Source organism: Mixophyes fleayi, chromosome 3 (assembly GCF_038048845.1).
Source record: "Mixophyes fleayi isolate aMixFle1 chromosome 3, aMixFle1.hap1, whole genome shotgun sequence".
Classification (NCBI taxonomy): Eukaryota; Metazoa; Chordata; class Amphibia; order Anura; family Limnodynastidae; genus Mixophyes; species Mixophyes fleayi.
Genome location: NC_134404.1, coordinates 155,285,557 through 155,357,645, shown reverse-complemented (window position 1 = coordinate 155,357,645; position 72,089 = coordinate 155,285,557). Strand labels below are relative to the sequence as shown.

Below are 72,089 nucleotides of genomic sequence, written 5' to 3'. Positions count from 1 at the left end.
TTGCCCTGCCACCAATTGTAGCAAGAGATGGTAACAAAATGGAATTCCACACTTTATATGCTTCTAAGGCTGGAGGAACAGCGAAAAGCCATCAGTCTCATTGTTCATTGGTTTGTTAAACTGTACCTGCTACCCCTCTTGTTTCTGTGTGAGTTTGTTAAACCTTTTAAATATATTTCTTGCACTGTTTGACATTTTGAGCTTGATCTATCAGCTAGTGTAATAGTTGACAATATGGTTAACTACAGGTCTAGGGATAGGGACAGGACTAAGGATAGGGACAGGGACAATTCTAGGGATAGGGACAGGGTTAGAGTTAGGTATACTACTGTCTACATTTGAATTGTCAACCTAATAAATACTGTCTACATTGCAATTGATGTTCTAATAATAGTGTTGATGTAATTATATTGTCATCTTTACAACCTCATCTACTCTGCTGCCCATCACTCATATTATGTCAATCCAACATAAGGGTGAGTGGAAGTTTCGAAGGACAATTCCATCTTGCTCCACTTTTCTGCCACTGCTGTGTGGCAATGTCTCCTTAATGTGCTATGAACTGCCATGTGTTGTGCCGTTACTAATCGACAGAGCAACCAGGCAGCTTGCTGCAGTCTTAGAGTTCATTGACAGCACTGTTAGCTTACCTGCCCTAAGCATATTGCTAGTTTGTTTTGTGGAGGCCCAAACACACCAAACACTTTAGCCACAAAAGTGGCACTCCTTGTCGCTGAAATGCTTGGTTTGTTAAAGTGTGCATGTCCTTTTTAATATCTAACATAAAGGTGGGTGGTAGGGCACAAGGGCAATTCCATCTTGCACCACTTTTCTTTTCTGCCACTGTTGTGTGGCAATGTTTCCTAGATGTGCTGTGAACTGTTGTTTGTTTGTGCCATTGCTCTGTCCCTTAGTATCCAGCCAGCTCGCTGCAGTCTTTGGCCGAAAGTGGATGAAAATAATATTGCGAAACTAGTGAGGTGTTCAAAATTGACTGAAAATGATTGGAAATTAGTGTTATTGAGGTTAATAATAATGTAGGAACAAAAAAAAGTGCAAAATTACGTGAATTTTGCATATTTTAGCAAATATGCACTTATATAATTTATCTTCCCATTTGTAAATATTCCAGTTTTATGGGCATTGATGTTACCTGCCAAAGGAGTCACAATGATATCACAAATTTGCAAAATCAGCGTTTGTGCTACTTTGGACTTGCACTGTAAATGACATCCACTTTGTAATAATCATTATTCAAAATGTATCTACTACTTAGCACAAAATTTGTCAGTGATAGGCAAGAGCATACCTAGTTTCAACATGACTCATTTCACTTGGGATGCAAATGTGAATTACTGGTGAACATAACAAATATAAAATACGAAATAATCTGTGGTTTGGCTATGAAGATGATATATTTTATTATATTTTATCAGTACTTTCTTCTTAACATTTTCATTCATAATAATAATAATTGAATATATAATATCTGATACTGTTGTTCTAAATTTACAGAATTGCTAACTATACTATAAAATGTTGCCATCATGCTGGAAAAGGCATTGTTCGTCATCAAACTGTTCTTGGATAGTTGGGAGAAGTTGCTCTTGGAGGCTGTTTTGGTACCATTCTTTATTCATGGCTGTGTTCTTAGGCAAAATTGTGAGTCCTTCACGTAAATTTGGCAAACAGATTTGAAATCAGCACAAAAAATACTATAAGAAACACCCTATCAGATCAATTTAACATTCGAAAAGTAAAATTTTTTAGATCATTGTAATCTATAAACAAGTACAGTATATCAATAATCCTATATACACAACCACATAACAAGCAATCCCACATGTCCCATATCATGGGGAGGGGAAGATCTATTGTAAAGGCACAATCACACTCCTATAGAATGTATTAACTTCAAACACTTAGGGGTATATTTACTAAACTGCGGGTTTGAAAAAGTGGAGATGTTGCCTATAGCAACCAGATTCTAGCTTCCATTAATTTAGTGCATTCTACAAAATGACAGCTAGAATCTGATTGGTTGCTATAGGCAACATCTCTACTTTTTCAAACCTGCACTTTAGTAAATATACCGCTTAAACTGCATTACTTCAACTATCTAACTTTCTAAGAAACAATTTGCAATATCACTTTCTAATCCAAAACTATAAATTATAACAGTCTATTTCACTTTCTAATCCACAAATATAGTCACTTTCCAAACAATCTTATCACTTTCTATTTCATTCCCTTACAAGTCATTTTCCAGACAATCCTATCACTTATTATTTCGATCCCTTATAAACAATATCTTCCTTAGGCTGGGTACTCACTACAGTGTTTTCAGCCGATTATCCAGCCAATCAGACGATAAATGACCAGTTGGCCTGATATCACTGTAGTGTGTACCCTGCAATGATGAACGATTATCGTTCCAAAGCCCCCAGTACCGTTTAATGAGATTTTTAAAGTGAACTAAAAATCACGTTCAACGATGGAACAGTGTTGTTCCAGTCCTGCAGTGTGTATGCACTCCCGACATTCTGTGCTGTACAGCTGCAATCATAGCGATGACCTAGTTATGTAGTTTGGCAGTCTGTTACAGAAAGAATATTACATGATGCCGTCTCTTTATACTGGTAATGCCTTCCCATCCATGAGATGTTTTTTGTGTCATCATATCAGAGGCATTGCTCAGGATAACTAAAAGTAGCCATATCAGGATGTTGAGATCTGCCACTTATAATGATCCATTTGTATTATTCTTGTGCTTTTTAATTGTGCATGGATAGCTGTCATTTATATCTTTATATTTATATTTATTTAGTTAGATAGTTTGCAAATGTCAAGTGAACCTGTTAACCCTGTCCCATAGCTTCTTGTATGGCCTTAGGTATAAACTTCTACTTTATCACATCAATATATATATAATGTATACTCATAAACAGTGAAAGTGGTAGCAGTCACTGTGAGACCCCCAGCCCCAAAAGAACTGCTCTCCAAAGGCAGGACTAGCACTCCCCGGGGCTGAGCCAGTGGAGCCCACTGACCCTCATTCCTTGCCAGCCACCCCCCACGTTCCCCCAGGTCTGGGAAGCTGACCCTGCCAACGGTAGCTTCTTGCATTTCCTGCCTTTTGTGGATATACAGGAATCTCCAGCGCGTCTGTTGTTTCACAGCACTGGACACAGATTTTTTAGAGCACAGTGCTCGAGTGGACGTGGATGCAGGTACGATCAATAAGCAGTGCAGTTATGCTAAAGCTCTACTTTCAGCTGGCAAGGATGCTGAGGATGTGTGTTCTGGGTACCAGGAGAGGAAATGGAGAGCAATAGCAGTGGGAAAGGGGAACAAATGCAGAACCAGTAGCAACCGTTCGTTTGCGTTGAACCCAAAGTCCCTTCCACCGAAAACATGTATCCATCTATATCATTGACACTATGCTGCTACTTTAAAGCTGATGGTTATGACAGTGGAAGAGCACAGATCTGAAGGTAAATCATGTACAACAGGTATAGGGTGCACACATGGATCAGCATGCTTATTGGGATTCTTTTTTTTTCCTTTGGTTAAATCGCTAAAACTATCACATCATTAGAATTTTCCTGTAATCTGTTCACAGCCTTACACACTATGCAATTACAGTGCTAGCAAGTACATTGTAATCCTGTCACATACAACCAATGTACTATTTAAGCAGTCACACATTTCTAGGCATCTATATACGAAAGACATATAATTATATGGCATTCAAACTCCATATGATCACTGACCAAACATTATCAAATTATGTGATCTTACCAGGTACCAGCCAAAACAGTGCTCCATGTTGCCTTACACTGCAGCTTCTATACATACTTCCTTATCCATGGAGTCCTCAAATGGATCTATGGGGCTATGAGAGATTCTAATCTTGATTGTGTGATTTTAACAGATTTCTAAAGTGGAGGTGGGATACCTGTCACAGGATGCTGGCTTCCCTCATTTGATATGTAAATGTAGACAGCTCCCGCAGAGAAACCTATTTTTATAGTTAGTATGCCATATAAGGTGGGGGAGTAGATTAATGTCTATTTACTTGGAAATGTCATATGTTATACTCTCTTACATACATCTGTTTAAATCTGTGTAAAATGTTTAAAAAGAAAAGTAAGCCCTCCTTTCTCTTGTTTCCTTTCTTCCCCATTTTCTTCCTACCCCATCCTTGTCGTCTTGAGCTTCCTTTGCCATCCTTTTATTGCCTGAGAATTGCCCTTTGTAATATGTCTCGATTTATGTTACCATTCTTGTATTACTATTTGTATTTGTTACCCGCATTTTTCAGTTCTACTTGTGCTATGTAATGTCTTGTGATTTTTTATTTGTGTTTGTTATCTATGTCTATTTTGTTTGTGCCATGTACAGCACTGCAGAGCTTTGTGACTTCCTATAAAAAACTGGTAGTAATAATAATAATTAAAAAGGTGCATAGTGTGATGGACACAATTTAAGCTCTGGTCCATTGAGGACTTGTTCCGGACCTTACCTACCGGTAGCTCAAGTTGCAGTTTCATCAACCACCCTGCTATCTAAGGAAATCAGTGGAAAGCTGTCAAAGATAGACCTCTTTCTGTAAGAAGGTGGAGCAGATAAGTTGTAATGGAATGTATATTGTCATATGCACTCTAGTGAGAGAAAAAAAGAAGCTGCTGCCAGCTAGAGATTAATTTTTAATGGTAACAGAATGCATGAGAAATGCAGTCCAAAGAGCTGAGGAGTTGGTAGAAAAATATATATACCTTATGTAACCCTGCTGAATAGAGCAGTTAGTTCCAAGAGAGAGAAATAAGGAAATAAGAAGGTTCACAGGGCGAAAGTAAGATCTATAATTCTGAGTGAGCATCTGATGAAGATATAGACATAGAAATATGTGATGATGAGTATTATGCACATGTGGATAAGCAAATAACCAAATCTAACATCTATATGTCAGTAAACATAGTCAGTAAACATAGTCACACTATCATGGAAATTGAGATAAAGGAAATCTGTGGTATATGCAAACAAATCTGAGAGATCTGCAAAGGAAACAACAGAGTCACTGTTACTGTGGGTATGAAGGTGCAGGCAGTGTAATGTTAACAGGAAAGGTGCCAGTAAGTATGGGAGTACTGACAACTGATCCGAAGCTAGTGGCTCATGGTGCTTGGTGGTGGATTACAGGGTGATAAACAAACAAACATCCCATCTCACAACAGCTGTTCCAGATATAATGCCTATTATAGAGACAATATAAAAAGATGCAAGGAAATATAATGTATTGATAGACCTGGCTAATGCATTCTCTTCAGTCCATATACATGCTGTCTCACAATACCAGTGACTACATATGGGATGCATGTCAAGACTTTCAACATGATCCTCAAAGTCAGACTTTATTCAATAGGAAGGGGTACTGGCAGAAAAGAGGAATAATTTCCTCAGGTGATGGCTAAACAATTAACCAGACTGACCACTCCCATACTCCAATATTCCCTGGTGAAGAAGACTTCAATTTGCAAACATCTAAATGATTATGGAAAACAAAATTCATAGTTCACTGATGGTCCGGCAATGGTTACATATCAAGATCATTAGTGGTTTGCTGCTGTCTTCTGCCCAGCCTCAGGTAATGTCATACATGAGTTTGGTCAGGGTGGGTCTACATGCCACATTGCCTGGAATGGCAATCTAGAAAAGTTGAAACTGGATGGTGCATGGAAAGCCTATTTGGTGTGGCTGAAACATATGGAATTTCATTTTTTGCAACACTACACATAAGAAGAAATTACAGATGAGCCCTGTAGATGCCCACTTCCAACTGTATTTCGGCAACCCTAACCATGAAGCTGACCAAAACACCCAAGTTAATGTGGGTGGATTGTTATAGAATGCATTGTAGGAGTATACACAACAACATGGGATAATGCTGACAATGGACATGATACAATGTAACCACATACTGTTCTATCCCAGGCGAGATCAAGCAATGACCAGTAGAGCTAAATCATAGGGGGCGCTTCATAGAGGGCCCAATTATAAAGAACAGTGAGTAGTGTAAAAAGGCTCGATCACATTCTCGATAGTACAGCTAATTTACCCCTGCAAGTATGCTAACGAATGTACCAAAAAATCACATCCCTACAAGCTCAGCTGAGGAATAACAGTAGTAAAAATCTTTCTTCCTTGTATTTAAAAAAGCATCTGTCAATATAGAAGCTGCACCGTCTAATGAGACATAAAATCTTAAGAATTAAAATAGACAGCACAATAAATCATCTATCTTTATCTAACTAAAAAAATGCTAATATAACCAATGTCTGTGAGATAAAAAAGATACACTTTTATATAATTCATACATATATTAGTAACATATTGGTCATAAACTACTGCAGTGTGAAGTGTTAAATATGTAAACCAATTATTAGTTCTATACAAAGGAATTGACTAACTTAATATGCTCAATTGAGAAGTTTCAGTCAAGTGCCAATTTGTCACATGAAAAAGGTGGAACGAAAATCTTCAGTTATTTATGTGGACATCAATTACAAGTGTCATATTTTGATACTGTTGACCTAGATGTCCTAAACACCTCTACACAGCACTTTACAAAACATGTTTTTCTGTTGACAAGAACAAAAGTCAAGGCAGGGCACAGGTGTATAGGTGCTAAGTCAGGGAAGGCAACAGGTCTGTGGGTACACATGTCAAGGGAGGGCACAGGTGTATAGGTGCTAAGTCAGGGAAGGCTACAGGTCTGTGGGTACACATGTCAGGGAAGGGCACAGGTGTGTGGGCGCACAAGTCAGTAGAGATCACAGGTGTGTGGGAGCACAAGTCTGAGAAGGGCACAAGGTGTGTGGGAGCACAAGACAAGGGAGGGCACAGGAATGTGGGTACACAAGTCAGGGGAGGATATGGGTGTGTGTGTGTGTGTGTGTGTGTGTACAAGTCAGAGAAGGGCACAGATGCATGGGTGCATAAGTCAGGGGAGAGCACAGGTGCATGGATACACAAGTCAAGGGAGGGCATAGGTGCATGGGTACACGAGTCAGGGAAAGGCATACGTGCATGGGTACACAAGTCCGGGGAGGTCACAGGTGTCTGTGTACAAGTAAATGTATGCATCATGTAACTATGCTTAGACTAGCCTATAACTTACATCCACATTTCAAGGCATATGCAGCTTTTGCGTAGCGAGCGCAGAGTCCCTCTCTGTCTCAGTCCCATGCATACTCATACACAGAGATGTATGAGCAGAAATTTCAGTCAGATCTTTTATCTGACTGGGTAGTATGTCATTTGAAGCTGCCCACTGAATGTCTGACCAGCAGTGACCATCCTCGGCAGGCATCTATGTAGTAGTGGGACCATGAAGAAGTTCAGAAACCTCTGAGGATTCAAACAGAGCATGCGAGCGAAGTGCATGATGTCACTTCCATTACACATTTTCATCTACAAATGATTTTTACTAGGTGCCACCAAAGACGTTCCACTTTAAAAGTTCTAAATGAAACTATAAGCTTTGAACTATTTAGAAGCTGACCAGGTTTATCAGACATCTTGGCTGCCAAGAGATGTAGTATTCATCAAGGCAATAATAAAAGTCTTTCATATAGTTTCTGGCTGCTTTTACTTGTAGTAAATCAGGGCAGAATCTGTCTGCAATAGCAAAAAAGTGTGATATATTACTGCACCAGCATCATTTTGGTGCATTCTTATACCATAATTCTTAACAATTTAATATGAGTAGCTTTCAATTGTTTGAATCGGATGGAAAATATTACATTACTACCCATAGTCAACTTAAATGAAAATATTTGCACATAGCCATACAGTTTATAATATATATGTTTGCTAAAGGGAAATTATTGGTTTCCCAATTTCTTGTGTACATTCACCAGTGAGGTTAGCATAAAGCAGATGATAATCAAATGGCTGACAATTTGGCCCTTAAATGGTTTGTATTGATTTAATACTATTATTCGCGTCAACAGCATAAATTTGTTTCAGTTTTACGTACAGACTTGTGATGTTTTTGCTACATTTTAACAGCAGATAAAGATGTCCCTCCATTTGGCTCTGCTTTTTTAAAACGTTTTTTGTTCAGCTAAAATAAAATGTTCTCAATACTGTATTAGCCCCACAGGCAGAGTACAGGGCCAGCGCTATGCGGAAGGAAGAAAACTGCCCATCACGGAGCAATAAGAGAGAAGTGGAGAAGAGGAGCCACTCAGAAATGAAAAGAGAGGAAACATTAAGAAAATGATAGGAAGAAGATTAAAAGAAAGAGTCCACAAATACAGAGTACAAAAGACTAGAAAGAGAGGAATTAATAGAGATTTAAAGATACAGAAACAACAGGAATAGAGAGAACAGAACTAGAATTTTGTTTTATTTTGTAAAGTGATTATAGGTAAGATTATATAAGTGTAAACTGAAAAATAATAAGTTATCCCGTGAAATTCAGCATTAAAAAGAACATTAAAACAGTTTTGGTTAAAGTGAAGAGTAAGGGATTGTTAAGGAATAATGGTGGGGAGAAGTCTGCAGACAGCAGAGAAATCTGTGGTTAGCAGGAACCGTGCATCATGTGGACGAGGAGCAGAGAAGTCAGGGGGTGAGCCTGTGCAATGTGCACATGTAGAGGCCTCCTGTGTGATGACAGTGATTGCATGCTGCCTCTATACAGGAACAGGCAGCATTGGGGCAGCACAGTGGCCTAATGGTTAGCACTTCTGCCTCACAGCACTGGGGTCATGAGTTCGATTCCCGACCATGGCCTAATCTGTGTGGAGTTTGTATGTTCTCCCTGTGTTTGCGTGGGTTTCCTCCGGGTGCTCCAGTTTCCTCCCACACTCCAAAAACATACTGGTAGGTTAATTGGCTGCTATCAAAATTTACCCTAGTCTCTGTCTGTGTGTGTGTGTGTGTGTGTGTGTGTGTGTTAGGGAATTTAGACTGTAAGCTCCAATGGGGCAGGGACTGATGTGAGTAAGTTCTCTGTACAGCGCTGCGGAATTAGTGGCGCTATATAAATAACTGATGATGATGATGATGTGGCCAATTGTACAGAGAGACAGGTGGTGATCCCGCTAGCACCCCCAGCAAGCTTGCTAGTAGGGATTATTTTAAATAGTTTAATAGTACAAATTGCGGGCTACTGTGGCGCTCCCTTGGTTTTGCGCCCTCGGTGGTCGCACCAGCAGTACCGCCCTTGTTATGGCCCTGACTATATATACTGCATATATAAGAATCAGGGAATAACGGCTACAGTAGTAAATTAAGGGGTTTTCTTTAGGACCCCTAGCATTTTCTTTTCATTAATTACCATATCTTATCGCAGTGATAAGAAATGAATTAATGTATCTACTTTTTAAAATTCTTCAAATGGGATAGCAGCTCTAATAGAAGCCTGAACTGGCGAATAGTTTATATTAAAGTGATCGCAATCGCGATCATTTTACTTGCAGGTTATATTGGCTTTTGTAAATTTGCGATGGGAGGAGCACAAAGCCTGCCGAAGAGGGATCCATAGATCTCTCTCCTGCTAACGCCATCTTCAGAAATTCAGAGCTTGATAAATAGAGTACTTTTGCAGTCCCCGTAGACACCTATGGGGACTGAATTTGCACAGTAAGAGATTGGGATTGAAGTAGACATTGAAGATATGTGCTGTGATACTCTAATAATAAATAGCCTTGTTACTTTAAACTGTATGTATGAACCTCTTTGGAGTTTCATAAATAGGCCCCTAAATTTGAAGCCGAATATGGAGAGCCACCAAACTCCTCTCTACTGCATATAGTTAATTACATCTATTAGGAGCAAAAATGCTTAACCCAAAATTTTGACTAATAATAGTTGAAATATGCTCTTGGCTGAGAAATGTCCATTAGATAGAACTAAAATACTAAATATATTAAATATATATGGCTTAAGGGAAGATGTAGTATTTGTTGTATTGCAATTTTAAATGTAGTTTATATCAATATTTACCATGTGAAGATACATATAAGGACTACTAGTATAACCATGCTAGGGCTGTCAAATTTTAGCCCCGGGGGGCAATACTCGACTCAGCAGCTTAAAGGAGAAAAAATGTGACCCAGTCCAAGGTAGCCCACAATGGGATTGACCCCCCTGCCACCCAGCCCAGCCTGCCTCTGAGTATAACCACGTAGAGTAACAAAAAAACACATAACATTGTTGCGAGTCACGGCTCGCTTCGGGCTGCTCTCAGCGGCGTCTTTGCAATCGCCGCCATGCCTCTGCATCTGTGGCAGCTGGGCGCGAGCGCAAACTGTATTATTTAATGAAACACATCCTGGGGCTAATTATGGCACACCAGGCCCCTATCTCCTGATTGGCCAGTTCTTGTATTTAAGGCAGGGAGGGCTGCCTAATATAGCGTTGGTGCTGTGCATTTGCTGACCTGCTCTGTGCTCCTGTGGACAGGGCCCTCTTTCCCATTGGGCACAATGGGCAGGTGCCCGGGGGACCTGCAGCCCAGGGAGAACCGTCGGAGGCAGCAAAAAAAAAAAAAAACCTGGAAAAAAAAAAGACAATACTTTCCTTGCGGTCAGCTGGCGATCCGGCTCTCTCCATGGTCTCCTCCTCCATGCGGCTACAGGGCCCATGTATATAATCAGTTTTTTTATTTTTTTTTGTATATATAGGGGCCCCGGTGCACTGCTGTGCCCGGGGGCCTAAGATGTTCTTAAGAGGGCCCTGCCTGTGGATACTCTGTTAAATTCCTGACAAATTCTTTTTGTGACCATTGGTTTGTTTCTGGACCCTGCTTGTACTCTGATTGCCCTAACCTAGATAATCTTGCTTGCTGGCAGCCCTGACCCTTTGGCCTGTTCCTGGCTACTGGCTGCAATGGACCCCTGACCCCGGCCTGCTTCTGACCATCCATTACTAACTTGGCTACCGCCTCCTATTTAGCTGCTGCGGTATTGCATATAAGCTTCTACTACACTAAGAGTTAAGACCTGGGGGCATCCAAGTATCTGTGAGCGTAACAAGCTCTATGGGAAAGGCGTCTGCTATAGGCAAAGACTTCTGTCACCTGTTCTGGACGCTTATGTCAATAGCCACTAGCCCTAACAAATATCTAATTATTTATTGGTTTACCATATTTAATTAGTCTTCTGCATTTATTCCACTGTCTACCCTATTTAATCCCTTTTCATGCACAACCCAATAAAAAAAATCATCCATAAATCTGTGTCCTGTTTTGTGGGGTCTCATTCCAGTTCTCCCTTGGTAAGGGTGTGTGCATTTTCTCTCTGAAGATAGGAGTAGAGCAGTCTCCATCAAAAAGTAGTGCACCACATGTTAGTAACAGCCCTTTCAATAAAATAAATGTTTACATTTTGTATAAAATGCTGTTAAGTTATTGGCTTCAAATAAACATGAGAGTGAGGGAATATGAGGACTCTCTTTATTACTTGCAGCAAGTGTGTGTGTGTGTGTGTGTGTGTGTGTGTGTGTGTGTGTGTGTGGCTTTTTATTATATTGCTCGAAGCGTAACATGAAGGTGCAAAACGAGTCCCATTAAAAGTAGAATTGTAATACCCTGCAATTCTCAGGTATATTACTGCATGCATTTATTCAGAAAACTATATCTCCCAGGATTCCTCTGGGAAGTTCATTGCAAATTGCATAGACAATTTTGGGGTCGACAAACTGCAAACTACAGCCCCAGGCTGCTCACTTGAGCTCCAGACTGCACTAGAAAGATGCAGCGACAGTTCAATACTGTAATAAGTTACAAAAAGCCCTCAAGAAAACAGTCAGAATGTACTAGAACAGGCCTGGCCAACCTGTGGCTCTCCAGATGTTGTGAAACTGCAAGTCCCAGCATGCCCTGTCAGCTATTATCTGGCTATCTACTGGTAAAGCATGCTGGGACTTGTAGTTTCACAACACATAGAGAGCCACATGTTGGCCAGGCCTGTACTAGAAAGCTTCAGGGGATTCTCGGGGAAAGGGGAGGAGCCACCAACAGACTGGTGGAAGTTAATTAGTTGTGTTGTGTTACTGCTGGCTTGGATAATGAAGGATCTCCCCACAAAGAGGCTTGGAGAGCTGTTATTGAACTATTGCCTGATGGATGTATGAAGCAAAAGAATGTAAAAACCAACCCAGAAGGAAGCATCTTTGGAGTACAGGAAAACACCTAGCTTGCCACTGCCCCTAAGATGTCAGCAGGACTCATATGAAGACAGATAAGTTTATGATTTATTTTGTTTGTTATGCTTACGTTATTTAAGTGAAACAAGTGAGCCATCAACTGTGTTATTAAAACCTCTGACTGTAATATTTCTATTGAGAGATTATGTTGCTGTCTGAAGGGATAGTTTCATAGGCAAACCGATGGGGGTTTCCTAGTGACTGGAAACCTCCTTCCAAGCCTGGGGCACTGTATAATTGAGGGTGGCTGGACCCTGCCCCCGCTTTACACGGCTCTGCTTGAAAAGAGAGAGCTGCGTGCACCTAACAGTAGTCCACGCAGCATTGCCCATTTATATTATGGGCATAGGAAGAGTTGGAGACCAGCCAAGCACTGTCTAAAATTATAGCCACGTCCCCATGCATGCTGGCCACGCCCACTGGTGGCGTGGTGTGGAAACCCCCCTCTACAAATCCTGCGTTTGCCCCTGAGTTTATTCCAGTCAAATCTGCTGTATTTAAGGTTATCTACAAACTGATGCAGTGTGCAAGGGGCATAGAGAGAAATCATTCGTCACAAGAGTTTGTGTATATTGCATCGTAAGTTTGAATCCATTGTGAAATATTATCTCTCACTGTTGTAAAGCCTTACACCACAAGCAAAGAGAATAAACCCACAAGTTTATGCAGAAATAGCCGGTGTTCCGTGTTTCATTCCAAAACTACTGGGGGGACCTTTGCCTATTTTTTATTTCACCAGGCCTGTAGATTCATTTTTTACACTACCTATGGGGTGCTAAGCATCTGCCCCATTACAGGATGTCACTCTGAGCTGGTGAAAAAGTCTTTTTGTGGAATAAAAATGGCTGTGCACCCATCTGCACAGCAAAAAGGGCCCCTAGAAGTCCACTGCCTCCTCCCCTTTATCTCCTTTCAGTATTCTCAATCTACAAAATAAAATTCAATTTCTACACTGCTCCAAAAAACAAGGTACATTGGTACGCCTACTACATACTTTGTACTCCACCCCTACTCCTGCTCTCGATCTGTGCAAATGCCTGCTTGTCCGCTTATAAAAAACAAACAGCATTTTTCTCCATAACCCATGCGTTTTTGGCGAAAATTTTGTGCAAATTGAAGTTTATGACAGATTTATGACAAACTGGTTCTACACTATATGGTGGATGCTGGTGGATGCTTAATTAATGAGCTCCAGTGCTTGAAATATCTACAGGCAATTTTAGGCAGAAGTTTCATTTCAAGTATCAGGGTTTATTCCAGTAAATTGTAGTACCAAGCATAATTTAAATTAAGCAAAATTATTTTTGAGTTAGCCTTTAATAACATGTGCAAGGGCTACACCATTAAATGTGATATATCACATATAATATGCTCTTTGTGGTTTATGCTTAGAAAATTATATACTGTCCTGAAAAATTGCACACACACAAAAGGTAACATTACATAAATTCAAAATAAGAGCCAAGAATCTCTCCTTCACAGCCAGAGAGCATTTTACTGAAATTTGGCTATGTTCTTGAGGAGAAGAATGTTTAACGCTGAAGCTGCAAGAAAATTATCAATGTGAAACATTGCAGAAACCAATTGGTTTAGGAAACAGGTAGTTTACATGAATTTTTTAATGAACTTTTTAAATTATTTTAAAGCAATGAATGGTTAACTTTCTAATTTTTTGTTAATAATTTTGAATAATTGGTGTTTTTTCTGCCATTTTGTTTAATACATATACAGCTATACAGCTTACATTTTTTTTCCACCAGGAGACTTTTCTATAGTATAATAAACACACAACCTTCACATTTAGGGTTTCTGCTTCTGCTCATGCCTTAATGTCATTTTTGTTTAATGTTTAAGAGCCTGTGTGTACCGATATAGCAGATTTTTTTTTAACAAGTCAGAAGACTCGTGAGTTCTAATAAGCTCGCCTTTCGATAAGTGTCAAGATTACAGACAAATGATATTTGCACATATTTGTCTTCCAGGTTTCCTTCAATGTTGTTTTAAGAAATACTTGATTTGACTGCTAGCATTTCTCACAGACATGGTAAGTTCTCAACTGGCTTATGGCTGAATGCATTCTCCCCACAGCAGTGATAGTATTCAAAGCATTACATATGTCATGTTGACTCTTTTCTCCTGTCTTCTTTAAAATTTCTTGGCGATTTTCTACAGTTTGTCTGTAACATATATTTGCTATGATATGGGTCTGGTAATTGTGTCTGCTTGATGAGATTTTCTTAATGTCAAATTATGACAGTTTTAGTAGACTGTGTGAAATCTACATCACATACCGGAAACCACTGCATGTGACAGGAAAGCTGATGACTTCACCAGATTTACTAAACTTGCCCCCTTGATGTGCCACCACTCCCCTCTCCACCCTCACAATCCCTACATGTATCCTTGGCCCCAGCCTACACCAATTAAATAACAGGGTCCAACTCCTTATTTCACTCCAGCACAGTCTTTGTTGTAATTGAACATTTTCTCTAAAGTAACAGAGCTCACACAATTTCACAGGTGTCTTGTCTCACAGGGTCTCACTGTCTTTCTTTTGCCTGTTGCTCTCAGTCTGTTCAGACTGCCTCTGCTGTCACACTCTCTGAGTCTCTCTGTGCAGCCTCTCTTTTGTCACCCTGACCACCAACTGAATCTTTTGGCAGTCGCGTGGATGTGAGGTGTAGACAAGGGAGAGCTGACAAATTTTTGCCCAGGGTTAAGACTCTACTTAGCAACCTAGTAAGAACATTGTAAAGCATAAAAAAATGCAGGAGGCCCAGTAATCCAGCCCAACGTAGCTCACTATGGGAGCGGCCAGGGGGGCAGATGCCCTCCTCCCTGCCCCCCAGCCCAGCTTGCCCCTGACCATAGACTACCTCCAAAAACTTGAGACACTTACACACGTTTGAATATACCCTCTTACTAAGCCGCTGGAAGGTAGTGATGAAACTGGTTGGATGAGATGTGGACTGCACATCCTGCATTGGGCTTATTTCTTTAATCCATGATGAGGCTTGGATTGGACTAAAAACTTTGGCCGCCGGGGAATACTGATATAAAGCCGGTAGCTGATCTGAGCTAAGCTGATGATGGTATTATTATTATTATTATTATTATTATTTGTTAGGCGCCACAAGATTTCTGCAGTGCCGTACACAACACAAACAGTAGACTAGACAGGGTGAAACAGTACAGAACCATAAACATTATTACAAAGAATTTAGAGACTCTTGGCAAGGCTATTGCAGTGAAGTTGAAGCAGAAGAATAGGTATAGAGACAGTATGGAAGAGGGCTCTGCTCAAATGAGCTTACATCCTAAGGGAGGGTAAACAGACATCAGGCACAGAAGTGAATCAGTTAAGGGGATATAGCTTGGGTGAAGTGTAGAAAGGGGCCAGGTGGACAGAGAAGATAAGAATGAGTGGAGGAGATAAGAGAGGGTTAGGTGGATGGCTGGTAGGCTTTAAGGAACAGGTGAGTTTTAAGTGCCCGTTTGAAGGAGCATAGGATAGGGGACAGACGGATGAAGCGAGGGAGGTCGTTCCAGGGATTAACAACATCAGGAGTTGTAGTGAGCTGGCTGGCTGAAAGTGTTATCTACATACAATAATAAATTGATTTGTGCAACAAGTTGATGGGAAAAGAGCTTTTTCTCTCAATTACATGCATTAAGCTGGTATTTTTGTCTCTTGCCTTTAGACAAGATGCCTAGCCTCAAGGCAGTGTCATGTCTTTCTGCTATTAAGAGATAGCTTTGGACGCAAATGAAACAGACTGGCAAAACAACCCCTGACAGTCAGATGGCAGTTTAATAAAAAGCAGATTTTCTACTAGTAAAGCAAAATAGCACTGGACACAAATGAATAAAACCTAGTACCAAAGCAGTGGAAGATAGGATGGCAGTTTAATAAAAGACATAAGAGGACTAAGCCCAGCATTCCTTAATAGTACAGGAAGATGACATAAGACATAAATGAAACGATCAGTGAAAAGATCAGCCCCAGCTGGATAGAAATTTAAAGATTTAAAGATGACGTCACTGAGAAACGCAATGGTATTATCGCTGCTGTAAGGAGGTAATGTAAGTATGCAGCAATGTACAATGTAGTTTACAAAGTTTTCTTAATTGTACGTTGCTGCATACTTACATTACCCCCTTAACAGCAGCGATAGTAGCATCGCATTTCTTAGTGACGTCATTAAGTGTCACCGGCTTCTTCCTACATCGCATTTGACAACAGTCATTATTGATAGTGTGTCAGGAAGGAGATGTTTCGTCGTGAAGATGTTGGGTTAAGTGTTGTCAGGGCAGTCAGCATAGATATGCTGTACCCAACCCCCTCAATTATGTTTATAGACTATATCAGACTGTATCATTCAATCAGGATACGTACAATACAAAAGTGGATTATAAAATCTCAAAAGAAAGCACAGAAAAAAATATTAAGCAATGAATGTTACTTGTCAATAATATAGTCATTTATGATTATACATGAAAAGCTAAAAAAATTGTTTTGTTTTATTTATTTCCCTTGGAAAAACATTTATTAGGCTGTCTTTAATGTCCACTCTACATAAAATAAATTTTTACAGTTGCTCCTGATTGCAAACACATATTTTCGAACACATGCTCAGCCATCAGCACTAGAATTCAGAACTTAAACTAGTCTCCTATTTGAAGCAAGAGATACGGCAGAAAAACAGCATACTTTTGCGTGATCTTGAATTTGACTTGGATGTGGCTGCACGGGAAAGACCTTACTGTATATTGCCTATGTGAATTCAGCTATTCCCCACCCAGTTCACTCCCTTAAATCATTGGCTGTAGTAAGTGTCTTTGCGCTCTGAGGTGTCTTGGATGAGTTTTTTTTTGCTGACGATACAGGCGCATTCACAAAATATGCGGCTCAATTACTCAGGCAAGCTGACTTCAGATTTTGGGTCTTGAGAAATGTCCACTTGCAAAGATTGACACAACTCTTCCTTAAGAAAGGATTTAGGATCTCTCCAAGAACCTGTTTTGTTGTTGATTAATTTATGTGACTTTCAGTCATAAACAACATTGAAAACTCATTCTGGTTTGTTCTCTAGATCAAAATATATCTTAGGAATAAAGACTGTACGCATCAAAACCTATATAAATCAGACTTGACACGTCACCTCAATACCATTATTTGGATCACATTTAGGGTTTGATTTACTAAGAATCATATTTGGCTGTGGTTTAGAACCACAGTGCATTGGCACGATTTTCCGACGGTTCTGGTGGGCAAACAGCCACATTTACTATTGAGCAGTTTTAAGGTTCAATGTGAAACCCCCGTGGATGTATGGCGGTATGCAGGGCCAGATTAAGGGAATAGAGGCCCCTGGGCTATGGGGGCTTCCATTCCCCCGAGAGGGTTCCCCCCCGGTGAGCCAAGCCGAGCCTCCCCGCCCTCAACCCCCAAGGCACTTACCTCCTTCTCCTGGCAATGCAGTCCTTCCACGGCGCACTGTACGCCCCCGCCCGCGACCGATCAATACTGCTGTTGAGCACTTAAAAGGGCCCCCTGGATGCCGTAGGCCCCTAGGCTGTAGCCCAGTTAGCCCTATGGTTAATCCGGCCCTGGCGGTATGTAAGGCTCCAACCTGCCGGCGGTTTTGATAGAAACATAGCGGTTTTGCTTTAAAACCTGGCAGTTTCATTTACTGGCGGGATTTTAAAAAGTCACCTTTTTCCTGGTGTTTTACGATTGCCTATTTTCTCTGTCAGGAGATTTAACATCACAAGCACTATTTAAACCAGTGCACTTCCTCTTTCACTTTGATAGGGTTTTGAGGAGCAAAGAGAGAGAAGATAAGAGTTTGGTGTTTAGTGAGTGAGGTATTTTGGTGACTTTTTCTTGAAATGTATCTGCTTGGAGTGTGAGTAGTTCTGTGATTATTTTCTGTGCTGTTGGTTTATTTTCTGTGTTCATTTCTGTCTCATGTTTTTGGTAATTGTTGTAACAGATTCTGGATACTATATTACTAATCTTGATTAGCGCTGGCTTACCTGAGGTGCGGAGTCTAACGATCTCCCCGGTGTTCACCAAGAACCGCCGCAAGGCGGGGTGGGCTTCGCTGCCAGGAGTTGCAGGTCGCGGTCCCCAGGTTCGCCCCAAGATGTAGTACAGCGGAGTGAAGCGGAGGTAGCGGAGTCAAACAAGCCGGTTCGGTACACAGGAATGGAGTCAGGCAGAATCAGAAGGCAATTCGGAGTCAACAAGCCAGGTTCGGTACATGGGTCACAAGAATAGGAGAATGGTCAGCAAGCCGGGTCGGTACACAGGGATAGGAGAACCAGGGAAGTCAAACAGGCAGAGAGCAGCACACAGGTAGACACTGGAAACTGGAAGACACTGCAATCCACGAAGAACAGGAGCCAGGAACAGGTAAGTGTTGCTCTGACACTCAGCGAGTGCCAGAGTGAGGTTTTTATGCTGAAGGGGATTCAAAATCCCCGCCTCTGAGATGTGGTCATGTGACCACCTCCGGGTGTGATCACGTGGTCCTAAATGCGGAAGTGCGGCTTCCGGACGGAGCGGCGGGGATCAGGTATGTCCGTTACAATTGTCTAGTCCTTTGTCTGTATTTTGTGTGTGAGTGTGGTGTGAGTGGCTGAACAGTTAGTATAGTTAGTCATTTGTGTTTGTACTTTAGAGTTTATTGTTTCCTGTTTAGTGTTTAGGGCTATGGAGAGAGCTAGGAGGGGGGTAGAGGCTGAGGAGGGGGAGATGGAGCTGAAGGGGGCAGAGGAAGCTCAGGAAGGCTTAGAGGAGACAGGAGATGGGAGGAAGACTAAGGCAGGCAGGAATATCCATTTTTTACATGATAAAAACTGTGTGTTAGTTCATAATATTGTGCCCTGGTATGAAGTTATTTTAGACAACCTTGCCGACCGTACTCCGCTAAGACGGCGGCGCAAATTATTGGCCCAAGTATGCCAGGCAGTGAATGCCGTGGGCCCTTTAAAGAGGTCAGTGCTTCACTGTAGAAAATGCTTCTCTGACATTAAGAGGCGTCTCAAAGAAAAACTGGCTAAGGAGAGGAGGGCAGCAAGAGCCAGAAGGGATGGGCCACCCCTTCGTGTGTTGATTTCACCACGTATGAGGAGGAGCTGCGGCAAATATTACCCCAAAAAATTGTTGAAGGAGTAAATGTACAGGATACTTTCCAGCATCTGGTGAGTTTTTTTTACTAGTATTTGTATAAGTATTTAACAATGAAACAGCCATGTACTATTTTTAATTAGGTTTATTTTACTCTAACATTTCCAAAGTAGACTGTATACATGAATCAAGTATTGTTACTGCTAACACAGTTTTTGACATTTTTGACACATTCAGTACCGCCTGTAAAAGAGTCCACAGCAAGAACAACTCCTACTCGTCCACCTTCAATCAGGGATGTCACCTCTGAAGACAAAGCTGGTGAGTGTCACCTGTTGTGAAAAAATTGAATGTTTATTTGTTTTTTGCTGTTGCAAATATGAGAAACGTATGATTACATTTCTTTGCGGATTATAGCTGGATATCCTACACAGAGGCTCACCTAATGGTGTTATAGTTAACGCCACTCCACCCTCGGCCAAAAAATTTCTGCAAGCACCAGGGCCGGATTGGCCATCTGGCACTTCTGGCAAATGCCAGAAGGGCCGATGGCTGGATGGGCCGGCCCGACTCCTCCCGTCTTCTTGGTGGCTGGTTTCTCCCCAGGAACCAGCCACCTCTGCTGCGCGCTCCTCAGCTCCCTCCCCCGTTATGCTGTGCACTGGTGCACTGTTACACTGGTGAGTTTCCTTTTTTTTTTTTACTGAAGAGGGGGGGTGCCCGCGATTTTCGCGGGGGTGCCGCAATTTCCGGGGGGGGGTCGCGAGGGTGCCGCGATTTTCGGGGGGGTCGCGGGGGTGCTGCGAATTTCGGGGGGGGGGTCGTGTGGGTGCCCTAACTCATTCTTGCATGTGGGGGTCCAGAGTGTGGAAGAGCCATAGGGTGCTGGGAAAGGGGGTGAGAAAGCCAGGGGGTGCTGGGAGAGGGGTTGAGAGCCAGGGGGTGCTAGGAGAGGGGGTGAGAGAGCCGAAGGGGGTGCTGGGAAAGGGGGTGAGAGAGCCGAAGGGGGTGCTGGGAAAGGGGGTGAGAGAGCCAAAGGGGAAGAGGTGCTGTGAGAGGGGCGAGAGAGCCAGGTGGTGCTGGGAGAGGGGGTGAGAGCCAGGGGGTGCTGGGAGAGGGGGTGAGAAAGCCAAAGGGGGTGCTGGGAAAGGGGGTGAGAGAGCCAAAGGTGAAGGGGGTGCTGGGAGAGGGGGTGAGAGAGCCAGGTGGTGCTGGGAGAGGGGGTGAGAGAGCCAAAGGGGAAGGGTGTGCTGGGAGAGGGGGTGAGAGAGCCAGGGGGTGCTGGGAGAGGGGGTGAGAGAGCCAAAGGGGAAGGGGGTGCTGGGAGAGGGGGTGAGAGAGCCAAAGGGGAAGGGGGTGCTGGGAGAGGGGGTGAGAGAGCCAAAGGGGAAGGGGGTTCTGGGATAGAGGGTGAGAGAGCCAAAAGGGGTGCTGGGAAAGGGGGTGAGAGAGCCAAAGGGGAAGGGGGTGCTGGGAGAGGGGGTGAGAGCCGAAGGGGGTGCTGGGAAAGGGGGTGAGAGAGCCAAAGTGGAAGGGGGCGCTGGGAGAGGTGGTGAGAGAGCCAAAGGGGAAGGGGGCGCTGGGAGAGGGGGTGAGAGAGCCAATGGGAAAGGGGGCGCTGGGAGAGGAGCTGAGAGAGCCAGGGTGGTAGGGGGTGCAGGAAGAGGAGTGAGAGAGCCGGGGGTTAGAGGGTGCAGGAAGACGTGTGAGAGAGCCAGGGGAGTAGGTGGTACAGGAAGATGTGTGAGGGCCAGCGGAGAAGGTGGTGCAGGGGGTTAAGTGAGAGGGACAAAGGAGAAGATGGTGCAGGTGCATAGGTAAAAGAAAGTGTAAAGGGAGAGACATCTTAAGAATTCGAATGTCAGGGATGCAGCTATCATAAAACACAAGTAGTAATGAAGAATGGGAATGCATAGAGGGGACAAGTGTTAAAAAAAATAAAAAATCAAGCCTTCATACTCCATTCACTTATATTTTCTATACCCCCACTCCTAAATTTCTGCTTCGACCACTGCCCTCTATTCCTGCTCCCGACTGCCTGTGTGAGCTGACAGCTGCTGATCCCTCCTCGCCCAGCGCGCCTAGTAGGAGAACAGAACACAGGATGCCATAATCAGGTAAGTTCATATATTTTCTCGTGTGCAATATGTTTTTAACCATCCTTTCTTGAACTGGGGACACTACAGCGTATCCAATAATGTTTAACACTATGTATTGCTCATTATTGCGCTGTAATGTTTTTTGCATATTTATCTGTACAGAGATTTTTAATTAAGAGGAAAAAACATTGCTTGTCATAAATTTTATCTGTAATTGTGTCAATATATATTTTTTTGTTTGCATTGTAAATTATGTATTAAGCTGCTCTTGGGACTCACACTCAGTATCTGATATGCTGTACCAATTTTTATTTGTGAATGAGTTTTTGTCTGAGATTTACTAATGATTTGGGGGCACTACTATGGCATAATGTTATTTGGGGTCACTATTGTGGCATAATATGATTTGGAGGCACTGTTGTGACATAATGTGCTTTGTGGGCACTACTGTATGGTATATGTTTTGGGGGCACTACTATGCCATAATATGATTTGTGGGCACTTCTGCATGACCTAATATGAATTGAGAGTAATACTATGTGGCATAATATGACCTTGGGGCACTACGATGTGGCATAATATGAACTGGGCACACTACGGTGTGGCATTATATGAACTTCTGCCAAAGGCAAGCCTTTCATTGTTGAATATGACGGGAGCCCAAAGAAGTTGCTGTATCGGGGCCCAAAATTCTTCTTGTCAGCCCTGCCTGTGAGTCAAGGGGGTAGACGTCTCCAGGTAAATAATCTAAATGTTTCCTATCTAATCAAACTGATGGATCACATCCAATTATTTCTCACCCACCTCCTCTATCCCCCTTAATTTATATACTGTGTTATTTAAAATGAATAGAAAAGACGCATATCCAATTATTGTAGTAAAACAAAAATATTTTTCTCTGACATTTTGCTGTAGATGGAAATACTTTTAATGCGGTCGTGTGGGTTCAACTGATCATTCAATAGTTATGTTTTTTTTAGATATATGTTAGTTTTATTTCCTGTGGAATGATTCATGAAAATTCTGCCATTACTATTTAATTGAGGGAAAAGGGTACCTGTTACCTATATGTGTGTGTAAGTTCTCTGTTCATTGTTGCTATTTTGTGGGTGATTTGAAAAAAGCAAAACATTGTTTCCTACAGTGGCGTCTGTATAATTGGTGGTATTGCTGTAGTATGGGGTGGCGTGCTGGTGGCAATGTTGTAGTGTGTTTGGTGCTTAGTATTGCTAATAAGTAGGAGAGGGTATTGCTGTAATGTGGGGGGTCATGCTGGACGCTGTAATGTGGGGGGTGATGCTGGACGCTGTAATGTGGGGTGTGAGGCTGGACGCTGTAATGGGGGTGATGCTGGTTGCTGTAATGTGGGGGGTGATGCCGGTTGCTATAATGTGGGGGTGATTGATGTAGTATGAGTGTGTGTGGGGGGTTATTTATTGCTGTAATTTGGGTACTAATAATGTATTGTCATGGTATTTATTGATGTAATTGGGGTGCTAATAATGTAATGTTGAGGGTCATTAGGAGAAATAAATACCCCCCCCCCACACACACCCTCATACTACATCATGTTGTACTGCGCCAGCATCAGTGTGCAACAATATAGTGCATGGAGCCCACAACACGTGGGCCTGTGTGCTTTAAATGTCAGGGCTGATTTTTAGTCCCAGTCCGGGCCTGGCAAGCACCATAATACATTTTGCATTTTTAAAAATGTATTTAATAAAAATCAACCCAAAAATAGAGGATAACTGTGGATTGCTTAGAACGATACATCACTAACATTCACAGGCCGGTCCTATATGTGTACTAGTCATGATAATAGAGAATGTTAAATGATCTGTAGGTAAACCAGTGTTAAAAAACAAAACAAAACAAAACAAAACATGTGACTTTAAATATACTTACCATTTTAATTTATTTACAGGTACTTCCTAATATCAAGCTAGTCTTCTGGATCAATCGCAGATGTTATCTCCTACAGAGCCAGAGGAAGACACATTAGTCCAGTCCCGTAATTAGACATTTTAGTGCCCTGGGCGAGACAGGGCACCGGCGCCCCCATCTTAGTGGGAGTGACCTTTATCGAGCGGGTGTGGTCAACCTATTGTGAAGGTGTGGCTAGCGCTTTTCCTTCTGTGTGTCTCACTGTTATTCCTGAAAGCTGTAATGAAGCCCAAAGATGGTTAAAAAACTTGTACCTATACACAAAAACTAAACCCTGCCTCAGTGTAATTATGCATTACAGATGAGAATTTGACTTACCGTTCCTCTCTCAGTGATGGGGTGCAACTGAAAAGACTGGTCCGTCCACTGTGACCTGAGATAGGTCAGGTGACGCGTTTCTTCTTCTCTAGTTGTTTTACCTAATCCTTGTCTGGGGCACAGGGGTAAGCCTTAAAAGACTTAAGACTTAAAACAAAATTAAAAATAATATAGCAATCCCAGACAGTGTAGCCTCTTCATATACATATCACTCTCACAATCCCAAGCAAAATGTACAAACAACACTCTTGGCAGAGTGAAAGGTGATGGCATTGGGAGAGATACAACTGATTTGATCCGATATAGGCCATATATTTTCCTACATATTAAAGATATGCAGTAAAACTGGATATATTTTTTTTAATGCGTTAATGAGCATCAGGTTCCAATTAAACAGGTGACCGCGTTCTCATTACAGTGTCTTGACCATGTGAAGATGTGCGCTCTCTGATTTTAAAAATGTCCTGGCAGAAATAAATAGAATAACTCCTTATATTCTTTTTAAATGTTGAATTCTATAAATTGCAGAGGTGGAGAGGTGCTTGGTTACATAGGGAGAGGAATCATTAGCAGAAAGAAAGAAGTAATAATGGCACTGTATAGGTCATTGGTACAGCCTCATCTAGAATACTGTGTTCAGTTCTGGAGGCCATATCTCCAGAAGGATATAAATACATTAGAGACTGTACAAGGAAGGGCAACTAAAATGGTGCATGGCCTACAGCACAAAACTTACCCGGAAAGACTAAATGATCTTAATATGGATAGTTTTGAGCAGAGAAGGGAAAGGGGGGGACATGATAGAAACTGTCATATATATGAAGGGTTTTAACAAGGCACAGGATGGAATCATTCTTCAAAGGAAAAGAAATATTAGAACACAAGGACATGTACTGACACTGGAGGGAAGTAGGTTCAGAGGAAATTTGAGGAAAAACTACTTCAGAGAGAGGGCAGTGGATAAGTGGAATAGCTTCCTATCAGAGGTGGTAGAGGCTAATACTGTAGAGCAATTTAAACATGCTTGGGATAGACATTAGGATATAGTTATATAGAACTAAGGATCAAATAGGGTTTGAGGTTACCATAGGTTAAAAATTGGGCAGACTAGATGGGCCAAGCGGTTCCTTGTCGTCAAATTCCATGTTTCTATGGAGAGATTCTAGCACAGTGTAGAATATTAAATCATCATCATCATCTCCATTTATTTATATAGCGCCACTGATTCCGCAGCGCTGTACAGAGAACTCATTCACATCAGTCCCTGCCCCACTGGAGCTTACAGTCTAAATTCCCTAACATACACACGATTAAATGATTTGGTGTGCTGGGATATAAAAGAGACATGTGGGGAAAAAGCACAGACTGTTATCAAAGTGACTTTTATTTGTCTCCAGATTTTGCATATGTGACTGTGGGCAATTTATTGCTTCATATTTACCTTTTCAGCTTCTCTTCTATACTTCTGTACTCTTCTTCATTATTCTTCTTCTGTATTCTGCTGGCTGAAGACAGTCCTCTTCTGCCTTCCCAGTACAGCCGCCGGTGTGCTGTAACTCCTGGCTCTTCCCGGCTCCTCTAAGTCCACTAGCAGCGTCGTGACATCAAATGCTGTGGGAACAGAGGGCAAAGTTCACAAGCCAGGAGGAGCCGGGTGCTGGGCACCATTTTAGAAATGCTGAGCCGCAAAGTGTCCAGCGCCGGTAATCTGTAGTCTGCAGTCACAGAACCAGGGCACAGAGGCAAGTAGCACACAGAGGAAGGGTGGCAGAGGCTTACACACACACAGAAGGAGTGTAGCAGAGGCTGACACACACACACACACACACACACACACACACAGAGGGAGGGGGCAGAGGCTGACACACACACACACACAGAGGGAGGGAGGCAGAGGCTTACACACACACACAGAGGGAGGGTGGTTGAGACTGACACACACTCATAGAGGGAGGGTGGCAGAAGCTGAGAAACACACACACAAAGGGAGGGTGGCTGAGGCTGACACACACACACACACACACACACAGTGGGAGGGGGCAGAGGCTGACACACAGAGGGAGGGGCAGAGGCTAAAACACACAGAGAGAGGGGGCAGAAGCTGACACACACACACAGAGGGAGGGGACAGAGGCTGACACACACACACACACACACACACACACACACACAGAGGGAGGGGGCAGAGACTGACACACACACGCAGAGGGAGGGGGCAGAGGCTGACACACATGCAGAGGCTGACACACACAGAGGGAGGGGGGCAGAGGCTGATACACACACACACAGAGGGAGGGGGGCAGACGCTGACACACACACACAGAGGGAAGGAAGCAGAGGCTGACACACACACACACACACACACACACAAAGGAGGGCAGAGGCTTACACACACAGAGAGAGGGGGTTGAGGCTGACACACAGAGGGAGAGGGAGGGGGGCAAAGGCTGACACACACGCAGAGGCTGACACACACAGAGGGAGGGGGCAGAGGCTGATACACACACACAGAGGGAGGGGACAGGCTGACACACACACACACACACACACACACACAGAGGGAGGGGGCAGAGACTGACACACACACGCAGAGGGAGGGGGCAGAGGCTGACACACACGCAGAGGCTGGCACAAACAGAGGGAGGGGAGCAGACGCTGACACACACACAGAGGGAAGGGAGCAGAGGCTGACACACACACACAAAGGGGGCAGAGGCTTACACACACAGAGGGAGTGGGTTGAGGCTGACACACAGAGGGAGAGGAGCAGAGGCTAAAACATACCCACAGGTGGGGGGGCAGAGGCTATAACACACACACTGAGGGAGGGGGACAGAAGCTGACACACACACACAGCGGGAAGGGAGCAGAGGCTGACACACACACACACACACACAAAGGGGGCATAGGCTTACACACACAGAGGGAGGGGGCATAGAAGGAAAGGAGAGCAGACAAAAGTTGTCATGGGAATTTATTGAAGAGGGTGAAGCTCTGCCCACATTCTGATAGCTCCGCCCCTCCAAAGTCTGTGAAATGGGAGGTATGCCAGCACTGCCTGTCACACACAGAGATGGGGGCATGATTGAGGGGAGAGAGTCTGAGCGAGCCTCACATGCTGAGTCTCCGATGCCCACCCTTAATAGAGCATGGGCTCTGCGGCATTCTGCAGCCTGCTGTCACAGAGCCAGAGCAGAGAAGCAAGTAGCAGACGGCTGCTGCGCCCCCTTGGACTTGCGCCCTAGGCGACGGCACAGCCCGCACATGCCTAGTTACGTCTCTGCATTAGTCACATTAGAAGTGGTTGAAGTACCCATGTCTAGCTGCCAGGAACACCCCACTGCTACTGTGAGAGAGTCACATCAGCAGCCAACTCCTCCTTCTTAACTTGATACAGGCCAATAGCCAATTTCCAGGTCCAACAATCTTATTCTATGGAGCCCCAAACTAGACACACGTCTCATAGTGTAGGTCATTAGAGGTGTGGCTACCACACTAATACAGAAAATAACGTAGTTTTAAATAGGATTGCAGCTGCTATAGACCAATCAAATTTATGCCTGATTCAAATGACAGGTGGTATGGAGGCGTTACACTCCACTGTAAAAGAGGTAAATGCCAATGTGCATAGGATGACAGCACAAATTCACCATGAGATCATATCAGGGTTACCTGTGCCAATTTCATCAGGAGAAACAAGTCTGGCTAGTACGCCTGGTCAGTCCGTAGAAAGTTCTCCCCCAAGGCGAGGTCTCTGCACCAGGTGTGGCCGAGGAAGAGGAGAGAGTGCTTCCAGAAGCGTACATGTACCTGCAAAAAGGCACAAGTAACACAATGTGCGGTCCTAAATTAATATATATTTTAAGTTATTGGTTTGCAATTCATGCAATATATTTATTTGTGGGTCAGTTATATGGTGCAATATTTTCTGCCTTTTTTAATTTTACTGTGCACATTGTTGTGCTTGATTATGCAATAATCAGTTATACTTTATCTTACATAACACAATAAATGTATTTACTATTCAAATGAAAATGTTTTTTTTCTGCCACTGAAACAACACTGGTATACTGGGTTTTAAAAACTTGTAGAAATTGCTCTAAACGCATTCATAGTTGTAGTTCACTTACCAATCAAAATTCAAGGTTGCCCATGAGGAGTGTAATGAATCGGGGTCTTAGTCCTGTTTACACCACTCGGTGGTACCATATCACTGTACATCTCCATCCTGCTCGAATGCAACATTCTGTCCTGGGACAAGCGTGACTTCTGTCTGCAGTACAGGAGGCTGCCATCTTGGGTGAGACATTTGTTAAACATCCAATCTAATCCACCAATTAGCTTCCTCTCCAGACTATAAGAGTCTCCTCCTACACTCAGCTAATTGCCAGTGAAACACTTTCCTGGTTCCAGATTACCTCAGTTGCTGTTTGTTTGCTACTTTATTCTGCCTGCTGTATACACATCTCAACCATCAACCCTTCGTGTGATTTCAGCTTCATCCTGTTTGCTGCTTCTTTCCGCCTGCTGTATACAGATTTCAACCATTTACCCTTTGAGTAAATTAAGCGTCATCCTTTTGCTGTTTTATGGACTTCAACCATTTACCCTTTGTGTGAATTCAGCTTCACTCTGCTTGCTGTGATACAAACTTTAATCATTAACCCTTTGTTTGAATTCAGCTTCATCATGTTGCTGTTATATGGACTTCAAACCAGTAACCCTTTGTGTGAATTCAGCTTCACTCTGTTTGCTGTGATACAAACTTTAACCATTAACACTTTGTGGTAATTCAGCTTCATCCAGTTGCTGTTATATGGACTTCAAACCATTAACCATTTGTGTGATTTCGGCTTCATTCTGCCTGCTGAAATAAAGACTTTGTCTATTTATTCCTCGTATGGATTCACTTTCATTCTATCTGCATGTGTACAGATTCCAGCTGTTACCTTCTGTGTGGATCCTTCTCTCACCAATTTATTCCTGTCTCTCCTACTGGTTATCTCGGGTAGTAGGTTGTTGTTCTGAGTCATGCACTTTCCTGAGCCATCTCTGTGTCTCGGGGTACAGGCTTCCAGTTCCAGGCCTAACCCAGGTTCTGAATTGTCCAGGGCCAGTTCCAGGCTTATTCTGCTCAGGAGGTTGCCACCCCTGTATGTCTTCTGCATTAGTTCTGAGTCTTCCCAGTTACAGTTGTGATAATGTATTTGTCTGAGTTTCTGAGCTCTTGGAGGGACTGAGTCTCTGTTCGTGTGTTCAGGTCCTCCCTGTTCCCACATCCAGGTTCCAGTCCATCAGGTCCAGATTTCAGGCATCTATTTCAGTACTGAGTCCAGTCCAACATTCTTCCTACTTACATTCAGTATACAGGATTAGAGCAACTCTATGAGCAAGACATTCATCCAAGTTTCCACTATACTCCTGTGACAGCTAGTACCAAAGGTCCAGAGACGGAACCCAGAAAACCTATTGCCCTGACAAGGAGTACACACTACCCTCTGGTTCAAAAATACAAACTCTACAACATAGAAATAAAAACAAAATAAATAGTGCATTGCTCACTCTTCAAGCAAATGTAATAAAAAATAGTGCTTTTAATATAGAACATTGTGCATCATTAATATTTATACCCACCATTAACATTCAAATATTAGCAAACATTTATTTTAATTATATATATATATATATATATATATATATATATATATATATATATATATATATATATATTCAGAATTATCTTTACTAAATGATTTAAAAAATAATACAACATAATATAGTGAACACTTAAAATGTACCGAAACATTTATTCAAACTTTATTTGGGCCCTTTATTATATAAAAACATATTGGACTAATCATTTAACATTCAATGCTGCTTTCTCTTATGTTCTGAATGGCAAAATAGAGTATGTTGTTTGATCAATCTCACCATTCACAATCACCTCTTTTATTTTGGCTGTTTGAATCGTAGTTTTGCGGCAGTTTTGCCAACTCCAGCTTAGTAAATCTGACTGTTTGCATGTTCATCATTATTAAATGATGTTTGTGATGGTTTTGGAAAATGTCAAATCTGCCCATTTTACCGGTGGTTTGAGGTTTAGTAAATTCAGCAGTTTATAAACCGCCAGAAAAATAGCCGTTCAAACCGCCCTTTAGTAAATCTAGCCTATAGGCTTGATTGAAAAAATGCACCATCCCACTCTCCCATCACAGTCGGATCTTAACCACATATTAACTGATGGCCATTGGTATACCTACGCCTCCAGTTTCATTCATTCTATCATCCCCTCATGTGCTTCCTATTAAACCATTACCGGCTTCCTTCATTCAATCCTATGGCATCTTTAAAAAATAACAACTCACTAGAGCTGCCATGGAGGCCACATAATCCAAAATCCTCTTATCCCCTGTATCCAAGTCTCCTGACCTCCTGCTCACTCCCATTTTTAAGGAGGAGAGAAATAGAAGTGGTGTCCAGTAGACAGTTTTTGCAGAAACAGGAATATGAGTTCTCGATGTGTGACCCCCATCTCCAGAGACCCCTTACTGGATTAACAGAAAACTAACCCCATGCCCTCTGGTATGTCCTATCAGGACTGTCCTCTATAATGCTAGATCTATAAGAAACAAAATATGATAGAATTCACAGGGACAGTTGGATTCTTTTGCCGTCTAACGAGGTGAAGGTTTTCACCATGGACCCCCACAAGGAAGTTGGGGCTTTGCTGCTTAACTCCGGTTCTCCAGAATGGGTACCAGGTGAGAGTGACTGGAGATGATTAACCGACAAGAAGAGACCAGAATAGAAATGAATACAGAATATCAGGATTAGCTGAAAAGCATATAGCACTGGATACCAGCATTTACTGAATGAGAACGAGTACAGGATACAAGGATTATCTGAAAAGCATATGGCACTGGATAACAGTGGAATACAGAGGAGCCAACTAATCCAGCATCTTAGCAGGCTACAGGACATGAAGATCTGGCACCATATTGCTTAAAATAGTGTGAAGAGTGTGGGTGTGTGAAACACAATCGACCAATGGCTGAATAGACAATGGCATGTGCAGACCTGAATCAAAGATGGCAGCCGCCATGTGAAGAAGGAGGACCTGTCACCGCCAATGGGAAGACCGACAGAGGAGGCCTGTCTTGCGAACTGGACCCTGGTAAGTGAGGCAAAGTGTCCGGCGTGTGACACAAGACTGCTAAAATTCCTGAGCTTACTGAATCATCAGATATAGCATGTAGTATGGAAACCTGGCTAGATAAAAAACACAGCCCCTATTTCAGAAACTACAGTCCCGGCCAATTACTTTGTATCCCATTGCTCAAGTCAGGACCACAAAGGAGGTGGAGTGGCAATCTACTATTTGAAATAGTTTAAAAATAGTTTAACAAAGTGTAAATTTCTCTCATTTGTGTGCATTGTGACCTGGAGTCCTACAGGTTTGGGTTTCAGAGTCTTTCTCATCTACCGCCCTCCTGAAGATGGGAAGATATTTCTGCAAGAAATCATAGACATTGTTGCTGGTCAGGTGCAGGAGCATTAAAGATGGTTATCATGGGGGATTTCAATGTGTGAGTCAATGATTAAGTCTTACCCCTTGGTAAAGACCTTTTCTGTACCATTAATGCTCTGGACTCCACATAAGCTCTTCCCATTGCTACTCATAAAAATGCTCACAAACTTAATATTGTTTTCCAGATTTTGAAGTCTATGGCCTAACATTAACCAAACAGAACAAAATGCAGATGAGTCAAAATAGCACTTAATACTACAAATATAGGGAATATGGAACATCAAGTGAAAAATGCATGCAAGTACAATAAACATTTACACTTGCAGAGTGTATGATGTTGTCTAAAAAATCCTCCATAAATGTATACATAACGAAAAAGGCCACAATAGTGTAATATTGTCAAGAAAAAATACAAAAATGTATAGCCAATTTTAAACTCACATTAAACAGATAATTCACTTGCATTTATTTCATTTTTGCAGGATTCCTCCTTTCCCTCTCATATTGTTTGCATGCCAAGTTGAAAAATAAACAGGAGAACTTCTCTCCTGAGTAACATTTTTTAAAAACACTTTAATCTGTTACTCTTACAATATAAAACACCAACAATAGTCACTTAATAAAAACATTCCTGTTGTCAGTACTTTAGGACTCCTACCAGATGTCCAGTGTTAGCCAAGCATGTATTCCTCCGTCAGCTACAGATAAGGATCCTGGTTGTAATTGCAGCATGAAAGGTGATCTTTAATTGGAAGAAACCCAGCTGGTGGTAGGTACTCCTAATCATTCATCCACCACCACCACATTTCAATACAATGGCATATTTCTCGTTTAACAACCTGCTTTAGCCATTAATCTCAGGAATTAATATAATTTAATTTATATAACACATGATACATCTATTACACATCACTTCCTACCTTAATCGAAATAAAAAATGTCTATATTGTACATCAAACTGAGTATATAATGGAATTGAAACTCCTATTACATTATCATCAAGTCAGATCATATGTAAGCCAGCCCGACGATTTTTTAAATCCCATAATACTGAACGGCAGTGTCAATAAGACACCTTAAACAGGGTGCATTCTATGGTATCAAGAAGTACTAATTCAAATAGGGAGTTAAGTGTGAGAGATATTTCACATGACCTTAACATAGGTATGAAAATTTTAAATTCCTTCCTGGCTTGAAAACATGAGTTATCTGGCCACTTAGGCTAGCTTTGAAAACTTAGAAGTAGCAGTCGTTGTTGAACTTACCCTATTTTAGTTTCCCATCACTTGTGATCTTGACCCAGCCCTAACAAACCTAATAGGGTGTATCAATGTAATTGGTCCAGTATTTACCAAAATAGTATAATACTCTTTGCAGTGAAGCATTTTTTCTGAACCATTAAAGGAAGCAGTTATCAGACCTTTTCTAAAAGAAAACCTTCTTTAGTCCCAGACTACATGGATAACTACAGACCTTCCATTTTAATGGAAGGTTTTTGAAAAAGTAGTTGCAACCCAACTGGAAACCCATCTGTCAACCCATGTCATCTATGATCCATTCCAGTCAGGATTCAGGAGATGACATAGTACTGATCCATGACCTCTCTGCAGTATTTGATACTATAGACCAAGAAATTCTAATAGAACACCTGAAGAATTTCTGTGAACTGGGTGGCACAGTTCTTTCACAAAATTTCTCTATGACAGGTCACTGAGTGTGTCCTCAGGAACTCATTCATCTGCACCAGTCATGCCGCATAACTCAGGGCTCTATCCTATCTTCCATGCTATTTGCAGTATACATGTTACCACTGTGTAAAATAAAAACGGACATCATAGCCTGGATAAACACTGCTATGCAGATGATACTCAACTGGGCCTGTCCTTTGCTTCAATCCCAGACACATGAAAAGTCCCTACAACCTACTTGACGTGGTCTTCACCTATAGCAGCTGCCATTCCCATAAACTGCTACATGCTCACCCCAGAACTTAACTCAAAGTAGTAGAGACGTATGAATGTGTTGGCTTTGAGTGCGTACACATGATACTAGTTTGGCAGAGCAGGAGTAACAGAAGTGAACTAGAATGACAGGAAGCAAATAGCTGGCTAAATCAGACAGATGGCTAAAACAGGATGATCCAATAAACTAGGTCACAGGTCAGTACAGGCAGAGGTCAGAGAGCAATCCAGTGAACAATGACAGAGGAAAGGAAAGGAAAGGAAATGGTCAGAGAATAATCCAGTAAACAATACCAGAGGTCAGGACAGGAAGCGGACAGATAATAATCCAGTGAACAAGGCCTGTGGTCAGGACAGGCAGTGATCAGGGAGTAATCCACAAACAAAGCCACAGGTCAATACTAAACATAACAGAAAGCAATGCAATACACTAGCAGGTACAGCAGAGTATGAAATCTATCACCAACAGGGCAGCTCTAATGTCCCTATCCTATGAGAACCCTGGAGCCAATCAAATGAGTTCTCAGAAGCAAGGAAGTCATTAGACTGCTGGATACTGCATCTGGGTAGCTTAGTGTGGAGGTGTCTCCGGTGAAGACCCCCGCCAGCGCTGTGTCCCTGGAGGGACAGAAGATGCTGGAGCTGGTGCCCGTGAAGAGGGCGAAGATGTCCGCCAGCGCTGTGCCCCTGGAGGGGCTGAAGAGGTGCCCAGCAGGAAGAAAGAAGAGGAGAAGTACTCACCCGTCCAACGATCCAGCGGTGAGTATCGTGGCTTCTTTACTGCAGGTCCTGTGCGCGAGGGAAGGATGAGCCAATCGGGGCTCATCTTTCCCCGCTGGCCAATCAGCGGCCGGATGCGCAAGCCAATCGAGGCTCGCGCCCAGCCATTTAAAAGATTGGCGCCGACGCGAGCCAATCAGCGCTCGCGCCGGCTAATGACGTCACGCCGGTGACTATATAAGTCGCCGGGTGGCGCCATTTTGTCAGAAAGAGTCCGGTGGCGGAGCGAGAAGGACGTCGTGGGACGTCCAGAGAAGAAGAAGACTGGAAGCAGCGGAGTTCGTCGGTGGGGAGCCCTTGTAAGGGCTGAGAGCGCCCCCGCCCCAGCAGCAACAGGAGATCCAGCGCCGAAGAGGAGAAGAGGCGCCGCCGGCTGGAGGGTCTGGAAGACCCGGAGAAGGAAGAAGACGGCGTGGCAAACTGAGATTTCTGCGCAGAGCAGGTAAGTTGATTCAGCGTTAAATTCGGGCACTAGGCCCGGGGCCACGGTCGGGCACAAGGCCCGTTGGCACAGTAAATTAGGGGCACAAGGCCCAGGGACCTGGGCACTAGGCTCCTACTAATTAGTGGGCCAGTAGGCCATAATATTGGTGATAAAGGGGACAAGCCCCTGTTAGTTAGGCAGGGGGCGTGAGAGCCCCAGGTATAAAAGGGCACAAGGCCCTTAGGTAGTTAGTGGCCTAGAGGCCATAGGAAGGCCAGAGGGCCTGGTTAGGGGCTGGTAGCCCGTAGGCTATAAAGGGCACATGGCCCTAGTAGATAGCTAGGGAGGCCACAGGCCTCGGTAGGCAGGGGCTAGGACCCCTAGGTAGCAGGGCACAAGGCCCTAGTTAGTGGGCTCAGAGCCCTGAGGTAGAGAGGGGGCTGAGGCCCATTAATCAGAGCACAAGGCTCTGTGTGCAACTGGGCAAGAGGCCCATTGTGTGAAGGGCAGAAGGCCTTGGAGGTGGTGAGATAGAGGCGTGGGAGCCTGGTGAGTGTAGGCGCGGTCCTGTGTGAGGTGAGCACACGTAGTTAGGAGGTACAGTAGAGCGGAGGCTCCTGTGGTGCTGTAGCAACCTGCTGGTTGGCTAACAGCGGTGTGCTCTGGTAAGTAGCTTACAAAGTACTGTATATTGTATTCTGTCTGTGAGGCGGGTATTGTTGAATTACAGTATTTTGGGTGTGCTACGTATTTGTGTCCAGGGGCAAGACGTCAGGCCCCCATTAAAGGTAGGCTCTTGTTCCTGTGTTGTTCTGTGCTAACCCGTGCTGTGGGGACAAGTGTAGTTACCAGCATACACATAGTCAGGGAGAACACACGTAGTTTTCCTGTTCCTTAGGTCCCCGGGGTCACACTGGTACCCAGAGGGGGTGGCTGAGTGAGTTGGTGGCAGTGCAGCACACCTTGAGGCAGTTCCAGGGGTTCTGATTGAGGGTCCTCAAAGGCCGGTTCCGTGCAGGTGGACCTGTGGTTCCGGACATAGGGACACGTGTGAGATACCCGAGTACAGGCAGTCGGGCGGTTCAGTTCGATCGGCTGTTCCATGCGGCAGTCGGCCAGCGGGTTAGTGTGCTGTTCCACTGAGCCTCAGCCGGGCTTAAAGAACCGGCCCTTAGTGCCTGTGGGTGACCCCATAGCAAGAAGGCAGCTTCTTGGTACGACCTGGGTGAGGGGGTTAGGAACCGCCCTCCGGTTTAGTCCGTGAACACCGGCTGGTGTTCCCCGTAGTGTGTAAGTGAGCAGTTCCGTTAGTGCACCACACCTAGTTAGTCATAGTGGTTTGACTTAGTTGCGTTGCCGACCATTAGAACGTTGTTAGGGTCGGGTCGCTGTTGTAGTCAGTCCAGTTTTGTGGGTGCCATCTTTAGTCTCACCGTTAGCGTAGAGGGAGGCTGTGTGTTCTTGTCATCCGCAGGTATTGGGGAGGTGCAGGAGAACCGGATCGGAAGTGGGAGTGTCCCAGTGAGTATTATGCCCGATTCCCCCTTTCGGTTAGGCCCTCACCGGCAGGTGTGTGAGGTACTTGAGGCGGGATTAGTCCTCGGACTAGTCTTGGTCTTAAGTGCCTGTAGTCCCCCGCGTCTTGGCAAGAACAAAGAGAGGGGGCGGCAAGTGAGCTTGGACTGACCGTGTCCTCATTCTTTGCCGTAGTCTCGGACAGCCCTTACCTGGTAGGCACGGCCGTAATCTCTGTCTCTATCTTAGAGGGACGTGATTGGAGGTGACAGGGGTTGCGGCTGCGGATCTGCTGGGATTGGATCGCAGCTGGGATATCGGAGGCGGACTGGAGGTGACCATCGTTGTTAAGGTAAGTTCTTTTGTGTTGCGTCTGTCCCTGTCTTTCCCCGCAGGGGGCGTTACATTAGCAACAAAGTAAAAGACAACAGTAGCTCGAGAAAGTGTTTAAGAAATTTGTAAAAAATAGACTCAAGACCTGTTAACTCAAACATTTCATTAATGCACCTCTACTTCCATAATACTTAGCTGTCTTTTCTGTGTTCTGTTAATCTGTTATATGTTTATTTTGTATTGTGTTTTCTTATTGTGATAATGTAAAGTGCTCTGAGAGAATCACTAGCTGAAGGAAGCGCCAGCAAAGATTCTGCATAATAGACTTTGAAGCAGATATGGCTCTGTACTGTACATTAGATTGGGCAGGGATAAGACTCTGTATATTACAGTCAGCAGGTATGGTTCTGCATATTACATTTGGATCTAGATATGTACTGGTTGATTTTGGGAGGAACAGGCTCATGGAAATTTTCAAGTACTCTTTGGGGGCCCTGGGTTAGAAAAGAGAGCTGGTTTTCAGATGCTTTGCAGATAGAAATGTTAACATTTCTTAGGCTTTTATAAGTACTCACAAATACCTATTACTTGAAAGTATAGCAGTTAGGTAGGGAGAAAATTCCATTAAGAAATGTTTAGATTTGATTGGATATTATAATAAAATGAGTTGGATTAGGTGCAATAGTATTTCATTTAGAGCAGAAATGTTTAGATTTGATTGGATATTATAATAAAATGAGTTGGATTAGGTGCAATAGTATTTAATTTAGAGCTAAATTACTTGTTTCAAAAATGTGTTTTAATTACAAAAAAAAAAACCCACACATGTTATTGCAGTTACATGTATAGAGTTTTATAGATTTTCACCCACAACAAAATAACCCCCACATTTGAAAACTGGAAGAAAAATCGAAGAAACAAGTTATTTTGATTTCTGTGGAAAACTGTCTACACTGTCTAAAGGACTGCTCCCCCAGAGCTATATACCCCACTGCTGATGGCCTTGTTGCAGCAGTAAAATAAAATATATGGATTTTTGTTTAATTGCACGATTTACAATTTATATATTTTATTAAAATCTCCCCAACGTATCCCACTTCCTCCTCCACTCTTGACGGGACAAGCTATCCACCTCTGGAACTGACTAAATTGGGTGGTTAGTCCGCAATCCTTCCCTACAACATTCTTCCTGAAGTGATTCCCACTTATACTCTGGAAAAATGGCTAAAGCATATGAAAACTAATGAACGCTTTATCTTTATTTATTTTTTTTATCTTTATTTATTATTTCTGCATAAGATATGTTTCTCTGTACTATGTATGCACACAAAATATGTGTGCTTATACATCTAGATCTAGATTTTTGCCTATCATTGAGTTGCATCCCTATGAAAGCTAAGTACAATTGGAGCGTGCTCACATATTTGTAACATAATGAATGTATCCAAGGGTATGACTTTTAGGATGAGCATCTCTTGTGGGTATTGGATGGTGATTATGATTATGATTATAAGCAGCACTATTTATTTCTGATTGGTTGATTCTCATGTTGATCAGCTAATAGATCTTAAATCATTAGCATCATGGCTATATTATATCAAGTCACAGGCATTTATTCACAGTACTTTATTGAGTAGCTCATTTGGACAACTGCAGGAAAGAAGATGCCCATTTGATATTTTAAGGGCAAACAGATGTGGAGATGTTTGTATTTAATCATAATTTATATGGAAAATGCAACTTTTGCATTTGTTAATAAGTATCAAGAGAATATTTTCACTTTTGCAAATTACACTTTATTACATTATTTTACTTGTACAAATGGGGTAATTTGACTTTAGCAATTACTACAAATGCTATTAAAACAGAAAAATTTCTAAGAAACATATCAATAGGCCTCATGGAAGTTTGGTGATTGAAATCTGGTATCACAAAACAAGGGATGTTTTATTGATACTTGCAAAATGAAATTTGATTTTAAAAATCTCTTTATCAGTGTTAAAAATACCTTTCTTTCTTGCAGGGGGCTGATTTAAGCTTGCAGATGGGGTATGGTTTCAGATGGCTTTTACCATTGGTCTGGCTTTTACAAACCAAATTGAAGCACACTATCCCTCAGGTAAGCTGTCTGGGTACACAACTTAGTTAGGCCATAAACCTGTTAAGAGAAACTTTCTTAAACATAACAATAATAATAAAAATCATACATATGTTGTCTCCAATCAGTGTCTTAAGTACATTTTTCCAGAGTACCAATGTATGTTCATTACAATGACCATTACCACGCTATAAATTTAAATGCCATACAAAGAGCTTAAAGCATCTAATATTTAACTATTTCTAATTAGAGTCTGATATAAAGTGGCTGGTGGCCAGCTGTAGGATCATCATCATCAGTTATTTATATAGTGTCATTAATTCAACAGCGCTATACAGAGTGGGGCAGTAAGCTCCAATGGGGCAGTCCCTGCCCCATTGGAGCTTACAGTCTAAATTTCCTAACATACATACACTGAGAGAGAGACTATGGTCAAATTGATAGCAGCCAGTTAACCTATTAGTTTGTTTTTGGAGTGTGGGAAGAAACCGAAGCACCTGGAGGAGACGGATGCAAACATGGGGAGAACATACAAACTCCACACAGATAAGGTCATGGTTGGGATTCAAACTCATGACCTCAGAGCTGTGAGGCAGAAGTGCTGACCATTAAGCCACCGTGCTGCTCCGGTTGCTAATATAAAGTATGTTAATACAAAACTCCTTAATGTCTGGTACAGGGCCTGATTAAGGGTTCTGTCCGCCCTAGGCTAATACGGCCGCAGCGCCTTCCTCCCCCCCCCCGAATATATAGGTGTATAGGAACACTCCTGAATATGAATGTTCAGGTGTATTCTCCAGCATTTAAATTTAGACAGATTGTGCCATTGTCTCTTGACTGTTCTTGCTCTTCTCTCTTGCAACTTTGTTATCCTCTCGCTGGCTTCTGGAAAGTTGGCGTCCTGTTTTGAAAATGCAAAAATTTATTATAATGCAAAATGTTAACAAACCCTGAATGATTAGGCCCTTTAGTTAAAACAAAACACTCCATTATGGCCAGCTAAAAGTACCCCATTGTACAGGCATATATAAGCAATATCTGAATATTTGTGGTCTGTCAAATACAAACCTCTACCAGCCCCATCTCACTAATATTTAGTATTATAGTGATTGCTGAGACCACAGAGAGCATCCATGTAACTGCCCCACAATCATGAAATGATGTCCCCCAAAGCTGCTCTATTTTTTAAAAAACCCCAGCAGCCATTTTCCTTAAACCCCCCCCCCCCGCAGCCATTTTCCTTAACCCCTGCTGCAGCCATTTTCTTTAACCCCCCTGCAGCCATTTTCCTTACCTCCCACCCTGCATCCATCCCCGATGCAGCTATTTTCCTTACCTCCACTCTGTAGCTATCCCCCCCATCACATCAAAACTCCCCCAGTCACATATATCAGCCCCCCCCCTCTGCCCTCCTTCACACATATAAACCTCTCTCCCTCCCTATAGATTTTCATGGCAGCCCCCCTCCCACCCTATAGATTTATATGACAGTCCCCCCTCTCCCACCCTAGAGATATGCATGGCAGTCCCCCCCTCTCCCTCCCTATAGTTATGCATGGCAGTCCCCCCCTTTCCCTCCCTATAGATATGCATGGCAGTCCCCCCCTTTCCCTCCCTATAGATATGCATGGCAGTCCAATCCTCTCCCTCCCTATATATATGCATGGCAGTCCCCCCTTTTCCCTCCCTATAGGTATACATGGCAGTCCCCCACTTTCCCTCCCTATAGATATGCATGGCAGTCCCCCCCCCTTTCCCTCCCTATAGATATGCATGGCTTTCCCTCCCTATAGATATGCATGGTAGTCCCCCCCTTTCCCTCCCTATAGATATACATGGCAGCCCCCCTCCATCCTTATAGATATACATGGCAGTCCCCCCCCTTAACTTACCTGTAGTTGACTTGTGCTGGCCAGCGTCGCTCCCCAGATCAGCAGACAGGAAGTGAAGACTACCTGCTTCCTGTCTGCTGCACAGCAACAGGCAGCCTAGCAATTGGCTGTCTGTTTGCTGACCACTGACCACCAATGCTTTAGTTCGTTGCCACCTCCACCCCCTGCGGCGACCCACCCTCTCCCACCCCAAAAAAAAATGAATGAAAAAAAAAATGAAAAAATAAATACCCGCAGCGCCGCGCCCCCCGGGACCCAGTGCCCCGGGCTGCAGCCTGGTCAGCCTAGTGGTTGATCAGGCCCTGGTCTGGTATATATCCTGCCCCCTTTAACTGTTGTTCCTTTTATACAATATACTATGTGGGGAATAGCTCACTAAAATCTATATAATTTTCATTACGTAGTTGAAATTAATATGCTAAGTAAACAAAATATGCTAACTAGTGATTTTTGCAAGATTACAATCGTAAATACAAAATTATTAGTTTAAAGAAAATAATATTTTTATATTGTGCAGTTCAAACATGAAATTCATTAGTCAAATTGATTCTTAAATATAACTAAACAAGTCATTGGAACTTGAAACCTAGAGCATCAACAAGTAAGTCTTCAATGCAAAAATATTGTAACAGCATTTTTTTTACATCAGAGCATTACATTTTCCATATTTTACATTTTCTATTCACAGACAACTTTTGAGTGCGGAGGCTTAGGGATCAGGGTCTTAGCGTAGCATATAGCTGAGACTGGGACTTCACAGGAGGCCTAGAGGCCATCCAACAAAGTTCACTGAAGCTGACAAAAACACCATGATCAATTAAAATCACAATCTATTAATCTTTCATTTAAAACCTCTATAGGTGTGGACAGAAAAAAACTTTACAAAGTATACAATGAAAAGGCAGACAAAGAACATATAGGAAATTCCAGATGATTTCACTATTGTTAAATTGCAACAATTTCTTCTATTAAACTTAGGAGTACATTGCTTAATCACATACAGTAAATAAAGGTTATGAATTAGAAAGCAGCAATGATACTCACCCTCTTCTGAACTTAGCATTGAATACCATCTAATCCAGTCCAGTGAGAGATGTGAGAACTACCTTGGGAAGGGTGGATAGGAAGCAGGGCCGGACTGGGACTAAAATTCAGCCCTGGCATTTCAAGCATACAGGCCCATCTCTGTTGATGAGCATGAAAAAACTGGGTGCCGCTAAGGGCGTGGCCACATTATGCAGGGGGCGTGGTCAACATGGGGCATTGATACATACATTACATACATTATAATAAAACATTACATTTATCAGGCCCTCCCTATCATGCCACCCCTCCACCCCAGAAGCACATTACAACACCCCCAGTCCACTGTACTTATCTATGCTTTTGATGCTGCTGACATCCATCAGAGTGGGAACGTCCTGTAGAGTGAGCAGGGAAACTCTTAGTTTCCCAAGATTAATAAATCTCATGAGACTTAGAGCTCCTCGGCTTGCTCTGCAGGCTGTGTCCTGTCCGGGAACTGGGAGTAGCTATCCGCTGCCAACTGCTAACCAGAGCTGGACTTAGTCTCAGGAGGCCCTACGCACTTAAGACAGGGGGCTCCTATTATGTAATATGGTTATTAGACACATTTTCAACAAATACATAGGCAATACTGTGAGCACTACTGTTAGGTGCACACAGTTCTGCCTTCACAAGCAGTACAATGTGAAGTAGGACATACCTCCCAATTGTCCTTGCAGTCAGACCAAATCCTGACTAAGCGGGACAGTCACCCACCAAATTCAGGACAGTTGGCAGACTGTCCTGCTCTCTCTTACATGTCTTGTCATTGTCACCACTTGTGGCTGCTGGTGTCTTTAGATCAGTTGCTGCTTGTCTGGATCCTGGAATGTTGGGGGCCCTATTTGGAAAAAATGGGTACATGAAAGTTAGAAAACTCCAAACAGCAACGGTGTTAACTCAATATAGCACCCACGTTATACAATTAGGCCTCACTCCAGTCCCAACATTAAAATAATAGTATTCCAATTTAATAAATAAATCTATTTCCCTCCCTCCAAACAACCTCAGCAATAAATTAAATAGCATTTATGTTTAATAAAAATAACCATTCCCCACAAACATCCCAGGCATTAAATAATTCATAATCACATTTAATAATTAGACCTAATTTTCCCCAAACAGCCCCACATTCACTTAATAGCACACATTATAGTCTTAAACTGTCCCCCACACACATTATAGTCATATACTGTCCCCCACACACATTGGCCATTTTTATTTTCCCCTCCTACAGCCATTGCCCCCCCCTGCAGACATTTTTAATCAACCCCTCTCCCCCCCCGCAGACATTTATTGCCCCTCTCCCCCCCCCGCAGACATTTATTGCCCCTCTCCCTCCACCTGCACACATATTCCGTTTCTCTCCCCCCCTGCACACATATTTCGTTTCTCTCCCCCCCTGCACACATATTCCGTTTCTCTCCCCCCCTGCACACATATTCCGTTTCTCTCCCCCCTGCACACATATTCCGTTTCTCTCCCCCCCTGCACACATATTCCGTTTCTCTCCCCCCCCCTCCCTGCACACATACTACGTTTGTCTCCCCCCCCTCCCTGCACACATATTCCGTTTGTCTACCCCCCTCACTGCACACATATTCCGTTTGTCTCCCCCCCTCCCTACACACATACTGCGTTTGTCTCACCCCCCCTCCCTACACACATACTGCGTTTGTCTCACCCCCCCTCCCTGCACACATATTCTCTACACTTACCAAAGCACTGACAGCTGCCTCCACTGCAGCTAGTCCTATGTGGGAGCCGGGCCGGCGCACAGAGCCGTCATGACGTCACACGTCATGACGGCTACACACAAAAAAAATTTTTTTTATTTATTCTGGGTATCGCAGGGACGGGGCCTGATAGGAAGACACCAGCAGACTGTCACGGGCACTAGGAGTCTTTACCCAGGATATCACCAGATGATGGACTTACCAGAGTAGTATAGTTGGTAATATGGTACTCTGGTAGCAGGGTGACAACTGAACAGGAGAAACAGCAGATGGTGAGAGAATGCTCGAGGAAAGTCTATGACTAGCAGCACTGGTAATGGGTAGATGACTGTACACGAGGAACTAGATGGACAATGAAACGTGGGGATAGTCAGTGGTCTGCGTATAGCAAGTTGTACCACTGCTATAGTGAGGAGGAATGTCCAGGAGTAGCGAGGAGGTAGTGAGAGTCAGCGGTCTGCGTATAGCAAGTTGTACCGCTGTCTAGGTGAAGGAATGGAATCCAGGTGAAGGAAGGTAACAGGGAAGTCAGTGGTCTGCGTTAGCAAGTTGTACCACTGCTTATGTGAGAGGAAACTTGAAACTGGTGTCACAGGGAACAGGAGTCAGTGGTCTGCATATAGCAAGTTGTACCACTGCAATATATATGTGAGGAGGGGCACGAGGAGATGAATGCAATGCAGAGTATACACGGGCACACAGAACTTGATCCCACGATGATATCCACAATACAATGATAACTGAGCAGCACTGCTACATATACAAAGTCACAATAACTATCCAGACAATAGGGAACAAAGTCAATGGTAGCAATAGTCTCAGTGGATAGGAGACTCCGGAGGAGAACACAACTCAGTCCAGCTAGATATGCAATACACAAGCAAAGTCAATGAGAAGTATGCATACTGCGGTTCAGGAGAGCAGGCTGTCAGACAGACGTGCAGAGATACCTGAACGGCTGAAGGCCGGCAGGAGGAGAGACCACTGGAAGGTGGAAGCGGTAATCAGGTTGGTGCAGCGCACGGCAGGTAAATCAGCATGAACGAGGCAATACTCTGGAAGCAGTAGTAAGAGGAACTGGAACGTGAAGAACACGGGAGAGTTGAGGCGGTCTGATATCCAGTAGCAGAGATGAGAGCAGCGGAGCGCTGTCCCGATGAACACAGGAGAGTTGAAGTGAGCAGGAACTCTGTAGAAGCAACAGAGGCAGCGGATAGGAATCAGCTGGCTGCAGACACGATGAACACAGGAGAGTTGAAGTGAGCAGAAACTCTGTAGAAGCAACGGAGGCAGCGGATAGGAATCAGCTGGCTGCAGACACGATGAACACAGGAGAGTTGAAGTGAGCAGGAACTCTGTAGAAGCAACGGAGGCAGCGGATAGGAATCAGCTGGTTGCAGACACGATGAACACAGGAGAGTTGAAGTGGTCTGGAAACCACAAACGAATAACAGGAATCAGCAGGAGCTGAATACACGAGGAAACACAGGAACACCTTCAGAGGCTCATGGGGAATGAGACTCCAAGATCAGGCAACGAGGTATAGACCACAGGTGTTTTAAATAGGGAGTGTTGCCTGATCAGCCAATTAATTAAAAGCAACAGGTACTGAAGGCTTAAAAGGGCTGCACATGCGCAGACCCTCAGGATGGTGGACGGCCACGGCTCCTGAATACACGAGAAGTAGCACTCACAGTCCGGTGAGTGACAGTACCCCCCCTTTTAAAGGTGGGCACAGAACACCTGGAACCGGGTTTGTCCGGAAACTTGGAATAAAACTTCTTAAGAAGAGCTGGAGCTTTGAGATCTTCTGCTTTGATCCATTAACGCTCCTCAGGACCAAAGCCCTTCCAATGAACGAGGAAACGAAGAACTCCTTGCGAAATTTTTGCATCCAATATGTGAGTAATCTCAAAGTCCTCCTTTTGATGAATTTGAACTGGCCGAGGTGCTGAAGGAGGGACTGAAAAACGGTTGATGATAAGAGGTTTGAGCAAAGACACATGGAAGGCATTGGAAATACGAAGGTTCTTAGGAAGTAGAAGTTTGAAACAAACTGGATTTATCACTTGAATGATCCTATACGGACCAATAAAACGAGGAGCGAACTTCATAGATGGGACCTTCCAACGGATATTTTTGGTTGATAACCAAACACGATCTCCGATTTTCAGTGGTGGAATAGCCCGTCTCTTTTTATCTGCAAAAGACTTATATCTGGCAGATGTCTTCTTAAACAGGTTTTGACCTGAGACCAAATATTTTTGAAGGTTTGGCAAACAGTCTCTACAGCAGGAACTTGGGTGGGAGGGAGGGCAGGAAATTCCGGAAAAAACGGATGGTGACCGTAAACCACAAAAAATGGAGTTTTAGAAGATGACTCATGGTACATGTTGTTATGAGCGAATTCAGCCCATGGAAGCAATTCTACCCAGTTGTCTTGGTTGGCTGAAGAGAACATCCTTATAAAAGACTCAAGATCTTGATTGACCCTTTCAGTTTGTCCGTTTGATTGAGGATGGTAGGAGGATGAGAGTGATAATCGTATGCCCAAGGTCTTACAGAGGGCCCGCCAGAATCTGAAAATGAATTGTTCTCCTCTATCTGAAACAATCTCAGACGGACATCCATGAATACGAAAGATTTCTTTGATGAAATACTCAGCCAGAGTAGAAGAAGAAGGCAAACCAGTCAAGGGAACGAAATGCGCCATCTTCGAAAATCTGTCCACCACTACCCAAATAGTATTGCAGTTTTTACTAGGAGGAAGATCAGTAACAAAGTCCATACTAATATGGGTCCATGGCTTGGACGGAATGGGTAGTGGTTGAAGCAAACCCGCTGGAGTTCTGCGGGGAGTCTTGAACTGGGAACACAATTCACATGCAGCTACAAAATCTTTGACATCTCTCCTCATAGAAGGCCACCAATAACTTCGAGAAAGAATTTCAAAGGTCTTGCGTTCACCAGAGTGTCCAAAAAAACGAGAAGAGTGAAACCACGAAAGGATTTTCTTCCTAAGAGCAGGAGGCACGAGGGTTTTCCCAAATGGTAGCACCTTAGTGGAAGAAGCAGCCAGAGAAACACATTTGGGGTCTAATATAGAGTGGTTGGGACCATCTTCAACGTCTGAGGACGTCACAAAAGCTCGAGATAGAGCGTCTGCTTTTTTATTCTTTGCAGCTGGTTTGAAGGTTATGATTAGTTCAAAACGAGAAAAGAAAAGAGACCATCTTGCTTGACGAGGATTCAAACATTGAGCAGACTGTAGATTTGACAAATTCTTATGATCAGTAAAAATTGTCACAGGATGACGAGCTCCCTCCAACAAGTATCTCCACTCCTCTAATTCTACTTTAATAGCCAGCAACTCCTTGTCCCCGATGGTGTAATTCTTCTCCGCAGACAGAAGACCCCGAGAGTAAAAGGCACAAGGATGGAATTTTTGTTGCTCCGATCTTTGGGAGAGAATGGCTCCTAAACCAACATTAGAGGCATCTACCTCTAGGAAGAAGGGAAGCGTCACATCAGGCTGTCGAAGAATAGGAGCAGAGGAGAAGGACTCTTTAAGAAACTGGAAGGCTTGAAGAGCCTCAGAGGACCATTGCTTAGTATTGGCCCCTTTACGAGTTAGGGCCACAATAGGAGATGCAATCGAGGAGAAATCTTGAATGAAGCGTCTATAGTAATTGGCAAAACCTAAAAAACGCTGAATTGCACGAAGAGTAGTTGGCTGAGGCCAATGTAACACAGCATTCAACTTTTCTAGATCCATCTGAAGACCAACTCCGGAGACAATATATCCCAGAAATGGAATCTGGGGCAACTCGAATGAACATTTTTCTAACTTGCAGAATAATTAATTTTTCCGGAGTCTGAAAAGGACTTCTGCCACATGTTGATGATGAGAAGGCAGGTCCTGTGAAAAGATCAATATGTCGTCCAGATAGACGACAACACAAACATATAACAAGTCCTGGAAGATCTCATTAATGAAACCCTGGAAAACAGCGGGGGCATTGCATAACCCGAAGGGCATTACTAAGTATTCATAATGCCCATCTCTGGTGTTGAAAGCTGTCTTCCATTCGTCACCGGACCTGATTCTAATTAAATTGTAGGCACCACAAAGATCCAACTTGGTAAAGATCCGAGCTCCCTTAATACGATCAAATAACTCAGTAATAAGTGGAATGGGATACCGATTTTTGATAGTAATGGCATTAAGTCCACGGAAATCTATGCAGGGGCGTAATGATCCATCCTTCTTTTTTACAAAGAAAAACCCGGCTCCAGCGGGAGAGGTAGAAGGTCGAATAAATCCTCGCTGGAGATTCTCTTGGATGTATTCAGATGTAGCTTGAGTTTCAGGCAACGAAAGTGGATACACACGACCCCTGGGAGGAGTCTTGCCAGGTAGAAGATCAATCGGACAGTCCCACGAACGATGAGGAGGAAGACGTTCAGACTGAGTTTTATCAAATACATCGGCAAACGAAGCATACTGAGGAGGAAGTCCCGGTGAGGAAGGTGAAATGGAGGATTGCTATATTTTAAGAGGAACGACTTGATAGAGACAACGATGATGACATTCAGTTCCCCAAGATGTAACTTGAGGAGTGTGCCAGTCAATCTGGGGAGAGTGACGTTGAAGCCATGGAAGGCCTAATACAATCGGACTAGTAGTAACAGGAAGAATTAAAAATGAAATTTCTTCTTGGTGTAATACACCAATTTGAAGGGTTACTGGAGACGTACTCTGGGTGATGAGACCATTGATAATGCGTGATCCATCGATAGCAATCACAGTAATAGGTGTCTTCAAAGTAATCACTGGTAGGGACCATTGATTCACGAGGGATTTAGAAATAAAGTTTCCCGCAGCTCCAGAGTCAATAAGTGCTTGGGACTTAAAGGATTTGGTAGCAAAGGAAACTGTAACATTAAAAGCACAAACTTTTAATTTTGTAGAACATGGAGAGGACTCCAGGGACCCTAACTTCACCTCTCCAGAACTGGTTAGGGCCTGGCATTTCCCGATTTTTTAGGGCATGAATTGAGCATATGCGTGGAATCAGCACAATAGATACAAAGTCTATTTTTTACTCTTCTGTCCCTCTCCTCTGAAGTTAATTTGGAGCGACCTATCTCCATGGGTATCACCGGAGATGAAGCTGGGCGAAGTTGAGGACTTGAGCGAAGAGGTGCTTTAACTGAAGTTGTTTTTTCAGACTCTCTTTCACGAAATCTCATGTCTACACGGTGGCAAAGAGAAATCAAATCTTCTAAAGAAGTAGGTAATTCTTGAGTAGTCAGTGCATCTTTAATTTTTTTTTAGAAAGCCCCTGCCAGAAGGCGGCAATTAACGCTTCAGTGTTCCACTGAAGTTCAGAGGCTAAAATCCTAAATTGAATGACGTACTGGTCTACTGTACGAGAACCCTGACGTAGACGGAGGATGCTGGATGCAGCGGAAATAACGCGACCTGGTTCATGAAATACACTTCGGAACGTGGAAATAAATTTGGCACTATCCTGTAATAATGGATCATTTCTTTCCCACAGAGGGGAAGCCCATGCGAGAGCTTGTCCGGAAAACAAGGAAATGAGATAGCCCACTCTGGAACGATGAGTAGAGAAATTTTGAGGTTGGAGCTCAAAATGAACTGAGCATTGATTTAGAAAACCCCTGCATGTTTTGGGGTCTCCATCATACTTTGACGGAGTAGGCAGGTGAAGCGTGGAAGCCGTAGACACCTGGGATGGCACTGGGGAAACGGAGGAAAGCACAGGAGCATCAGCAGTAGCTGTGATATTTTGCACAGACGTTCCTTGGGAGGCTAACGCCTGGTAACTTTGCAGCAACAGTTGTTGGCGAGCATCCTGTTGTTCCATACGGGTAACCAGATGCTGCAGCATCTCTTTAGCTGTAGATTCCGCATCTGGGTCTGTCATGGCCTGATCTTACTGTCACGGGCACTAGGAGTCTTTACCCAGGATATCACCAGATGATGGACTTACCAGAGTAGTATAGTTGGTAATATGGTACTCTGGTAGCAGGGTGACAACGGAACAGGAGAAACAGCAGATGGTGAGAGAATGCTCGAGGAAAGTCTATGACTAGCAGCACTGGTAATGGGTAGATGACTGTACACGAGGAACTAGATGGACAATGAAACGTGGGGATAGTCAGTGGTCTGCATATAGCAAGTTGTACCACTGCTATAGTGAGGAGGAATGTCCAGGAGTAGCGAGGAGGTGGTGAGAGTCAGCGGTCTGCGTATAGCAAGTTGTACCGCTGTCTAGGTGAAGGAATGGAATCCAGGTGAAGGAAGGTAACAGGGAAGTCAGTGGTCTGCGTTAGCAAGTTGTACCACTGCTTATGTGAGAGGAAACTTGAAACTGGTGTCACAGGGAACAGGAGTCAGTGGTCTGCATATAGCAAGTTGTACCACTGCAATATATATGTGAGGAGGGGCACGAGGAGATGAATGCAATGCAGAGTATACACGGGCACACAGAACTTGATCCCACGATGATATCCACAATACAATGATAACTGAGCAACACTGCTACATATACAAAGTCACAATAACTATCCAGACAATAGGGAACAAAGTCAATGGTAGCAATAGTCTCAGTGGATAGGAGACTCCGGAGGAGAACACAACTCAGTCCAGCTAGATATGCAATACACAAGCAAAGTCAATGAGAAGTATGCATACTGCGGTTCAGGAGAGCAGGCTGTCAGAGAGACGTGCAGAGATACCTGAACGGCTGAAGGCCGGCAGGAGGAGAGACCACTGGAAGGTGGATGCGGTAATCAGGTTGGCGCAGCGCACGGCAGGTAAATCAGCATGAACGAGGCAATACTCTGGAAGCAGTAGTAAGAGGAACTGGAACGTGAAGAACACGGGAGAGTTGAGGCGGTCTGATATCCAGTAGCAGAGATGAGAGCAGCGGAGCGCTGACCCGATGAACACAGGAGAGTTGAAGTGAGCAGGAACTCTGTAGAAGCAACGGAGGCAGTGGATAGGAATCAGCTGGCTGCAGACACGATGAACACAGGAGAGTTGAAGTGAGCAGAAACTCTGTAGAAGCAACGGATGCAGCGGATAGGAATCAGCTGGCTGCAGACACGATGAACACAGGAGAGTTGAAGTGAGCAGGAACTCTGTAGAAGCAACGGAGGCAGCGGATAGGAATAAGCTGGTTGCAGACACGATGAACACAGGAGAGTTGAAGTGGTCTGGAAACCACAAACGAATAACAGGAATCAGCAGGAGCTGAATACACGAGGAAACACAGGAACACCTTCAGAGGCTCATGGGGAATGAGACTCCAAGATCAGGCAACGAGGTATAGACCACAGGTGCTTTAAATAGGGAGTGTTGCCTGATCAGCCAATTAACTAAAAGCAACAGGTACTGAAGGCTTGAAAGGGCTGCACATGCGCAGACCCTCAGGATGGTGGACGGCCACGGTTCCTGAATACACGAGAAGTAGCACTCACAGTCCGGTGAGTGACACAGACAAGTAAAGGCTGTCCACTCACATATCTCTAGTTGCTGAAATGATCACAGATTCAACAAGTTGAAATTGAACCAATTAGTTTTTCTCATAAATAGGTAAGTTTACTCCATGTATGTAATTGTAAACCATGTGGCCTGTCTGTTGTGGGGGTTGAAAAGTTTGATTCCGTCATAAGAGAGGTATAGGCAATTTTGTTGTGGATAAGCATCATGCTCTGTCTGTCTGTGTGTGAGTGTGTGTCTATATTAGGGAATTTAGACTGTAAGCTTCAATGGGGCAGGGACTGATGTGAGTGAGTTCTCTGTACAGCGCTGCGGAATTAGTGGCGCTATATAAATAAATGATGATGATGATAAGCATCATGGATGTTTAAATGACAAATTCTATGCCTAGAGGGTTGTAATGAGACGATGGAATTTAATGAATGGTACTTATGAACATAAACCATCTGATGAAGAATTATAAATAGCAATTCCCTTTTCTGTACTTTTGGATTCACTGGGTTTCATTATCCATCAAAGCAGATAAATCGCGTCACCTAAATTTGTTCACTTTATCTAAAGACCGTAATACAGTGGAGGATTTTGTTTTATACATAGAACTATTTTAATCAACTGTTTCCGTTCAGACATTTTCTTTTGTGGACAGCGAGAGACGAAAGAGATTACTGGATTTAGCAGAGCCGGGACAAGCTGAATAAATTTGGAGACTGTAAGTGCTTGGTTGACTTACTTATAGTCCGTCTGGCTCCCCTTTTGGAATTGTTTCCAGCTAAACTGGTCATCAATAGTGATTTCTATACCTTGTAAACGGGCACACGTTACCGATATAAATTTACATATATCAATATCTTCTAAGGAGGATTTATTAAATTCCAGGACTATTTTCCATTTGAAACTGTATAACGCAGTTTACCACATTCTTCCATTTTTTGCATGGGACTCGTGTTTTTCCAATACATACGGTGGGGATGTTTGTGTCTTCTAAAGACTACTTCCTAAGTGAAGAGTTTAGTGTTGAGATTCTGTGTGTCCGTTTACATATTGCTGTTTTATATTGCTGTATCATGTTTTGTGCTTTATGTGTTTGGCACTGATTGATATTCCACTGTCAGAACCGGGTTTTGTTTTTATAGATTTTCAATGTATTGATTCTATAAGCATAATTTTGGTTTTAGTATAATTTTTATGTTGTTGTCGACCATCACCGGGTTGTATTTTCATTGTATGATTTATAAACTCTTCTCTGCACTGTTCACTCTATTTTGTGTTCTTATATGTTATTCCATGTATATAAATAACTAGGTCAGGCTGAGGCCATCCTTTTTTTATATACTCTGGACTTCTTAAACTGTGACGGAACTCTGCTCCTACTTTTAAAAATGGCCCTGATTTTTATAGACTATTACGGAGGGTTAATTTACTAAAATTGCATCACTAACATTGTATGTATGTGCAGAATTGACACTAAAGCATTGCGGCAACCAATCAGATACTTGTTTTCATTATCTAACTTGCACTAGACAGATACAATCTAATTGCTGATTGGGGTCTGTGATACAGTACTAATTTTGCATGTAAGTCTAATGTTATCAAATGTGCCCAAGTTTCTTCATCGAGAAAATAAAATTTGAATATTTGCTCTTCCTTCATTAGAGCTCCACTCTAAAGTGATGAGTAAGCAGAGCAGCAGGAGATAGGCATGAGTGTAACCACAATAGGCAATGCCTTATTTCAAAATATAGTACAAAGGGCAATTATGTGCTGTAAGCCATAGCAGCCAGTCACATATAAGACTTCAGCAGTCAGTATCAGTTAGTGTAATTATTATTATTATTATTATTATTACCACCATTTATTTATATAGTGCCACTAATTGCACAGCACTGTACAGAGAACTCACTCACCCATTGGGGCTTACAGTCTAAATTCCCTAACACACACACACCCACACACACACACACACACACACACATACACATACACACACAGAGACAGACAGAGACAGACACACAGACTAGGGTCAATTTGTTAGCAGACAATTAACCTACCAGTATGTTTTTACATGAGTGTGGGAGGAATCAGACAGACGTGCTAACCACTTAGCCACCACACTATTTGGGTCTACTATATTTCTCAGTCCTATTTGTGTATCCACAATTTTTTGTACCACAGATGTCTGTGAAAGCCAAAAGTTACATATATGCAACATTACATCTGAAAACTATTATTCATTCTAGTCGGTTAATACACTCAAAGTACAACAGTTAACCAATTAGTTATCTAAGACCAGGGGGTAAATGTATCAAACTGCGAGTTTGCCAGCATGTTCAAATCGCGGCAAATCGTGGGTGTTTACCCGCGATTTTTTAAAAAAAAACTGGAAATGTATCAAGCTGCGATTTTGAGACTCATGTTCAAAATCGCTGGTCATCTCTGGTGATTTTGAGCGATGTAAACACTGACGAGTTTAGCTAACTCTCCTGTGTTTGGCAAACACATCACTGTTACACTGCCCTGGTAAAAAGTGAAAGAACAGATAAAAGTTTAAAAAAAAAAAAGCGTGGGGTCCCCCTGCTATTTATGCTTAACCCTAGTGCTGCCTGACTAGTGCTGGTCCCGTGAAAATCGGGGAAAAATTTTGTGCGGGGTCCCCCCGATTTTCACTTTACCAGCACTAGGCAAACCAGCCAGGGTTGGCGGCACTATAGCAGGGGGACACGCGGCAGGGGTCCCCCTGCCATAATGACTAACCAACCCTAGACTGTTCAGCGCTGGGCTGGATTCCCTAGGGAGTGGGGTCGGACGAAAAAAACGAGCGGGCCCCCCCCCACCCTAGAAAGAACCAGCCCAGTGCTGATAGCACTAGGGCTCTTCCTACTATCCCTGGGCTGTGGGTAGTAGGGTAATACGGCGGTAAATAGTAGAAAAAAATAAACTGACACCAATTTTGTTTGTGGAACTACAAGTCCCAGCCAGCCAGGTTGCCCTAAAAACTGTGGCCATGCTGGTGCTTGTATAACTACAAGCACCAGCATACCCACGGCAGCCAGGGCATGTTGGTACTTGGAGAACCACAAGTGCCAACATGCCCTGACATTCCTGGCTTGCTGGGCCCTGTAGTTCCACAAAGAAAAAAGTTAACAAAACAACAACACCCTCATACAAACCACACATTTTATTAAAAATAAAAAACCCACAATAAAGACACTAACAACCCTCTTTTTAACCACAACTATTTAATAAAAATAAAAAAAAACAAATACTTACCAATGATGTCTTCTTTCTTGATCCAAAGTGTCCTTGCTTGCCCCAGTCCCTTATTATTTGTACATCCATCTTGCCGGCTTGCCCCAGTCCCAGCCATTTGTACCTCCATAAACTAATCTGTGCCAACTGGAACACTTCGCCCAGAAGGGGCCCATATTTGTTATATCTCGATTCTTTAGTCTTGATTGAAGTTAAAAAAAAAAAGCCAGGAGCCACCGCAAACACCTCCTACCTAGTAGGAGGTCCGTTCCGCAATGCTCTTACGCTGTTTGCGTAAGAGCTAAGTACTGTATTATGGTATTTTCCCACGCTAGTGGGGAAATCACATATTACAGTATTTAGCGCTTACGCAATTAACGTAGCGCATTGCGCATGCGCTACGCTACTTGCGTAAGCTGTAATACAGTAAATACAGCTTACGCAAGTAGCGTAGCGCATACACAATGCGCTACGTTAATTGCGTAAGTGCTAAATACTGTAATATGTGATTTCCCCACTAGCGTGGGAAAATACCATAATACAGTACTTAGCTCTTACGCAAACAGCGTAAGAGCATTGCGGAACGGACCTCCTACTAGGTAGGAGGTGTTTGCGGCGGCTCCTGGCTTCTTTTTTTTTTTAACTTCAATCAAGACTAAAAAATCGGGATATTACAAATATGTGCCCCTTCTGGGCGAAGTGTTCCAGTTGGTACAGATTCGTTTATGGAGGTACAAATGGCTGGGACTGGGGCAAGCCGGCAAGATGGATGTACAAATAATAAGGGACTGGGGCAAGCAAGGACACTTTGGATCAAGAAAGAAGACATCATTGGTAAGTTTTTGTTTTTTTTTATTTTTATTAAATAGTTGTGGTTAAAAAGAGGGTAGTTAGTGTCTTTATTGTGGGTTTTTTATTTTAAATAAATATGTGTGGTTTGTATGAGGGTGTTGTTGTTTTGTTAACTTTTTTCTTTGTGGAACTACAGGGCCCAGCAAGCCAGGAAAGTCAGGGCATGTTGCCACTTGTGGTTCTCCAAGTGCCAACATGCCCTGGCTGCCATGGGTATGCTGGTGCTTGTAGTTATACAAGCACCAGCATGGCCACAGTTTTTAGGGCAACCTGGCTGGCTGGGACTTGTAGTTCCACAAACAAAATTGGTATCAGTTTATTTTTTTCTACTATTTACCGCCGTATTACCCTACTACCCACAGCCCAGGGGTAGTAGGAAGAGCCCTAGTGCTATCAGCACTGGGCTGGTTCTTTCTAGGGGGGGGCCCGCTCGTTTTTTTAGCGGACCCCACTCCCTAGGGAATCCAGCCCAGCGCTGAACAGTCTAGGGTTGGTTAGTCATTATGGCAGGGGGACCCCTGCCACGCGTCCCCCTGCTATAGTGCCGCCAACCCTGGCTGGTTTGCCTAGTGCTGGTAAAGTGAAAATCGGGGGGACCCCCACGCAAAATTTTTCCCCGATTCTCACGGGACCAGCACTAGTCAGGCAGCACTAGAGTTAAGCATAAATAGCAGGGGGACCCCACACGCTTTTTTTTTTTTAGCTTTTATCTGTTCTTTCACTTTTTAACACTGTGTAACAGTGATGTGTTTATACAACACGCTGCTATCAAGCAGCGTGTTGTATCTGGCGTGTTTAGAAGCAAACTCTCCAGAGTTTGCTAACTCGCAGCTTCATACATTGGCGACTTGTATAGCTGCAGTGGCAAACAGTGGTGAGTTTGATCTCTGGCGATTTTGCAAGTAGCGATTTTGTCAGAAGCAGAACTCTGGCGATTTTGTATGAAAACTCAGCTTCATACATCGGCTAGTTTCAACTCTCCCGAGAAAATCGCTGGAGTTGCAAACTCGCAGTTTGATACATTTACCCCCAAAAGTGTCAATTTGGCACATTATTAGATTTTATAAGATAAAACTCATTTTTACAACTGTATCTAACATATAGGTCTAGCAAAGGATGTATTTATTTCTGATAGCGTATAGCAGCACAAACTGTTAGTACTGCCCCTGCTCTTCCTCAGGAAACATTACATTTAGAATATATGTTATTTTCTGTTTTTCAGTAATGGTTGGTAGTTTCTTCTCTATAAACACTGTATTCATACAACTCTCTTCCAAAGCTGGAATGGAAATTCTTTCTGTGCTTTGAAATTAATCATTTTATTTTACATGTCTTGACAGTTCGTTAAACTTCTTATGTTTCCACCTCTACGAGATACAACCCTTTGCCAGACAAACCAGATTTACTGCAAGGAAGGCTCCTTGTCACACATGATATAGCTGTCATCTTTCCTTAACCCTCCATACTGTAAACAAGTAAGTGTTGGCAGTGGATCATAAACAGAATTGTAATCTCTATGCCTCAATTTTCCACATGTCTTGCCAAGAAAGGTATCTCTCCATGACATCATTCCATCTTCATTTGATTTTACTGTCATTATTGTTGTTTTACTAGGAGTGATTAATGATTATTAGGTAGAGTTTTACTTTCATATTTTGTAGTGTTTTAGCATACAGATAAGTATAAAGAGAACTAAGTGAACATATTTCATATATAATTGATCAACTCTTGTCCATGTTTACTATTTTATTAGTGTTGTTTCAAATTAATTTTACCATGTGATATGCCTAAACCTGTTCTTTAAAAAAATTCATAGATACTTGACTGTGCATTCAAGCATGTGGAGAAGGTAGTTCTGCAGCTCTTCTTCCTAGACTGGTCTTCAAATCCACAAGATGAGGCTCATCAATTTGCTTCAAGTGAAATCAGATTCCGCCATGATGCTAAAAGTCTGGGACATGAACAGCTTCAATGCTGTGCAACAGGGTTGTACAAAGCACTTGGTACAATAAATAATAGAGGCAATTAATTGAAAGAAAAGGGTAAACAATAGACATAACAATAGCCTCCGAAACAGCTCCCAAAGAATTCTGGTATTTTTAGTTAATCAAATAATTTATTGGCAACCTTCTAGGGAAAGTTACATTAGACAAATATTTCTTCCAGACCCCAACTATATCTTCTTTAACTTTTGCTGTGAATGATAACTTTCTCCAGGAGATGAACTCACATTCACACTAGCACCAGGCAGCCCTGTACTCACAAGCCCTCACTGGCTCCCAGCCTCTGAGGACTGTGACCTTGTACTCTCTTGTGCACAATCTGCACAAGTTGCTTGTTCCTTCTATTATCTCCTTCTATATCTTAGACTTCTAATCTGTTGTCAATTCTATTCATGGGTGGTTTAAGGAAATTGGAAGGAGATTCGGGGTGGCCTAACTCTTCTCAAACACTAGGGACACCCCTGGAGGACATAGCTCACCTCTAGAGGCGAAACCATAACATCCTAACGCAGCATGGCTATGACACTTGTGTCAAGTCTCAGGAGGCCAGTATTGAGAGGCATTATTTAGGTCACTGTAGGTTACATTCCCAATATGACACAGTTGTTGAGCTAGTCATTCATTAGTAATCCTTATGTTCCTTTATTGCCCCAGGATATTTTTCATAGCAATCACTGCCCATCTGGCTAGTGATCCTTCCCACATGAACAGATATCCTGCATTTAGATTTACAGTGTGTTCACTTTAGGAGACATTGTTCTATTGTCCTGGAAAACTTACAGAAATATATTTTATTAGAAGGCATTAAACCTCTAGAGGCCAGGAGACATGTATTAAATCTCCACCCTTATGCATCAAATATCATTTTTATTAATAGAGCTGTCCAAAATCAATCCAACATTTAAATATTTATATTAGTTTTGGTGCAATAATATACTTTTATATAATAATATCTAACTGTTATTTTGGTAATTATTATGTTTAATTATTATTACAACTATTTTTTGCACTTATTTTCCTACCCTGACTACATCTATGCATACTCATATGTAGCCCTTGCTACATTTTCTTAAATGTAAATAAAAACAGTTCCTTGCAGCAAAATGTTTTGATTAGTTGCACAAGATACACCACTTGCTTGTCTCTTAACCATTGCTGGGCCCTTTATTATTTTCCCTGTACAGGGTAAGTAGTCTCTTCTCACTGTTCTTAGAGACTCTGACAAAATAATCAAAACACAACAATCCAAACATTCCTACTAGTACCAACCAGGGGATAATGTTCACAGATGACATGGCTCTTAGGCCCTCATTTTGACTGAACTACAATTTTGTGGTCCGAAGGTACACGTATGGGCTCAAAATTGTGTGTATTAAGTTGTTTGTATCTTAAGTACTGTGCAAGTATGCAGACGCATCAGGCTATGCTTTAAGCTGTCATTTAAGTAAATATAATAAATTACTATTTAAAACAAAATATATCAACCCATTTCCTCCTCTTAAAATAGTAATCAGCTTGTACTTATAACCTGGACTTGTTACTGCTTATGCAGGGGGACAAGGGGTCCATCTGCAAAAGCGACAACTAACACCAGGCCATGCCAGGATGGACTTGTCAAACTATAACAAGGAATCTGCAGCATAGTCCCCCTGTAATACTGTGTACCAGACCCCAGCCTGGTGAGCACTGGGCTAGGCAGGGCTGTAAAAAAAATGTGTACTGACCGCCTCAGGGCAGTCCAGCCTCATGCTGAATAGCACTTGGGTACTTCCTGACCCGCCTGGGTCAGGATAATGTGTAAAGATTAGAAAAACCTTAAGTAAGGTTGAGGAACAATTCCCAGTAGACACTGGCATAAATTAAGTGCTTGGACATGTTAGTTGCTTGTAGATCTACAATAGCCAGTGTAAGAACTAGCAAATATTAGCCCCTGTGCCTGGTGACGTGAATGACTACGTCATTGGATGGAGGCATGACCAAAGGTCGTGGGCGTGTGCCTAATGGCGTGGTGCATATGCTTTCATGCTGTGAGACTGAGAGTTAGGTAGGAGCCTATAAAGACTCTGGCTTTTCACCCTTGGAGGAGCCATTTTCTAGCCAGGACCTGGGAGAGGGGAGGTAGTCTCAGGTTCCTGGCAAGTGAAAGGGGTGGGGGTGTGGCGGGTGCCGTGAGGCACCGGGGAACATCCTGAAAAGCTTACTAGGGACAGGAAACAGCCCAACAGGAGTAGAGTCCCACCTCTTGAACCATCCTGTAAGGGAGACAGTGCACCCAGCAGTAAGAGCTCAGTGAGAGTGAGAATTAGAGATGGTTACTGACCCCCGTGTTGTGGTTTTGTTTTTGGTTTTGGATCTGTATTACCGTCGTGTTTTGGATTTGGTTTTGGCAAAACCGCCCTTGCGTGTTTTGGTTTTGTTTGGTTTTGTTTTGCAATTTCTTAAAAAAAATTATTTATTTGGCCTAAAATAACTTAATTTGGGTATTATTTTGTACCTAAATTATTATTAACCTCACTAACATTAATTTCCATTCATTTCCATTCAATTTTGACCACCTCATAGGTCACAATATTATTTTCATACACTTTCAAAGAAAAATTGCTGCAGTTCTTGCCAGTGATAAGAAAAAGGCGATTGTCCTGCCTGGGCATAAGACCAAAAATCCAACCTCTTAAGTGTGGAATTATTTTTACATAAATACTGACAACAGTTGTCTAGCCATTTGTAGCATTGTTAAAGCCACACTCAGTAGAGGTAGGGGCTTTAACCATTTAGGATCCGCATCCATGTTACGTCATTTTTCAGCGAGTTCATGGAAAGTTGATGGGAAAATCAGAAACTTAGGTTAAAAAAAAGTAACAACAAGCAGTCCAGCATCATCTACCTCCCTTCTCTCATCTACATCACAGCACCTGCAATCACCACCCCCAACACCTTCATCATCAATATCCTCAGAAGCAACAATTGACAGTTAAACAATCTTTTGCAGAAGGAAGCAAGTATGAAACCTGTCACCCAGTCGCAAAGCGGATCACAGACGCCCTGGGTACTATGCTAGTATTAGATCTGCATCCAATGTCCACTATTAATACATTTGGTTTACGACATTTAATGTCATCACTATACCATTTTAACTAGAAAAGCTATTACTCACCTTTACCGGAAAGTTCCTAAAAATTTTATTATTGTGCTACAAAATGGCATTCTACCCACTGTACACTTAACCACAGATATGTGGACAAGCGGCACTGGGCAAACTAAAGATTATATGACTGTGACAGCCCACTGGGTTGGTCATTCGCCTTTATCAGCAGGGACAGCAGCAGCATGTACCCAAGAACGTCACATTTTTCAGAAGTAGGCTACTCTGTGTATCAGCGGCTTCTCTAAGAGGCATACAGCTGACAATCTGTTACAAAAACTAAGGGATGTCATTGCAACATGGCTAATCCTGCTTGGACTCTCCTGAGGATATGTCATTTCTGAAAACGACACCAATATTGTTCAAGCATTGCAGTGGGGTGGAATTCCATCACATTTCCTGTTTTGCTCATACAATCAACTTGGTGTTAGAGAACTTTTAAAAAATGACATGCAGGAGATGCTGTTTTTGTCCCGAAAATTTTAAGTTTATTTTCTGGATTCTGTAACAACATGTAGGAGAATGCAGCAGCTGCAAGAAGACTAGCATTTGAGGGGAATGTACTTTAGTCCAGCGAAGTAGTCACCTGTGAAGAGAGTGCAGACACGGTTAGCTTGAGTCAAGTGATTGCCTTAATAATACATTTTGACAAGGAGCTACAGAAATTTAACGTATGAAATAAAACAAAGTAAATGTGCTAACTATATTTTAATTGTAGATTACATACTTAATTTGCTTTGCCAGGATCCAAGAGCTTTTAACATCTTGTAAGGATGTTTTCTCCTTCAGTTTCTCTGGCAACTGCTTGTTGGAAAAAAATTGGCTTTCCCAAGACACCCAGTGGTAATGCAGATGAGTCTGCACAACATTTTGATATTTGCTCTGCTCTAAAAGAATTGCCCAAAAATCGTGACAGCTCTGCCCTAAAATGAACTACTAATTCCATTTGGAAGCCCATTATCGGCAATTACATCATAGTACACAGACTTTTATGATGGTGGATTCCAGTGGGGATGAATTACTATTGTTTGAGGAACATTACCACTGAACCGTGCCACCTCTCCTGTTTCTGAGTGAACTATGGTACAATAAAATGTAACTGCAGATTTAGACCAAGACTGTCAGCCCTATTATTTCTATTTCAGCAAATACACTGAGCAATGGAGCAATGGAGCTCTTCTGTTTGGGTGTTACCTATATAATGCATTAGAATTTGCCACAGACAAGCCTGCTTGTCTTCCTCTTCATCAATGACTCTTAGCAATTGAGCACTCGTCTTGGGGTGTATATTTCACCCAAACCTTTTTAGTGCAAATTAGGAAAAATACAGTTTAATCCCTGCTAGGCCCTCCACCATCCTTTGCATGTTAATTGTAGAATTGGTTGGAGTTATGGGCAAGGTCACACATTTTTGGTAAAATCTTCAAACCAACCGAGATGTCAAACTGTTGTGGTCTGCCACCTGCGTCATCCCTGATTCTGTTTGGAAAGTGCAAATTGGTGCTAGAACCTCACGTGCCAGAACTGCTGCCACTGGTGCCACACTGCTGCCACTGGTGCAGGACTTACACAATCAACCACATCCTCATCAGTGCCCTCGTCGGCTACCCAAATCTCCCCCACATCCTCTTCTAATTCCAAAGTGTCATCCTCACTTGGTGTATCACTGCCTACACTCGGGCTGTTCAGGCACACATCATCAGAAATGGTGAAAGGGCCCTTCTTTATGGGTACACTATCAGAATGGTCACGATTACACATACCACTGGTGGATGGACCCTCCACAGGGATTAGTGTCATTTCTGATTCTGAGCAAACATTTTTCTCTAATGCCTTACTGTTTTCTTGCAGCTCGGCTTTTACACGTAACAGTAGTTGTGCACCACTTTTGGACTTCAAATTACTTGGTCTTGATTGCTCACGAGTGACCTTAGAGGAAGAAAGCTCAGTAACATTTTTAGATCTGCCAGTAATAGAGAAAGGCGAAGGCCTCATTCTTTCTTTGCCACTGCGTGTGTAGAATGGCATGTTGGCAATTTTTTTTTTCTCGCCATTTAACTTTTCATCAGTTACAGCTCTTTTTCTCTATAACACGGTTACATTTTTTATTTTTTTTGGGTTTTTTCCCTGACTTAAAAAGACTATGTACTTTTACATAGGCTTTACCAGATGACGTACAGGAAATACTACCATCAGGACAGGTGCCAGCACCTTCTTGCTGATCATATGTGGACTGATTTGAATCCATTTTAATGAGCCCAAAGCAATTGTAGTGCAAAATATTCAATAGATAGTGCTGCTAGATATGACTTTTTGCAACCAGAAAAATTATTGTTTCACACTGGGGAATATGGGACACCCAAAGCACTTGTAGTGCAAAATATTCAATAGATAAAGCTGCTAGATATGACTGTTTGCAGCCAGAAAAATTATTGTTTCATACTGGGCAATATGGGACACCCCAAAGCACTTGTAGTGCAAAATATTCAAAAAAAATCCTCCTCTATCCTCCTCTCTTCCTGCTCTAACAATTGCTAAAAGAATTGCTAGCAGAATTTCAATAACAATTGAAAGAATAAGAATATACAATAATTGCTCTGTCCCTGCTTTAATACAGCCTGTCATAACCATCATCATCATTAACATTTATTTATATAGCGCCAGCAAATTCCGTAGCGCTTTACAATTGGGAACAAACATTAATAAGACAATACTGGGTAATACATACAGACAGAGAGGTAAGAGAACCCTGCTCGAAAGCTTACAATCTATAGGACAATGGGAGTTTGAAACACAAGGGCATGTGCTACATCATATTGCACAATGGACCAGCCAGACTGCAAAGGTAAAAGTACTGAGTGGGCTGTGTGTGTTGCAATGTTGGTCAGAAGGTTTGTTGTCTTGCGTTAGCAGTGTAGAGGATGGTAATAGGGTAATCTAGGGAAATTAAGATGATGGTTGAGGAATATCATAACCTTGTCTAAAGAGGTGGGTTTTCAGTGAACGCTTGAAGGGTTGAAGACTAGAGGAAAGTCTTACTGTGCGTAGGAGGGAATTCCACAAAGTAGGTGCAGCCCGGAAAAAATCCTGTAACCGAGAATGGGAGGATGTGATGAGAGTGGAGGAGAGACGTACATCTTGTGCAGAACGGAGGTGTCGAGTAGGGAGATATTTCGAGACAAGTGAGGAAATGTATGTCGGTGCAATTTTGTTGATGGCCTTGTATGTTAGTAGAAGAATTTTATATTGGATTCGTTGAAATACAGGCAGCCAATGTAGAGACTGACAGAGAGGGTCAGCTGAGGAATAACGGTTTGTAAGGAAAATCAATCTAGCCGCTGCATGCAAAATAGATTGTAGAGGTTCAAGTCTGACTTTGGGAAGACCAATAAGGAGGGAATTGCAATAGTCGATGCGGGAGATGATGAGTGCATGAATTAATGTTTTTGCGGTGTCTTGTGTGAGATATGTGCGTATTCTGGCAATGTTCCTTAGGTGTATGTAACATGATTTAGATATAGAGTTGATGTGGGGAATAAATGACAGTTGTGAATCAAGGATTACACCTAGGCAACGAGCTTGCGTGGTGGGATTTATGGTTATGTTATCGACAGAAATAGAAATGTCAGGCAGGAAGCTTCTGTTTTTGGGTGGGAATATTATTAATTCAGTTTTTGAAAGATTGAGTTTGAGTTGGCGAGAAGACATCCAAGATGAAATGGCAGAAAGACAGTCAGTAACGCGAGACAACACAGATGGTGAAAGATCAGGAGAGGATAGATAAATTTGTGTATCATTCGCATAGAGATGATACTGAAATCCAAAGGAGCTCATTAGTTTTCCAAGAGAAGTGGTGTAGATAGAGAAAAGCAGAGGACCTAGGACTGAGCCTTGTGGAACTCCAACTGATAAAGGAAGCGGAGCAGAGGTGGATCCAGAGAAATTAACACTTAAAAGAGCGATTAGATAGGTAGGATGAGAACCAGGATAGGGCAGTGCCTTCAAGACCTAGGGATTGTAGCGTTTGTATGAGGAGAGAGTGGTCAACAGTGTCAAATGCAGCAGAGAGATCCAGGAGAATTAGAAGAGAGTATTGGTTATTATTTTTTGCTGTGATCAAATCATTGACAACTTTGGTCAGCGCAGTCTCTGTGGAGTGTTGAGAGCGAAAGCCTGACTGAAGAGGATCCAATAGGTTGTTTGCTGCAAGAAAGTGTGTGAGGCGTGTGTAGGCAATTCTCTCGAGAAGCTTGGAGGGGCATGGGAGCTGGGAGATGGGGCGGTAATTTATGAGAGAGTTAGGGTCAGAATTCTGTTTTTTTTTTAAATGGGAGTAATCACTGCATGCTTGAATATAGATGGAAAAATACCAGTAGAAAGAGATAGATTACAGATTTTAGTTAGAGGGGGAATGAGCACAGGAGACAGGGACATACCCATTTGTGAGGGAATGGGATCAAGAGGACAGGAGGTAGAGTAGGAAGATGAGAAGAGAGTATAAACTTCCTCTTCATTTGTGGGATCAAGTGAAGAGAGAGTGTCAGAGGGTGCTACAAAGGAATTGAGCAGATTGCTTGTCAATGGAGATACCATTTCAAGCCTGATCTTATCAATTTTGTCCTTGAAATAGGAAGCAAGATCTTGTGCACTGATGTTAGTTGGAGGAATTGGGGCAGGAGGATTCAGAAGAGAGTTAAATGTGTTAAAGAGGCGTTTGGGATTAGAAGCCTGAGCATAGATGAGAGATTGGTAGTATGCTTGTTTAGCAGTGTCCAGAGCATTTCTGTAGGAGTGGTAGATATCAGTATATGTGATGAAATCATTAGAGGCACAAGATTTACACCAGTGACGTTCTGCTTTACGAGAAAGTTTTTGTAGAGTTCGTGTTACTGTAGTGTGCCATGGTTGGCAACGAATTCTACTCGAAGTATGTAGTGTCGCTGAAGCCACTTGATCCAGGGCAGTTGCTAGGGTTTGATGAAAATGGGGTACTGCCCGATCAGGGGAGGAGAATGTAGAAATTGGGGAGAGAAGGTGTTGGAGAGAGGTGGAAAACTGTTGAAAATCAATAGCATTGATATTCCTGCGGGTACGAGGAGGCTTGGAAGAGTTTGACACTAGGGAGGGTAAAGAACTGGGGGTGAGCGAGTAGCTAATAAGGTGATGATCCGAGAGGGGGAAAGGAGTGTTAAGGAAATTAGAAACTGAGCATAGTCTAGAGAAAACAAGATCAAGACAGTGGCCATCCTGATGAGTAGCAGATTCAATCCACTGGGAGAGGTCAAGTGAGGAGGTTAGAGAGATTAGTTTGGAAGCAGCATTGGAACGTGGATTAGAAATAGGGATGTTGAAATCACCAATGATAATGGTGGGGATATCAGTAGATAAGAAGTGAGGGAGCCATGCAGAGAAGTGTTCAAGAAATTGTTGGTGTGGACCAGGGGGGCGATAGATGACAGCAACACGCATAGAGAATGGGTTAAAAATCCTAACAGCATGTACTTTAAAAGATGTGAATGTGAGTGATGGGACATTTGGTAGAACTGTGAATTTGCACTGAGGGGAGAGAAGTAGTCCAACCCCCCCTCCTTGTCTGCCTCCTGGTCTGGGGGTGTGGGTGAAATGGAGACCACCATGTGAAAGGGCTGCAGGTGAGGCAGTGTCTGAATGCGTGAGCCAAGTTGTATGAGAGGAAGAGATCATGTACGGAGGTAAGTTTGTTACAAACAGAGCGTGCATTCCAAAGGGCACATTTAAAGGACTTTGGAAGAGAGGGGAGACAGGTTATGTGTTTGAGGTTTGCCAGATTTCTGTAGTGTTTAGATATATGTGTGTGGGAGAAGTGAGGGGGACCTGGATTAGGTGATATATCACTAGCTAATAGAAGCAATGAGGAAGAAAGGTAGGGAAGATGATTGTAAGATGTGTGTCCTTTTAGTTTCTGGCGGCAGGGTGAGGCTCTTAAAGTTATTGAATTTAAATAGCAAAAGAGTTCATGAGTGTTCACTAGAGGTGAGTGAAGTAATGAAGGGTCAATGTGGACAGAGGTGTGTGTTGCAGGATGGGTGAGGGATGATATAGTCCTAAAGATAATGCCATGAAAAGAGATAAAGAAAAATATTTTGGCAAGCATTGGAACTATGAGTTAAATAGCAACAATGAGTAATTAAAGGAATTGCCTAATTGCAATGTCCAGTGTAATCAGATAAGTAGTGCAGAGCTAGGCTGCAGCAAATGTAGTGTATTCCTGGATGTCTGGATAATATAAAGTAATGATGTGGGGAGCCATGTGGGGGAGTGGGTGGAAGTGTTGAATGGAGAGTAATAAAGAGCAGGTAATTGAGTAGCTGAGATTTTGCAGACTCATGAGAGAGAAGATTGGTTGAAAGACAGTATAATTTCTTCCTACTTGTAAAGGTAAACAAAGTGTCACGGGCACTAGGAGTCTTTACCCAGGGATCACCAGGTGATAGGCTTACCAGAGCAGTATAGATGGTAATATGGTACTCTGGTAGCAGGGTGATCACGGAACAGGAAATAGTAGATGATAGAGATGCTCAGGAAAGTCTATGACTAGCAGCACTGGTAATATGGATGTAGTAATACACGAGGAACTGTATGGACAAAGGACACGTGAGGGTAGTCAGTGGTCTGCGGTAGCAAGTTGTACCACTGCTATAGTGAGGAGGAATGTCCAACAGAAACGAGGAGGTGATGAGAGTCAGCGGTCTGCGGATAGCAAGTTGTACCGCTGTCTGAGTGAAGGAATGAAATCCAAGTGGAGGTATCCGGGGAGTCAGTGGTCTGCGTTAGCAAGTTGTACCACTGCTATGTGAGAGGATACTGGAACAGGTGACACAGGAAACAGGGATCAGTGGTCTGCCTCTAGCAAGTTGTACCACTGAATATATATGTGAGGAGGAGCACGGGGAGAGACTGCAATACAGGGGATACACGGGCACCTTAAACTTGATCCACAATAACATGCACAATATATTAATGACTGAACAGCACTGCAATAATAGAAAGTCACTTGAGGTAATCCGGCACAAGATAACACAGTCAATGATGGCAATAGTCTCAGCGGATAGTAAACTCCAGAGGAGAACAAACTCAGTCCAGCAAGATATGCAATACACCAGCACAGTCAATGAGAAGTATGCATACCGTGGTTCAGAAGCAGGCTGTCAGACAGGAGTGCAGAGATACCTGAACGGCTGGAGGCCGGCAGGATGCGAAGTCCCTGGAGGGGTGAAGCGGTAATCAAGTAGGTGCAGCGCACAGGTATGTAGTATGTAGACCAGCAGGGGAACAAATACTCAGGAAGCAGTAGTATGTAGGACTGGACTCCTGGAGGACCCTGAAGAGTAGCGATGATCTAGATGAGATGAAAGCAGTGAGGCGCAGATCCGATGCAGACTGGCGAGTAGAGACCAGCGGGAACACGAAGAAGCACGGAGAGCGGGTCAGCTGTTGTAGGACGAGTAGAACTGAGAAGTAGCAGCAGCAGGACTCTGCAGATACACGGAGGTAGCGGATAGCAACCAGCAGGTGCAGCAACGATGAAACACGGGAGAGCAGAGCTGAGCTGGAACTGTTGAGCACGGAGAGTAGCGGATAGGAATCAGCTGTAGCAGTCTCGAGGAAACACGGGAGAGATGAGATGAGCTGAAGACTGAAGCGCACGGAGGCAGCGGATAGGAATCAGCCAAACAGTCACGATGAAACACAGGCGAGTTGAAGTAGATTGAAGACTGTAGTGCACGGAGGCAGCGGATAGGAATCAGCTAACAGTCATGATGGCACACAGGTGAGTTGAAGTAGATTGAAGACTGTAGTGCACGGAGGCAGCGGATAGGAATCAGCTAACAGTCACGATGATACATAGCAGAGTTGAAGTGGCTTGAAGACTGTAGTGCACGGAGGCAGCGGATAGGAATCAGCTAACAGTCACGATGATACACAGCAGAGTTGAAGTGGCTTGAAGACTGTAGTGCACGGAGGCAGCGGATAGGAATCAGCTAACAGTCACGATGATACACAGGAGGGTTGAAGTGGTTAGGAAACCACAGGAGTAGAAGTGGTCTGGAAACCACAGGAGTAGAAGTGGTCTGGAAACCACAGGGGTAGAAGTGGTTTGGAAACCACAGGAATCAGCAGCGCTGAATACACGAGGAAACACAGGAACACCTTCAGAGTCTCATGAAAGGCAACGTGGTATTGACCACAGGTGCTTAATATAGGGAGTGTTGCCTGATCTGCCAATTAAGTTAAAGGAACAGGTACTGAAGGGTTTGAAAGGGCTGCGCATGCGCAGACCCTCAGGATGGAGGACGACCACGCTTCCTAAATATACGGGAAGAAGCACTCACAGTCCGGTGAGTGACAGTACCCCCACTTTTAAAGGTGGGCACAGAACGCCTGGAACCGGGCTTGTCCGGATTTTTGGAATAAAACTTCTTAAGAAGAGCTGGGGCGTTGAGATCTTCAGCTTTGATCCATGAACGCTCCTCAGGACCAAAGCCCTTCCAATGAACGAGGTACGGGGAACTCCTCGCGAAATTTTTGCGTCCAATACCTGAGTAATCTCGAAATCTTCCTCCTGATGAACTTGAACTGGCTGAGGTGCTGAAGGAGGAGTCGAGAAACGGTTGATGATGAGAGGTTTGAGCAAGGACACATGGAAGGCATTGGAAATACGAAGATTCTTAGGAAGTAGAAGTTTGACACAAACTGGATTTATTACTTGAATGATCCTATATGGACCAATAAAACGAGGAGCGAATTTCATAGATGGGACCTTCAAACGAATATTTTTGGTAGATAACCAGACACGATCTCCAATTTTTAGTGGTGGAATAGCCCGCCTCTTCTTATCTGCGAAAGACTTTTATTTGTCAGATGTCTTCTTTAAACAGGTTTTGACCTGAGACCAGATGTTTTTGAAGGTCTGACAAACAGTCTCTATAGCAGGAACTTTTTAGGAAATTCCGGAAAAGACGGATGGTGACCGTAAACCACAAAGAATGGAGTTTTGGACGATGACTCATGGTACATGTTGTTATGGGCGAATTCAGCCCAAGGAAGCAATTCTACCCAGTTGTCTTGATTGGCTGATGAGAACATCCTTATAAAGGTCTCGAGATCTTGATTGACCCGTTCAGTTTGTCCGTTTGATTGCGGATGGTAAGAAGATGAGAGTGCTAATCGTATGCCCAAGGTTTTACAAAGGGCCCGCCAGAATCTGGAAACGAATTGTACTCCTCTATCTGACACAATCTCAGACGGACATCCATGGATATGAAAGATTTCTTTAACGAAATGTTCAGCCAGAGTAGACGAGGAAGGCAAACCAGACAAAGGGACAAAATGAGCCATCTTCGAAAATCTGTCTACCACTACCCAAATAGTATTACAATTTTTACTAGATGGCAGATCAGTAACAAAGTCCATACTAATATGGGTCCAGGGCTTGACCGGAATGGGTAGTGGTTGCAGCAACCCCGCTGGAGTTCTGCGGGAGGATTTGAACTGAGAACACAATTCACAGGAAGCAACAAACTCTTTGACGTCTCTCCTCATCGAGGGCCACCAGTAACTTCGAAAGAGAATCTCAAAGGTCTTGCGTTCACCAGCATGTCCAGAAAAACGAGAAGAATGGAACCACGAAAGGATTTTCCTCCTCAGAGTAGGAGGCACGAGGGTCTTCCCAAATGGTAGCACTTTGGTGGACGAAGCAGCCAGCGAGATACATTTGGGGTCTAATATAGAATGGTTGGAAACCTCTTCAACGTCAGAGGACGTCACAAAAGCTCGAGATAGAGCGTCAGCTTTCTTGTTCTTGGCAGCTGGTTTGAAGGTTATGATTAATTCGAAACGGGAAAAGAAAAGAGACCATCTTGCTTGACGAGGATTCAAGCATTGGGCAGACTGTAGATATGACAGGTTCTTATGATCTGTGAAAATCGTCACCGGATGACGAGCTCCTTCCAATAAGTATCTCCACTCCTCTAATGCAACTTTGATAGCCAGCAACTCCTTGTCCCCGATCGTGTAATTTTTCTCTGCAGGCAGGAGACCCCGAGAGTAAAAGGCACAAGGATGGAATTTTTGTTGGTCCGAGCGTTGGGAGAGAATGGCTCCTAAGCCCACATTAGAAGCATCTACTTCTAGGAAGAAGGGAAGTGTCACATCAGGCTGTCGAAGAATGGGAGCAGAGGAGAAGGACTCTTTAAGAATTTGAAAGGCTTGGAGGGCCTCGGATGACCATTGCTTAGTATTGGCCCCTTTACGAGTCAGAGCCACAATAGGAGATGCAATGGACGAGAAGTCTTGAATGAAGCGTCTATAGTAATTGGCGAAACCTAAAAAACGCTGGATAGCACGAAGAGTAGTTGGCTGGGGCCAATGTAATACAGCATTCACCTTGTCTGGATCCATCTTCAGGCCAACTCCGGAAACAATATACCCCAAAAATGGAATCTGGGGCAACTCGAATGAACATTTTTCTAGTTTACAGAATAATGAATTTTCCCGGAGTCTGGAAAGGACCTCTGCCACATGTTGGTGATGAGAAGGCAGGTCCTGTGAAAAGATCAATATGTCGTCCAGGTAGACAACGACACATACATATAATAAGTCCCGAAAGATCTCATTAACGAAGCCTTGGAAAACAGCGGGGGCATTGCACAACCCGAAAGGCATTACTAGATATTCATAATGCCCATCTCTGGTGTTGAACGCTGTCTTCCATTCGTCACCGGGACGGATTCTAATTAAATTATAGGCACCACGAAGATCCAATTTGGTAAAGATCCGAGCTCCCTTGATGCGATCAAATAACTCAGTGATCAACGGAATGGGATACCGATTCTTAATAGTAATGGCATTGAGTCCACGAAAATCTATGCAGGGGCGTAGTGATCCATCCTTCTTTTTTACGAAGAAGAATCCGGCTCCAGCGGGAGAGGTGGAAGGTCGAATAAACCCTCGCTGGAGATTCTCCTGGATGTACTCAGATGTGGCTTGAGTTTCAGGTAACGAAAGTGGATAGACCCGACCCCTAGGAGGAGTCTTGCCAGGTAGAAGATCGATCGGACAATCCCAAGAACGATGAGGAGGAAGACGTTCAGACTGAGCTTTATCAAAAACATCGGCAAATGAAGCATACTGAGGAGGGAGTCCCGGTGAGGAAGATGAGATGGAAGATTGCTGTACTTTAAGAGGAATGACTTGAGAAAGACAACAATGATGACATTCAGCTCCCCAAGACGTAACTTGAGGAGTGCGCCAGTCAATCTGGGGAGAATGACATTGAAGCCATGGAAGGCCTAAGACAATCGGACTTGTCGTAACTGGAAGAATTAAAAACGAGATCTCTTCATGGTGTAGCACACCAATCTGAAGTGTTACTGGAGACGTACTCTGAGTGATGAGACCATTGATGAGACGTGATCCATCTATAGCAGTCACAGTAATCGGTGTTTTCAAAGTAATCACTGGTAGGGACCATTGATTCACTAGGGATTTAGAAATGAAATTTCCTGCTGCTCCAGAATCAATCAGTGCCTGAGACTCAAAGGATTTGGTAGCAAAGGAAATCGTAACATCAAAAGCGCAGACTTTTAATTTCATAGAAGATGGAGAGGACTCCAGGGACCCTAACTTCACCTCTCCAGAACTAGTTAGGGCCTGGCATTTCCCGATTTCTTAGGGCAAGAACTGAGCATATGTGTGGAATCAGCACAATAGATACAAAGTCTATTCTTTACTCTTCGTTTCCTCTCTTCTAAAGATAATTTGGAACGGCCTATCTCCATGGGAATCACGGAAGGTGAAGCTGGACGAAACTGAGGGGTTGAGCGAAGAGGTGCTTTAACTGAAGTTGTTTTCTCAGATTCTCTTTCACGAAACCTCATGTCTACACGATGGCAAAAAGAGATCAAATCTTCTAGTGACGAAGGAAGCTCTTGGGTAGTCAGTGCATCTTTAATTTTATCGGAGAGCCCCTGCCAGAAGGTGGCAATTAATGCTTCAGTGTTCCACTGAAGTTCAGAGGCTAATATCCTAAATTGAATGACGTACTGGCCTACTGTATGAGAACCTTGACGTAAACGAAGAATGCCGGAAACAGCGGAGGTCACACGACCTGGTTCATCGAACACACTTCGGAACATAGAAATGAATTTGGCACTATCTTGTAATACAGGATCGTTTCTCTCCCACAGAGGGGAGGCCCAAGCCAGAGCTTGTCCAGAAAACA

The 72,089-nt window shown here is 43.1% G+C and overlaps 1 long non-coding RNA gene across 1 annotated transcript; it reads right to left on the bottom strand.

Moving 5' to 3' along the window:
- Positions 1-21,343: 21,343 nt before the first annotated feature.
- Positions 21,344-25,596, bottom strand: LOC142142800 (uncharacterized). Its single transcript, XR_012689336.1, has 3 exons — positions 25,160-25,596; positions 23,362-23,865; positions 21,344-21,435 (listed from the first exon to the last, which is right to left on the bottom strand). It is a non-coding gene; the product is annotated as an uncharacterized LOC142142800 (long non-coding RNA).
- Positions 25,597-72,089: the final 46,493 nt, after the last annotated feature.